This window comes from Electrona antarctica, assembly GCF_951216825.1.
Source record: "Electrona antarctica genome assembly, contig: scaffold_25, whole genome shotgun sequence".
Classification (NCBI taxonomy): Eukaryota; Metazoa; Chordata; class Actinopteri; order Myctophiformes; family Myctophidae; genus Electrona; species Electrona antarctica.
In genome coordinates, this window is record NW_027637034.1 from 5,742,721 (window position 1) to 5,814,809 (window position 72,089).

Sequence of the window (72,089 nt, forward strand, 5' to 3'; positions counted from 1 at the left end):
TTGGATGTAAAAGATAATACAAGGAAACGTGCTATGCTTTTGCACTATGCTGGAGAAGGTGTACAAGACATTTTTGACACACTCACGGACACTGGAGAAGCAAAAGATTACACACGTGCTAAAGACAAACTGAGTGAGTATTTTCCCCCTAAGATCAACGTCATCTACGAGACCTACAAATTCAGACAAGCTAAACAACTAGCAGCATAATCACTTGACTCTCACCACACAAGGCTGAGGCAACTGGCAGCCATGTGTGACTTCCATGATGTTGAAAGGGAGATCAAAACATGCATTCAAACTACGACGCCAGGCACTACAAAAACCAGAGATGACCCTGTCTGAGCTACTGTTATTAGGAAGAACCATGGCGCTTGCTGAGATTCAAGCATCTGGAATGGAACAGCCACAACACAGTGCAATCCAACATACAAGGGAAGATGTTATGGCTGTAGAAATGGAAAGGGGAGCTGTAAAGAAAAAATGCTACAATTGCTCTGGTAATTTTCCCCATCGGGATGGTATGCTGTGCCCAGCAAAATGTGTAATGCATGTGGAAAGCAAGGACATTTTGCAAAATGTTGTCACTCTAAACAGCCACAGGGAGGCACCAGAGGTCGACATGAAGTGCATGAATGTTCACACCAGTGGAGATGGTGGTATGACGTCCCAAGCAACAGGCACACAAGACGCTGTGTCTTCTGAGGAGTATCTTTACACTGTGTCCCGCCCAAAAGCTAATCTCCCACATGCAAACATAAAGATAAGGGACTGCAACATTCAGGTCATGCTTGATACAGAGGCATCTGTAAACATAATTGATGAAACTACATACCAGAAATTTAAGTGTAAGCCCCCACTCACGAAATCCACAGTTCCCATTTGTCCTTATGGTTCACAATAGTAAATAATAGGCTACACTGTGAAATGAGGCTAATTTACGTCAAATGCCTTATCAGTTTATTGGCAATGACATGGAAGACAAAATAAGAATACAAATAAGAATATATAATATAGGCTACAGCAAAGAAATGATAATATACTAATCTAAATTGGAGTAGAAAATCATCAGATTATACCTAGTAAGATACAAATGATTTAATGAAACACCCTTAAAGTAATTTCTGTAATCTCTAATTTGTTTATGCTTCATTTTAACTTAGTTATTCTGGGCCTTTTCACTGTTTGACTGTACCGGTATATTACTTTTAAGGTCTGGCAATAAAGTATTCAGATTCACACACAAATTAGATCTGAGCTAGGCTTAGGCTATAGTTTTGCTATCTCAACCAACTCTAGTGCTTTCTTGGGTTCAATCATTTTTGCTTAAGATACAGAACCCGGAACCCCCATTTAATGGAAATTCCATCTCTGGCACCCAATTTATATTCTAAGATCAATGTTAATTTAACTCTGAGAGTGTACAAATGGAGCCAAATGATTCCATTGGATTGTCTGAGTCACAGACCCATAAGGGTCCATTTGTTTCCAAACTATATAATTAGGTGGGGACCCCGGCTGGAACTCACTCAATGACCCAGACCCCACTTTGGGAACCACTGCCTTACAGTGTAGGACTTGTCCTTTATTGTTCAGGGTTGTGTTGTTGTGAAGGAACTTGGAGCACTCTGGTTTCAATGGGTTGGAACTTGGGATTAAGTATTTGGAATGAAGAAAACCTGCATTCTTTCACCTGGTTCAAATGTAAAATAGGCTAAACGATGACGGCTGATGATTCATTCACTAGACAATGCATTCAAATGAAGAGATTAAACGTGTTAATGGTCACTGGTTGTCTGGCATTGTTGTCTGGCATTGGACAGATCACCCGTTCATTTTTAAATCCCCTTGGATTTGTTCTGCAAACTGATAAAAGTATGCAATCAATTCATGACCATGATAATGACCTGTGTAGCTTCCTCTTGCATGGTTTTAAACCATTCTCCACGTAGTGTTGCTTCAGAGCGTTGATATCGTAGTTGCTGAGCCTGGACAAAAAAAACACACACACAAACAAACCCCTTGGTTTTAAAAAACACAGATTTAGCCTACTGTTCCAGACTGGATAACAACTAGCATATATTCTCTGATAAGTTTGGACTTATCAGAGACTTATCTGGCCAGTTAAGAATTGCCCAGTGGTGGAATAAGTACTCACATGTTATACGTATCAATACTGTAGTGTAGAACAACTATGTTGTTAGTGAATTTACTTGACTAAAAGTACAAAAGGTATTGCCAATTTGCCATCAATGTGTAGGCTACTGTCTTAAAGTAGGCTACTCATTGTGCAGACTGCAGAGTGTAACAAATAATTGGCGTGGACGGTGGAGTAAAAGTAGCCTACTATAAACTAGCCACAATATTTTCCTCTGAGATGTAGAGGAGTAGTCGAGGTTGGCATTGTTTCTTTATTGTCAATGTACTGTGTGATCTGTTTGTTAGTATAGGCCTATGTTTTCTGTATCCTGATGACTGCTGTGCACAAAACAAATCTCCGAAAGGACAAATAAAGTATCCATCTATCTATCTATTGGGAATTGAAAATAAACTAGGCGATATTGTACCAAAGTACAATACATGTAGGCCACTTAACAGTTACTTTCCACCATTGTAGTGAAACTCACCCATAGGCGAAGCGGAACGTAGCCCGACACACCACCACAGAGTTCACCATGTAGGTGGACATGTTGAACTTGAACCGTCACTTGGCGTTGGGTCTCCCAGATCACCGCCGGGTCCAGGTTCTGACTGCATGAAGCAGAATTCACGGTGGGCTGCTGCTGATCCGAGTTCTCCCGTTTTCGTTGGCATTTGCAATCAAAGTTTCTGATCTTTTCCATTTCTGCTGCTGCTCGTCGTTCTCGTCTCGTAGGTTCCATGGACAAACATGAGTCCAGTTGGTTCTCGTTGGTAGCCATTGATCAGGATTTAATACTGTGTTGTGTTTGTGAGTTTACTATAAAACTAACCGCCAGCACGCTCAGTGGTACTTATGGGCGGTGCCGGTGAATGATGATGAAGAGATTGAATGAAACCTGAGAACAATGGGTTGGGTTCATTCATGCAAATGTTGTAATTCTCCGCCCCCCAATGAGTGAATAGCAGATGAATAGCTCTGTATGTAACAGGGGGCAAATACCCCCCCCCCCCACTCCCCCCACCAACAACTCACACCTTGGTAAAGGGGTTACCTGATTGGTCAGAGAGGACCCTAAGTACCCTGACTAGACTGCATATATACTAGTTTGGGGTCAGTGTACTCTTCAGAGCAGATCATCTGAATCTAGAGAAAGCAGCAGGAGAAAGATCCAGGACTCAACGAACACACCATGCCTACATTAATGACCAGGAGACAACAGGAGAGCAAAGGATTAAAACTCAAAGTAGGAAGTCTGAAAAAGCACCGCTTTGAACCATACCAGCGCTCTTCAAGGACATCCACAGGTAAGGATCAATGACCAAATGAGGAAAAAAGACACTTGTATTAGTATGGTCTGAGTCACCTATAGTAAATATATACCATAGATGTCTCTATAGCATATCCTGTAAGTCAAAATATTTATGGCATTTTATTAGATTCAAAGTGAGGATACTTGAGCTAATTAATCACTAACTGTGGATTCAAAATGTCTCTCATAATCTCTGCAGTCCCTGAATCAGCAGTGATAATAGATATAATGATTTAGATATAATGATAAGGAATTATGCAGCTATAGTTAAACAAAAAGTGGAGATATATGTCAGATATATCCAAGATGCCAATGGAATGTCATGGTACTTATTGGTTATTTTGTATCATAATCCAATTGACTCTAAATTCTCTGTCTCTCCTCTCTCTTTAGGTGGTTCCATGGACAAAGCCATCCGACACCCCAACATGTCCAGCTCTGAACCAGAGTGGGACACAGATGAGCCGGACGTGTTCATCTCTGAAGATGTCCCGTCGCCAGCGGTCTACATTGACATCATGACCACCAACTCCCCCGTGTACTTTGACACAGAGTGGGGCACCGTCGAGCAGGACCTGTTCAAGTTTTTCATCGTCCCTTCCCCGGCGGTTTACGTCGACATCCTGACCACGTCCGCCCCCCAACACCACGCCATCGTGTCCTGCTCAGATGTCCCTAATTCCCCAACCACGCCACTTACCAAAGTGACCACCAGCTCCTCCTCCCAAGACTCTGATGGTCCAGGGTTGGATTCAGAGAGTTGCATAGCCGAGCAGGACATGCTGGATGGAGGCCAATACATCGTCACGAGCTTCATGGAGGAAGGGAGCTACGGGATGGTGGCCAAAGCCATCAACACGCGTACATGTGACATGGTGGCCATCAAGATAATAAAGAAATGCAAGAATTACGACAAAGTGGCAGAACACGAGGTAAGGCATTGCTTTGGGGACTCAAAAGAATGTGTGTGCATCATTTGTTATATGACGCCGTGTCTAAATCTGTCTTCTTGTATTCCCAGATGGCCATGTTGCAAAAGCTGAGAGTCCTGGACCTTGACACGTGTGGAATAGTGATATTTCACGACAGCTTTGTCCACAACGGATTGAGATGCATGGTGTTTGAGTCTCTGGATGTCGATCTCCTGGAATTCTTGAACGGGAGAGATTCTCGTCTGTCCATGCTGGAGATGAGACCCATCGTCCAGCAGGTATGAGTTTGAAATGAGAAGTGATGACAACAATATTGAGTTAAATTTCACAACTCCTTTGCTGCAGTGCACCTACTAATCATGCTCTTTATTCTTGTCTTGCAGCTTGCCATTACACTCCAGGCCCTGAAGGGAATCGGTCTGATCCATGCAGACATCAAACTGGAGAACATCATGCTGGTGAACCAACGAGAACAACCCCTCAGAGTCAAACTCATTGACTTTGGTCTGGCCGTTCCTGTCTCTGAGACCAAGCGATGGGCGATCAAGCCCATTCTGGAGTACAGGTGAGTTCTACTCTTGGACAATGTCTTAAATGAATGTGTTTTACTGAAAGCATGTGAAAGAAAACATTTAATGACTGCATTTGACAAGATAGTTATTGCATTGCTATAAAACTTTATTTTCTTTTACAACCCACAGAGCACCAGAAGTATTCCTGGGCCTCCCACTCACAGAGGCCCTTGACATGTGGTCACTGGGCTGTGTCATGGCTAACGTGATGCTGAGCAAGGATTTAATCAGAGGGCGCACCAAATACGATGTGGTGAGTAATCTATTGATGAACTGCACATTTAAAACAGAATGCTTTCAGACACTACTCTGAACAAACACTGTAGTTACACGTTCTTCTTAGAGCTGAGAGTTTACTTAAGACTGAATTGTTGTGAATATCCCCTGTTTTTTTTTCTTCTGCAGCTTCAATCCATCTTCTCGATGCTTGGTATACCAGCACAATCTCTCTTGGATGCCGGACTAAAAACCTGCAACTATTTCATCCCAGAGAACAATATGTGGAGATTTAAGGTATGCCCCCCCCCCCCCCCACACACACACACACACACACACTTGGTGTAATAACTTCCTCTCTTATATTCAAGTATCCTTGCTCATATTAATTCAAATCACTGAAACTAACTTGTTTTGTTTTTATATAGAAACCAGAGGAGTATTACGTAGGGGGAGAGAAGAGGAGAGGAGAGAGAAGAGAAGAGGATGAAGACGAGGATGAGGATGATGAGAGCTCACTGGAAGAGGTGTTCGACTTCGACGATGCCGACAAAACGTCTTGTGACGTCTTCATGGACCTGTTGAAACGGATGCTTCACCTGGATCCAGAGGAGAGGATAACACCTGAGCAGGTGTTGAACCAATCTAGTCTCTCTCGAAACAGACGGTTGAATTCAACGGAAAAGAGGACGCTGTTTTTATTTTATTTTTCATCATGATGGGTTCTCAGATTGAGTCCCACCAAACCACCTCGTAGCAAGTCCACAAATAGTGTGGGATCTTGAGGTGGTGTTTTTTTTTGTGTGAAATAAAATTGGAAATGCTTATTTTGCAAGAACGCACAACAGACTCAATGCATAGATTACACTCCACTGCTGTTGCACTGCATGGTACTGTCACTTATGTCTGTTAAGAGACTGAATCTGTGTCTGCTGCTGGAAATGTTTGACTACTTGCAAAAGAAGCATTTCCAATTTTATTTATTATTCCCATGCACATTATGTATATTAGACATTTTATATTAGACATTGTGTTACGTTCACATCATTGGCTGCATGCATTCCAACTGAGAGAAGAAATTAGCACAATACATTTTGTAAATAATTGTTCTATTGATATGTGTTTTAAGTTGTAAACATGGTTGAAATAAAATGTGTTACCTTGAAATATGTGTTGTGTATGTTCTTTTTTGATATACATTTTGATATTTTCCAGTTATATCTCTACATTGATTGATTTCATACTATAGGTAGACAGTCCTTGCAGGGTTTCTTCATTATTTTGCATTAAAATTACTTTGAATGAAAGCTTAATCACAACCCATTGAAACTAATGTCACACCCCTGAGACACACACATTCCTTCAGATTAACTCTGCTGTTCACTGTGGACACATTACCATTCTGCACAGAACACTGTTTCACTGTGGACACATTACCATTCTGCACAGAATGCTGTTTCACTGTACAATTTAGGCAGATGCTCTTAACCCAGAGCGATGATAAGCATGGATGAAATAAAACGGTTACATACACAAATACAAATTGTATATATAGTATGGCTACAGCCCATCACATCACTGTTGGGGGTCATTTTAACATACATCAATATATACGCTTCCAATTGTAATTTCAAACTCCATTTAGATTAATTGAAAGCACCAATTACTTCAGTCACCAGAACCAAGGACATGTGTTTTCTCAAATAATCAAACAAAAGTTGTTTAAAGTTACAATGGGTTTGTAGAGGAAGGTGGCGTGGCAGCTAAATATCTAAATAGTGAAACAAGCAACTTAAAAACAGAGTACCCATCTCACTATCTCTTTTGTAAACATAAATACATGTAGGCTACATGTGGGCCACAAATTACATAAATTTGTGGCCCATTGTTTTAGTTCAATGTATTTTCATTAAATCCCTTCCAGTTTCACTATGAGTTAAATGACTGGATATGGAGAAAGTAACCTCTGAACAAACAATATAGCAGTGATTACTAGAGCTATTTTAACACAAATATCCCTTACATTTCACAAAGGTTTCTGTAGTTCTGATGAAACTCATCAGAGTCAAAGAGGTGTAAAATGGTCTCAGTTCATCCATCTGTCCTACTTGATAACATCCCCAGTCTCCAAGTTTGCAAACTAAATTCACATATATGAAAAATATAAGGGCATATGTGACTAACTATTTAAAAAATAAAAACATCATGCTACAATTTCCATCATAAAGTAGCCATAGCTATGTTCCAACATTATATGACACTTGATATAATGTCTAAAAACATTGTATGTTGGTGAGAGGGTATAAACTATTAAAAAAAAGGGTATTCTTCTGAAGTGATGTGATTGATGTCCAGTCCAGAAGGTGCTGGCAGGCACTAGACTAGAATGTCTTTTGGAGGAAAGATACGTCCAGTTTTTTGATCTGCTGAACAAACTGCATCACTCAGTGTGCTAATTTGGAAAACAAATAAATGACTCATTGCACTTTACTTGTTTTGTGTCCTTCTTGGTTTGAATAAATGTTCAAAGTCAATAGTTTTTTTTGTATCTGTGGCTTGTAGGAGTGTGTTGTGTTCATGACAATGTCAACCAGTAGCATACATATAGAGAGGCAATAGAAAACATTATCATATTAAAGCAACTAATATTTTTCCAAGATGGAAGAGTTTAAGATGCTGGGATGTAAATCACAGTATAATGACTCTTGAGCAGTCATTTCTTCTACTTAATGGCTCTGCTTCAGTAACAATTAATTACTATTTAATGATATTATTCAATAGTGTTAGACTGTACATATATTGCCAAGATACTCACTGTATGTGCATAATGTCCATACATATACGTATTGGATATAAATACATCAATATATGTTGTTCTCCTCTTTGGCCTATCAATCCAAGTAGTTAGTGGCTCCACCTCAGGCTCTCTAGTATATGCAGAGTTGGTCTGTGTCAGTTCTCCACAACTGCTCCAGGATATCAATCATTTCTGATCAGATCTGACTGTGGACTCCAGACTTTAGGTGAAGATGAACTCTATCAACCTCAACTCTGCTGAACAGGAGGAACCCAAAGACCATAGTATGTTATAGCCCCTTTTACATGTTATATTTTGATTAGTTAATAGGCATTGTAGTCTCAATCCTCCATTTGTTTCATAGTAATTTGATTTAGATTTTCCTTTGTATTGTCTCACAGTGAATTTGTGAATATAAGTGAATGTAGTATTACATATCCACATATACTAGGCTAAAGTAGGTGTGCAATGAACATAGCTTATGCTATTGTATATTTCATTTATTATTATTATTACACTTTTGCTGTGCATTTTAAGAAATACACTGCAAAATTGTGTATTATTTACATTATTACTATTATTATTATTATTAACAAATTACATTTTGTTTTACCTTTCCAATCCAGTGTTGCATCATCAGTCTGGCCTTCATGTCTTACCAACAGTAAGTGAACATAGAAGCTTGGCTAAACCAAAAAACCATGGCTGTGACCAGTGTGGACAACGCTACCATTGTATGTCTGACCTCAAAAGACACCAGAGAATTCACACAGGAGAGAACCCCTATGGATGTGATCAGTGTGGACAACACTTCTCTCAAATATCCAGCCTTAAAACACACCAGATAATTCACACTAGAGAGAAAAAATTAGGGGTGTGATCAGCGTGGACAACACTTCTCTATAATGTCTAATGGGGGGGGGGGGGGGGGGGGGGGGGGGGGGGGGGGGCGGCTCCGGTAACCCATTCCACAGATTCCACGATCACCAAAACAAACATCGACAACTTTATCTCTCCATTTATTTTATTTGTGTCACTCTGACCCCAGGTCCCAAGCCAACGAACGATAGGAAAAACGCTGATCAAAGCTATATGTTTGCACACAAGACATCAGCACAGCATCACATCAAAAGAAAAAAAAAACAACAACTTTATGTGTTTTAGCTCCGGAGGTCTAGCTGCCCCGTAATGCAAAACAAGCGACCGATTGCCTAAACAACGCCTAAAAATCAAAGGAAACCAATCAAAACAAATACTGGCATATAAAAGGCGTGTGATTTTCTCACCGATTTGTGGGAGTAGGTCGTATTGAAGTGAAGAGTGAAGACGTGTTTGAGAGAGAGAGCGAGAGATCTGTATTGAGTTTGTTACCTTGTTTTGTCCGAGTTTGAGCGTGTCATGTCGGCTCGTAAGCGTACATCGTACGGTCCTGCGGGGCGTGGAAAGGTCCCGAGCCGTCGCGGTGGTGGTGGTGGAGGAGGAGGTGATGATGATCATCATAGCGACGATTCCAAACCTGGGCCCGTAGCTCCAGCCTTTCCAATTCCAGCCGGGCGAGGAAAGGTCCCGAGACGCCGTGGCGGTGGTGGTGGAGGAGGAGGAGGTGATTATCATCATAGCGTTAGCAACGAGTCCAAACCTGGGCCGAGTGGTGTAGCTCCAGCCTTTCCAATTCCAGCCGGGAGAGGAAAGGTCCCGAGACGCCGCCGCGGGGGTGGTGGTGGTGGAGGAGGAGGTGCTGCTGGCGACGATGCCATACCGGGGCCCAGTGTAGCTCCAACTCCAAGCGTTACAGCTCGTGGCCAGTGGTACCTGTGGGGGGCGCAGGCTTCATCTAGCTCCGGGCCGTGGTCAGTCAACGCTGGATGCATTTGTCCGTGCCATCCCCAGGGCTGATACGGGTTCTGAGTTTGAGAATGATGAAGAGGAAGATGAACCACAGCATTCGATCAAGTTATCCCAATCTTCTCTTCCGATCGATCCTGGTCAGTCTTCTCATCCGAATCCGATCCATCCTGTTTCCCTCCCATCATCCCAGTCTTCTCATGTGTCGGGTGCGTCGACTCTACGTTCCCGTCACACCCGTGCATGGTTGGAAAGACAGCGGCTAGAGTCTCCATACAGCTCGCACAATAGTTTGAGATCTCCTCTCAAGTCTGGGATCGATTCTGGAGACGAGAGTTCCGGCCAGTCTTGGTCACCGACGCGTGCACGGCGCAGCGGCAGGGACGAGCGGTGATTTACCGATGGTAAGCGTATAGGCCAGACCTATTTATGTAATTATTTATTTATGTAATATTTATTTGAATCGCTAAAATGTAAGTTGTTAGTCTGGATAGTGTCTAACTAATTCATGCATATTGATTTGTTTTCTTTTTTTTGTAGAGCGATTTTCGTCTGACGAATTTACCTGGACTTCTGACGAGTCAGACCAATACGGCTCGTCAGAATACGAAGATGAGTCGTCGTCTCTTTAATCTGGAGGCAAGATTTGTTTTATTCATTTTCAGAACTAACTAAATTGCAACTGTCTGGGACTGTCTGAATGATGTCATTCAAGCAAAAAAATAATCATATCAAATAGTGCACATCACCCTAGATTGTTGATGTTATCTGACTAAAATATATATTGTATGGTATGCGCCATTTTCAGATGTCGAGATACGTGATGCAGCTCCCCCGCCACCAGATGCCGCTGTTGGTGCTGATGGCAGGACAGGCAGAGGTAAGCTACATTTCTGCAAACTTGCACACAAAATGCGCGCGCGTGTTTGTGTGTGTGTGGGGGGTAATAAGTAATTATGTATGTGGGCTCCATTTACATCGATATATTGTATTGTGAGCTTGTAGATTGGCTATTTGAACTATTCAAATAGTTTAAAAAAAAAAAGGCAAAGAAGTTTAGGTATAAGGGGTTTAGCATGTTATTCAAGCTGGGTGTGCACATCCTATATTATCTAAATAATAAATATATATTGTACTGTGTTTTCAGCTAAGAGTGCAAGGGAAGCAACCCCACAACCACCTGATGCTGCTGTTGGCAGAGCAGGCAGAGGTAACATTACATTTCTTCACACAAATAAAATGCATTTATTGTATTGTATATGTAAATAGTGTGTGTTTATGGTAAATAATGATTTATTTCTTTATAATTCTAGGTCGGGGAAGGGGAAGAGGAAGGCCTGCACCTCACCAGCCCACTGATCCAGAGGCCGCTGTTGGCAGCACAGGCAGGGGTACTTTCATTTTTCTGTATATCACACTTACACACACAATGTCCATCCATCTTCAACCGCTTATCCGTAGTCTGGTTGCGGGGGCAACAGCTCTAGAGCGCTCTAGATTTCCCTCTCCAATTCACAAAGTATGTATTGTATATGTACTTGCATATCACACTTACACACACACACACACACACACACACACACACACACACACACACACACACACACACACACACACACACACAATGTTGGATGGACATTGTGTGTAAGTGTGATATGCAAGTAAATATACAACCGCAGTTATCCGTAGTCTGGTTGCGGGGGCAACAGCTCTAGAGAGCACTAGATTTCCCTCTCCAATTCACAAAGTATGTATTGTGTATGTACTAGAAGTTCGGGCCGCTTCCCTCTAGCGCTGATGTTTATTGTAAGTAATTATATATTTCTATTTTTTCAGGTCGAGGCAAACCACGGCGTGTCCAGACTTCACGTATTGAGCCAGAGTGGCGTCATCTGGATGCAAGTGGTTTGCAGCCCCAGTCATTACCATTCACTGGAACCACAGGACCTCGCAGCCAGGCAGCGGCCATGCAGTCTGTCGAGCCTTCTGACTTTTTGCAACTTTTCCTCACCGATGAGTTGCTGACTCTGATGGTGAACCAGACAAATGCGTATGCAGCGTGGAGCATTGCAGCGATGCCACCAACGGGCCAATCCAGGATCAATGCATGGAAGGATCTTGACCTCAAGGAGCTCAAAGACTTTTTCGGTCTAGTCTTCCTTACTGGGCTCATACACAAACCAGAGCTGGCGGACTACTGGTCAACAGACGAAGCACTGGCCACGCCGTACTTCGGTAAAGTGATGGGTCGGAACCGGTTCCAACTCATCTTGAAGTTCCTCCACTACACAGATCGCCTGGAGGATAAAGAGGACCGGATCTTCAAGATCCGTCCCATCCTGGACTACCTGGTGAAGATATGGCGGGAGATGTTTGAGCCGGGTCAGAACATCGCCATAGATGAGGGTACGTTGCTATGGAAAGGACGCCTTTCCTTCCGGGTTTACAACCCGCTGAAGCCGGTTCGGTATGGGATAAAATCCTATATACTAGCAGATTCCTCTACAGTGTACTGCCATAACTTGAAGCCGTACATTGGAGAGTACCACTCCTTGATGGACACCGTCACCACTCTGCTTGGAGACTTGGCAGGGAAGGGTCATGTCTTATACATGGACAATTTCTACAATAGCGTGTCCTTGTGTGAGCACCTCCTCCAACTGAAGACCCATAGCTGTGGGACCATTCGGGGTAACAGAGGCCCACCCCCAGAGATCCAGGAGGCCAGCCTTTCCACCCTCAAAATCAACGACAGAATAGCCATGACCACCGGCAAAGTGATGTCAGTTGCTTGGAGGGATAGCAAGGTGGTGAGGATGGTGTCGACCTTCCACCAGGACACTGTGGTCAACGTGCTAAAGTGGCAGAAAGGTGGGACCCAGTATGTGTACGAAAAGCCTCAGTCGGCGGTTGACTATAATCAGTGGACGAACGGGGTGGATCGGCTGGATCAGCACATCACCTATTATCCCTGGACCAGGAAGACCTCGAAGTGGACTACAAAATTCCTCATGTACCTCTTTCAGATTAGCATGTACAATGCCTTTATCCTGTACCGTATCCAAAACCCTGAAAGTGCCTGTGGAGACATGAAGAGCTTCATACATTCAGTGATCCTGAAGTGGTCTACACCCAAGCGAGAGACCCGGAGAGCGCCTTACAGGAACCCAAGGGTCAGGCTAACAGCCAACATTGCACCCCTGCCAACACTTCATGTCCTGGAAAAGCTTCCCCCCACTCTAAAGAAGCAAAACCCTGGCAAACGATGCAGGATGTGTAGCCAACACAGAGAGGGGGGCCCACGCCGTGAGACCTGTTTTCAGTGTGTGGTGTGCTTCGTCCCTCTGCACGGAGGTGCATGTCACATCCGGTACCACACGGAACAAGAACTACCCCATGCATGATGTGACATGCACCTTTGTGCAGAGGGACGAAGTCATGTTTCTTCTTATTTTTTTGTTTTTGAAGGAGGTGCTGTACTGAAAGATGATGGCCATGTATCAGTGTTTTTGGCAGCAAATGTTGATTGTAGTTTTCAGTTAGTTTTAGTCACCTGGGATGTGTTAGTCTAGTTTTAGTCGACTAAATCTACAGTTTATTTAGTAGACTAAAATGTATTTTGGCGGGCCTTGATGCCGTCGTAATGGCTGATTTTACACTTGCTGAAAATAGCCGATTGATTTCTTTTTTTCTATTTCTATATTTCTATATTATCTATATTTGCGTCACGACGCGTTGTGAGTTTGTAGATCTGCTATTTTCAGCACGCAACCAAGTGTAAGTGATTTAGTAGACTAAAATGTATTTTGGCCGGCCTTGATGCCGTCGTAATGGCTGATTTTACACTTGCTGAAAATAGCCGATTTTCTATTCTATTTTCTATTTTTCTATTTCTATATTATCCATATTTGCTTCGCGATGCGTTGTGAGTTTGTAGATCTGCTATTGTCGCAACCAAGTGTAAGTGATTTAGTAGACTAAAATGTATTTTGGCCGGCCTTGATGCCGTCGTAATGGCTGATTTTACACTTGCTGAAAATAGCCGATCGATTTCTATTCTATTTTCTATTTCTATATGATCTATATTTGCTTCGCGACGCGTTGTGAGTTTGTAGTGTGAGTTAGTCCGGACGCCGAGAGGCTGGTGGAGGATCCATGGGGCCTGCCCCCATGGCTGATGCTATATTCTGAACTCTGGACTCCGAAACAACTTTCATCTGCCTGTCTCTGCTGTTGACTTCATTCTCCGTCCTGAGTATGTTTTTTAGTCTATGTATTTAAGGTCTGTTTATGGGCTATAGGGAGAGGAAAAGCAGTCTCTCCTTTGTAGAACATATTCTTCAGTAGATCTGCTATTGTCAGCACGCAACCAAGTGTAAGTGATCTCTTGTCCACTTCCATGTATACTCTGTCTGTAAACTACAGTATTTCTCCCTGAAAAATAAATTCATGGTGGAGAGAATTCAAAAGTGGCTGTGTTCTTTTCTCAAACCAAGGTGTATGCAACTGCCTAGAAGTAAAGCACTGAATATGCTAGACACTTATTATTTTTGGGTAAAGTAGAGTCCTTGATGTTTCATTTGAGCTATTTCATGTCTTGGTCATCATATCACATGGTTTATATTGGCCTTTATATTGGCCTTGAAAGAGTTCATTCAGAAATGCCTGGATTTCTCAAAGGGCCTTTTTGCTCAAACTATCGTGTATTCAACTGCCTAGTAAGTAAAGAACACAACATTCTAAACATGTTATTCCTCCTGTGTAAAGTAGAGATTTAGAGCTTCCAAATGAGCTATTGTGTGTCACTGTAGTCATATCACACAGTTTTTTTATGGGACTTCAAAGATTAGTGTAAATGGCCTAAAAGCAGGGCCTACTTTAGTCAGAGCATGGTGTTTTCAACGGCCCATAAATATAGAATGCAACATGCTGGAAACTTTTGTCTATTGAGCTATTGAGCTATTGTGTGTCACTGTAGTTAAATCACACAGTGTTATATGGGGCTATAAACGTTATGAAACTAAAACGGCTTGTAACTCAAAATCGGTTCTCGGAAGGGAACCTTTTTCACTCAAACCAAGGTGTACTAAAATGCTTATAAGACAACCATGGAACATGCTACAAACATAATTCTGTTTTCTCTATAAAGTAGAGACTTGCAGCTTTAAAATGAGACATTTCTTGACATTGTGGTCATATCACACATATTTCTATTGGCATTCAAATCTGTCTTCAATAGCTGGCATAAGTCACAATAAGCTGCTATTAGGGGGTGGCAGGCTAAGGGTTAAACTCACCATACAATGTCATAAAATATGATAGGTAACAAAATAAAAAGGTACGTTGTTGTTGTTGTTTTTGTTCCCTCGACATATCAAGATCAGTTTCTTCTCTGCTACCGTGGAGTCTGTTCTCCTCTATGGCTGTGAATGCTGGACACTAACACAAGCCCTACAGAAATCCCTGGATGGGTGCTACACCAGAATGTTACGTCTGGTACTTAACACCAACAGGGACGAGCACATCACCAACAAGCGTCTGTACGGGGCATTACCAAGTGTAACAGAGAAGATAGCAGTAAGGAGGATGAGACTAGCTGGCCACTGCCACCGACACCAAGAACTCCCGGCCAAAAAGCTTGTACTGTGGGAACCAACACACGGGCATCGATCGAGAGGACGTCCCACACCTACCTACGTGGACGTACTAAAGAAAGATACTGGCGCGGAAAGCACAAAGGAGCTGGCCAGATGTATGGAGAACCGAGATGACTGGAAACGCCGATGGAAGGCTCGTCTGAGGACGACATAGAGATATATTCATTACTTGGTATTGTTGTCAGACACTTTATTGTCAGGCTTGTCAGAGTATTCTAGGTCCAACTTGCATGTACCAAAGCAATTAGTGATGCACAATATTATCAGTAGCATATTGATATATCGGCCGATATTTAATTATAAAAGCATTATTGGTATTGAACCGATTTTCACCGATATTTTCCGTCGGTATTGACTGATATTTCAGCAATGAGCTCAATATAAATATAATATCTAATAATGTAATATATCGGTATCGGCCGATTTGACTGCTGCATATTATTGGATATCGGATCTCTGTAATTAGAGATGAGTGTGTGTGGGGACAGAGGAACGGGGAGGCGGGGTTCCCAGGCTCGCAGTATAGCCAGCACAACGCAAACGCACTATTCCTAAACTGCCTCCCGTAGCTCCCCCCGTTCTCCCGCCCTCACACGTCACCCACACACGTCACGGCCAGGAGGACACAGTGGTTTTGCGAGCTGAGCTCCCCACAGAAAAACAAACAAACTCCCGAAACAGAGCAGAGGGACAATGACAGAATAAAGGAATGAAATAATAGAGACAGCGACATAAATATAATAGGAAAGGAACAGAAAATGAACAGAATGGAATAGAGGCAGATATGCGGTAGAGAGAAAGCAGAGGGAAACAATGGATGAATTTGGAGGGTAGGAGATATGAGCATGGTGATGGACTATGAGCGGCTCCACCAAAACCACCGTTCTGTACATGTATGTGGCTGTTATGGTCTGAAGGTACATTAAGTAAGATGTAGCAACACCCCTGATCTACACAAACCCAGCAGCTTGTGAGCACTTTACTGCACCATCATTTACTGCATAGCAATGAACATAATTATTGCATGAATGTTAATGGATAAGACTTGTTAAATACTGACAAATGTGGACACACACTGATGCTCATATTGTACAAGTAACCTATGAGCTGGAGGGAATAATGCAAGCTAAAATAAAAATAAAATTCCATCATGTTGTATAGAAAATAAGATCCATACACAAGATACAAATTAAACTCCATCACAATTAATGTGTATTTGATTCAGTCATGTTTATATTGTCAGATCATACATGTAATTCCTCTGCTTTTGCATCATTGTCATCCTGGATTAGACTGACTGATCATTATGACTTAAACTAATAGTGCGGCGGTTAAGCTCATATATGGAAAGTATTGTGCATTTTATGACTAAAGCATGAAACTTTCAGAATATCATCAACACACCCCAAGGTTTGATTTCAGACGTGGAACCACTTTCTGACTGACCTCTGGTGACCTTGAGGGGTCATTGACCTCAGAATTGCATTTTTGCACGTTTTGCTCCATTATTTTCCACTATAATAATTATTTATGTTTGTTAAATGGAAGTTTTGTTCTAATGAATGACAACTTAAAGCCCAATAGTCTACAGAGATGGTGAATCATGTCAACTTTTATGATATAAATGTTATGACATTGTAATATTAAAAACATCTATAGAGAGCGGTTAAGCTCATATATGGAAGGTATTGTGCATTTTATGACTAAAGCATGACACTTTCTACAGTGCTAGCAAAATAAAATAAAGATGCAGCTCTTCATAGAGCTACAAAAAGGACTGTATGAAGAGGTATAAGGAGATGGTCAAAGCCAAGAAAGCTGCACAGGAGCTTGTGGCAGCGAAGAGTAAAAAATGACAAGAACCACAGAAGAGATAGTTGTCGTTATTTTAACATTATTGTATTGGTCTTCTTTTTTTTTAATGAAGTTATGGAAGAAAAAAATACAGAAAGACTTGATTGATGAGTTTTTTTGGTTTTTATATCCAATGAATATCATTACAGTATATTCAAAGGTGCTATAGGGCATAGCAGTGGTCGCTATTTTATGGTTCCATCCATCCAGACTCCATTCATTTTTCACATATAGAGATTTCCAAACAATATATATATCAATCCAGGATCCATAAATGCTGTGAAAAACAAAGGCTATTGTATATTATATAATTAAATATTTAAAAAGAAATCACAGAATCAAATGTTTTAACATCATGATTCAGTACGGTCCTGGATGGCTTGATTCTATAAGCTTATTGTTTTATATAAATAAATATTCGTAGAAATCTCTATGGGGGAAAAAACAATGGGGTCTGGAACGATGGAACCCGAAAATGGCTGCCACTGCTATTGTATGCCCCCTATTCATCTCATGATTTTGGTTTTGGGGGCAGCATGGCGAGCTTTCAGGGTTCATACGTTTTGGGGGAAGTAACTGTTGGATACTCTTAAGCCTTCTATACCAGGTGGCAGGAATTTAAGGAGATGTTGGGAGATAATATGGTACCATTTCTGTCATAACACTTGCTACCAGTGACATCGATGGAGAATCCAAGCTAATATAAACTGAAGACTATAGAAGTCATTGTTCTCACATTAATACAAAATCAAATTAAAACATTTAAATGTTCGAAATGAAAAACCTGCCTACCGACAATGTCACCGGTAGGCAAGTCTCTGAACTGTCCACAGCCCTACTCTGAGACACAGACTGGGTGGACAAAAAATGTACCATAATGAGCACTAGTGAGTTCACTTAGAACCACAACCTCACACTCAATGGTCTTTTTCCACTATCTTCATCATCTCTCTCCTCATTCCCTTCAGCCTCTACATCTTCTTTGTCTTCATCTTTGTGTATTAGACCTTATATTAACCATATTGGAAAATTCTGTTTTCTGCTTCAATTAGGTTATTGCTGCTCAAGGCCGTCAGACCTTTGAGGTCAGGGGTAGTTGGGGATTAAGGGTCTTGCTTATGTATACCTCGACACATTGCCGGGGCCTGGAATTGAACCTGGGACCTTCTGTTTCCCAGGTGGCTCATTCAGCTATGGCCATCCTTCTTGTGAATGGGTTGTAGAAGTTCCAACAGGAACTGTATTGAGAGACTAGGCATGGTACTTTCTCACAGGGTAGGAGAGTAAGGAGACAGTATCACAAGCACAAGCATCTGATAACACTCGATGCCTGCTTTTATCACAGACATGTTCATCAATGTTCCAATGCAGAGTGTGCATCATGCCGTGCTTTCAGATTCCAAGACGTCCGATCATCTACCTCATGAGCCACTGCTGCCCCGTCACTCCACTGGATTAGACATGTCATAAAATAGGCCGAAAGACGAATTATTATATACTTTATGCAAATGAGGAACAATTTCATAATTTAGTTATGGCAAGAGATTAATTTATGTAACATAATATAGATGTAGACTCTAAAACAACCTTGATATGTTGACTAAAAGCAATAACACTATAGCTAATTCCTAATTTGTACCTATGTTTTACATAATTTATGCCAATTATGCTAATGAAGAAAGGGTGTATGACTTCACCATAATAACAGATGCATTTCTGGATATCACAAACATAGACTTTGACTCTTAAGTCACCTTTCAAAGTTAAATGGATGCAAAATGATAGCCATTTCCAGTTCATTTGCTCAATAAGCAATTGATTTGCTCATTATGCTAATTACTCAAATTGTCCAACATATAACTTTTAGCAAACAATCATCATCTGCCAGCCTATAGATGACATTTTAATCATAAAGGTTTAAAGGAAAAAACATTTCTGGGTTTAACATGGGCAGTTTACAGCATGGTTTGACAGCCCGAAATGTGTACAGCCTCTGACAATTTCCAGATGTAAATTCAGAAGTGTTTCCACGTCTAAAAACAAACTTCGTGGTATATAGAAACACTGTAGAAAGTGCCATGCTTTAGTCATAACATGCCCAATACCTTCCATATATGAGCTTAACCGCCGCACTCTCTCTCTCCGCATCTCTATCCTAGATGTTTTTAATGTTATAACAATGTCATAACATTTATATCATAAAAGTTGACATGATTCACCATTTATGTAGACTATTGGGGTTTAAGTTGTCATTAATTAGAACAAAACTTCCATTTAACAAACATAATAAATTATTATAGTGGAAAATAATGGAGCAAAACGTGCAAAAATGCAATTCTGAGGTCAATGACCCCTCAAGGTCACCAGAGGTCAGTCAGAAAGTGGTTCCACGTCTGAAATCAAACCTTGGGGTGTGTAGATGATATTCTGAAAGTTTCATGCTTTAGTCATAAAATGCACAATTGGTTTGGTTATCCGCCGCACTATAAAGGCTTTTTGCCTGTATGAGTCTTCATGTGTCTTTTTAGATTACTTTTGGAAACACAGCCTTTACCACATACTGTACAAGAAAATGGCTTTTCGCCTGTATGAGTCATCATGTGTGTTTTTAGAGTACCCACCTGAGTAAAGCCTTTACCACAAACTGTACAAGAGAATGGCCTTTCGCCTGTATGAGTCATCATGTGTGATTTTAGATGACTTGTGTTAACACAGCCTATACCACATACAGTACAAGAAAATGGCCTTTCGCCTGTATGAGTCATCATGTGTGATTTTAGGTTACACGTCCGAGTAAAGCCTGTACCACAAACTGTACAAGAGTAGGGCTTTTCGCCTGTATGAGTCATCATGTGTGTTTTTAGACTACCCGTCTGAGAAAAACCTGTACCACAAACTGTACAAGAGAAGGGCTTTTCACCTGTATGAATCCTCATGTGTGTTTTTAGATTCCACTTATCATTAAACATTTTGCCACACTCTGTACAATTTAAACTTTTCTTCCGTGTGTGACTGATTTGTTTTGACGATTCCAGATCCTGTGTGTTTTGTGATATCAGTGTGTTTAAAGCTGACTGATCTCCCCTAGTCTCCTCCCACTCATCACTGTCTTCAGTATCAGATTCAGAACAGTGTGAAGAGAGGAGCTGGTTGTCACTAGTTGGTTGTGATGTTCTACAGTCCTCTACATCAGCTTGTGTTTTCATGTATACAGTTGAGGTGCCGGCTACAGGCTCTCTGTCTCTGTTTTCATCATCATCTTCACTTTTCACTGCTAGTAATGTCAACGCTGATCCACCAGCCTCTTCTTGTCTTTGAAGTAGTGCCTCATGTTCCTCTCTAATCTCTGGAGCGTGTGGTTCCTCCTGGACCAGACTGGAGCTCCTCTCCTCTTCAGGTGGACCATCCTCTTTACACACAGGGACGTGCAGAAAGTCTACAAAAAGAAATACAATGTGTTATGACCCTTATGGTCTAGGAGCAAAGGCCCTGCAACATATTCAAAAAGAAGGACAACCAGATTAGCTTGTAGAGTGTCTATTTTCGGTGCAAAGGATACATTTGGCTTTACACTTCAGGCATTTATATTTTGCTTTATGGCGACGTTGCTCACTGAAAGTATCTGACGTACAAGCAAGCTCAGTGTGTTGTGATGAGACACGCTGTGGACGTTGTCTTTCGGCAGAGCGAAACTGTCGACAGAACTTCTTCAGTTCGGTAATGACTGTCATTTGAGGTAATGCAACAAAGTTGTAAGAACGGCATATTATCGATTGTAGCATATTTGTCATTTACACTTAAAGCCCTCGTTTTGGATGATGTTGATTGGCGCTGCTCTAGTATAGCCTTTGCGTTATTGACATGTTTGTGGTCTGGCGGCTGGAATGTTGTGATGTGTGTTACCTTGCATGACTTTAATGTTTCAAAAACCACTGCTTGGAAATTATGACTCATGATTTCACACCTAATTGTTGTATTATACTATATATATACAGGTTTAATGTTTGTTTTGTTTTAAAAACACCATTGACAATAAAGCGAATTTAAGGTTTGTTTTGTCTCAATGTTTGTTTTACATCATCATGTTGTAAGACGATAAAAGCGCCCCTCACTTCACACGGGTGTGATTTTGTTCCTTTAAGTAGCCTACCACACCCGGAGTGAGCATGTTTTTTGTGGGCTTGCTTTCTTGCATTCTTGTTATCGGACCCTACAAATCCTCCCGCGTGCTCAGATCAGCCAACGCAGGGAAGCTGGAAGTACGTTCACTAAAAATGCCAGGACAGCACTCCACACGTCCCAAACTCTTCTCCCTTCTGGCTCCAAAACTATGGAACCTTGGCTGGTAATCCAGCATGACAGTGTGTCGCGGGTTCGAGTCCCGATCCCGACGAACTTTACTGTGTGTCTTCTCTGCCCATCTCTCTCCCCGTTTTCTGTCTACCTACAGTAAATCTATCAATAAAGGCAGAAAAGCCCCAACAAATATCTAAAAAGAAAAAACAAACAAACAAAAACTATGGAATGCACTTCCCATTGCAATTCAGAACTGCAGACTCACTCCCAATATTCCGCCGTAGCCTGAAAACCCACCACTTCAGACTCCATCTTAGTCCGTAGCACTTGCCCTAGCCTTGACGACCTTACAGGCCTATGCAAAGGCTCAATTTACGTAACTAAGATAGCATTTAATGTAGACATTGCACTCTATAGCAGGGGTTCTCAACCCGTGGGCTGCGACCCCTCGGGGGCCGCCAAATTATTTTGGGGGGTCCCAAAATTATTATTATTATTATTATCTTTACACACAGGAATGTGCAGAAAGTCTATGAAAAAATACAAAGAGACTATCTGAAGGGTTCTCTGCCATCCACTGGGGGCAGTAGCTCTTTAGCTTACCTGTTATGTAGAGTGAAGAAGAGAGCCATTTTGTTTGTTGTCTGTTTCATGTTCACCTTGAGAGATGCATGATGTGTTGGTTGGACATTCTTCACTTACTAACTGTAAGTTTGTTTATGTTATTCTTATGTATGGAACTATGGTGTAGTTTTTGCCTCTTTATTTTGTTTACACTCTTATGTGAGTAATTGTTTGCTTCTATACATTTTCATGTGATAATTAGCCTGCTTATTTTAGTTAATGTTTTATATGATTGTTTGTTTGTACTGCAGGGCTTCTTCATCTTTGTCATTAAAGAAACTATTTGACATTGAGGAGTGTATTTCTTCATGAAGAAGCCATGGTTGTCGTTGGATGCTCTGTCCCTGGCTGCACTTTCAGGACTGACGACGTGTCTGAAGCTCTCGCCATCGCTCTGTTGAATAATCATGGACTTGCCCATCAGAACGCACCACCTGCCGCTCCGGCCCATGGCCCGACCCCTCAGGGCCCAAAACTGGATCGGCCTAAGGTTGACGTTGGTGTGTCTATTGAGGAATGGAACGTATTCATCCGTCGTTGGGACGTCTTCTGCACCGGCTCGGGCATAGGAGCTGCCCAGGCCCCGTTCCAGCTCTTTCAGTGCGCTGGGCCTGAACTTGGTGACAGCCTGTTGAAAGCCATTCCCAACGTCGCTTCAGGGACTTTGCCAGATCTCATCACCGCTATGCGTTCACTAGCAGTCATTCCAGTCGCCACATGTGTGCTGCGCACCGAGCTGCTTCAGTTACGCCAGCAACGCGACGAGACCTTCCGTGCCTTCACTGCCAGGGTGCGGGGCAAAGCAGAGACATGTGCCTATGTTACAGTATGTGTGTGTGGCGGGCATGTGGACTATACCGACCACATTATCCGCGATGTTCTGATAAATGGAATTTATGACTTAGACATACGGCGCGAGGCGCTGGGGGCACCTGACATCCTGAAGACGCCGGTTAACGACGTGGTTGCACTTGTCGAGAACAAAGAGATGGCTCGTAACGCTCTCCCATCCTCGGCCCTCTCGGCTGTGTCGTCATTCCAGCGCTTGAAGAGGGGCCCGCAGGCGAGCCCCGCCCCGACCCCCGCCCCGACCCCAGGCCCAGCGGACAAGGCGAGAGTAGCCTCGTGCTCGGAGTGTAGGGGCACCTTTAATGTCTTTACGGAGGGGCTTCGCGGATGGAATACCAAGCCTCACCAACTTTGTATTGACTGTTATAGGACCCACCGACGCAGGAGGCGACCGCAGCCGTCCACCGGCAGTCAACAGGCCGCCATGGAGTTAGAGCCGATCTCCCAGAATGCATCTATTCAGTCCAGTGCCCGCCCTGGCCGACGTCGCAGGGGCCGTGTCAACGAACCCGTCAGGCTCGAGCACCACATTTTCTCAAGGGGCGAATGGAGGCGAGCCCGGACGAGGGACCATCCCCGTGCGCTGATCACCATCTCTGTTGACAGGCCAGTCAGGCTGAGTGGCAGCCCTAATGGCCGAGGCTTGGCCAACACGGCCAGGGTATCTGCCATTGCGGACACTGGTGCGCAGTCGGACCTTTGGTCCTTGGAGGAGTTCCTTGCCTGCGGATTCTCGCGTGATGACCTGCGTCCTGTCCGCCTCAGCATGTCAGCTGCCAATCGCTCCCCCATAGCTGTCGAGGGCGCATTCTTCGCTAGGCTCTCGACAGCCTCCGGCAGCGGTGGGATGTCGTCCTGCCGTTCCATGGTTTACGTGAGCAGCTCAGTCCAGGCCATGTACCTCTCCTATGAGTCGTTGCTCAACCTCGGCCTCCTGCCTACGGACTTCCCGTCGGGTGACATCGGCGGGGGACACGGAGAAGAGAATGGGCCCGACACCCTTTGCACGCCGAGCCGTCCTTTATCCATCTATGCTATAAGGGCCACCAACGGTGGCTGCGCAGGCCCCCATGGCGCCCGGTGCTCATGTCCCCAGCGTACGGTCCCTCCGACACGTCCTGCAGCCCTACCATTCCCTTGCACACCGGAGAACAACAGCCGGATGAAGGATTGGCTGCTACAGACATACGCCTCGTCCACATTCAACACTTGCCCTCATCGAGCATTGCCGTGCATGGAGGGGCCACCCATCGAGATGCATGTGGACCCTGCGGCCACGCCGAGAGCATGCCACACCGCAGCCGTGGTGCCTCTGCACTGGCAGCAGAGGGTCCACGATGACCTTCTCCGTGACGAGGCCCTTGGTGTCATTGAACGTGTGCCATACGGCGAACCTGTGACGTGGTGCCATCGTATGGTGGTCGTTCGGAAGCACGATGGTTCCCCCCGCAGGGTCGTGGACCTCTCACCTCTCAACAAGTTCTGCCTACGTGAGACTTTCGCCTCCGAGTCTCCATTTCACCTTGCTCGTCGTATCCCGAAGGGCACCTGGAAGACTGTCACAGACGCCTGGAATGGCTACCACAGTGTGCCCCTGCGTGAGTCAGATCGTCATCTGACCACCTTTATCACACCCTTTGGCCGCTGGCGCTACACAAGGGCGCCACAGGGTTTCCTGTCATCAGGGGATGGCTACAACCGCCGTTTTGATGCTGTCCTCTCAGACTATGAGCGCAAAGAACGTTGTGTGGATGACACTGTCCACTACGACACCGACCTGGAGCAGCACTGGTGGAGGACCATTGACTTTCTGACACGTGTCGGCCGCTCTGGCATTGTGTTGAACCCAGATAAGTTCCAGTTTGCGTTGAGGGACGTTGATTTTGCTGGCTTCAGGGTGTCGGACGCTACCATCGAACCACTCCCCAAGTACTTGGATGCTATCCGGGACTTCCCTGCCCCAGAATCTACGACGGATATAAGGAGCTGGTTCGGACTTGTCAACCAGGTGGGTAACTATGCCCAGTTGCGCGACACGATGGCTCCATTCAAGCCGTTCCTCAGCCCACGTTGTAAGTTCTCGTGGACGCCTGAACTGGAGGAAGCATTCCAGTCGTCCAAACGTGCCATTGTTGAGGCAATCCGTGAGGGTGTGGAGATCTACGACATGCAGAAGCGCACCTGCCTCCGTCCCGACTGGTCCAGGCGTGGTGTCGGTTACTTCCTGCTCCAACAGCATTGCAGCTGCGCCTCAGGCGTACCAGACTGTTGCCCTGGAGGATGGAGGATCACCCTCGCCGGTTCACGCTTCCTGTCCCCAGCGGAGCAACGCTATGCGGCCATTGAGGGAGAGGCCCTGGCCGTGGCCTGGGGTCTGGAGCAAACACGATACTTTACGCAGGGGTGTGACAACCTTGTTGTTGTTACCGACCATAAGCCCCTGGTGAAGATTTTCGGCGACCGCACACTGGATGAGATAACGAACTCACGCCTGTTCAGGCTCAAGCAGCGTACCCTCCCGTGGCGCTTCGACATTGTGCACTTGCCAGGCAAGAGCAACCATGCTGCTGATGCGACCTCCAGACATCCTTCCCCTTCGGGTTCAGCAGACGGCCTCTCACTGGGGTTGCCGGGCATGCCTGACGACGTGGAGTCCGCACATATGGCTTCTATCCGCAACGATGCACAAGAGCTCGGGGCCATCTCCTGGTCCCTCCTTGCACGAGAAACGGCGGCTGATGCGTGCCTCGGCCGCCTTCTGTACTTGATCGAGCGTGAGGATGGAGTCGACGTGGACGACCCCGCACTGGCGAGTCTGTCACCGGTCTGTGAGTCTGTCTACGCACAGGATGGCGTCCTACTATATTGTGACCGCGTCGTGGTCCCTCCGTCTCTTCGTGACAGGGTCCTTCGGAATCTCCATGCCGCCCACCAGGGGATCTCGGCGATGGAACAGTACGCCCGTGCCATAGTCTACTGGCCTGGAATGTCGGAGGACATCCGTGCTACCAGGTACGGGTGTGCGGACTGTAACCGCAATGCACCGTCGCAGGCGGCCACGCCCCCTGTGCCGTCCTCACCGCCGTCCACCCCATTCGAGGCGGTGTTTGCTGACTTTTTTGACTATGGAGGCCGCCATTATCTGGTTGTCGGGGATCGACTTTCAGGCTGGGTGGAGGTCCTGTGCTCTACAGCAGGCACTGATTTGGGTGGCTCAGCCGGCCTAGTTCGCCACCTCCGTGCATTCTTCGGCACCTTTGGTGTACCGGTGGAACTTTCTAGCGATGGTGGCCCGGAGTTCGTGGCTGGCCAGACACAGGAATTCCTCCGCTTGTGGGACGTCCGCCATCGTGTGTCCTCTGTTGCTTTCCCGCAGTCGAACGGGAGAGCGGAAGTTGCGGTGAAGACTGCGAAGCGCCTCCTGATGTCCAACACTGGCCCGACTGGCAGTCTCGATCATGACCGCTTTCTGCGCGCCATGATACAGCTGCGCAACGCACCTGACCCGGACTGCAACCTCTCACCGGCGCAGATTGTTTATGGTCACCCCCTTCGTGGCTCACTTGCCTTCGTCGACAGGCTTGAGAAGTTCTCGGACGCTCGTATCCGGCCGCTCTGGCGCCAGGCGTGGGCAGCGAAGGAGGATGCCCTTCGGACCCGGATGTCCCGTACCACTGAGTCTCTGAGGGCTCACTCGAGATCACTCCGCCCGCTGGCGCTTGGTGAGAGGGTGTTCCTTCAGAATCAGCAAGGCCCGAGCCCTAACAAGTGGGACAGGTCGGGGGTGGTGGTGGAGTTGCTTGAGCACGATCAGTATCGGGTTAAGGTGGATGGATCAGGGCGGTTGACTTTGCGCAACCGGCGCTTCCTCCGTGGCTACACCCCAGCCACCCCTTGTGCCCTACAGCAGCCTGCGGCGCAGTTGCCGCCGCCCGTGGCCTTGGATCGCCAGCATCTGCCTGTCCGCCCGGTCCCGGTGACGCCGCAGGGGGTCGTTCAGCAGTCAGGGGATGGACCCTGTGACGTGGGTTTGGGCTCCTCCCTTCCGGCACCGTCTGATGAGGCAGCCTCTGACCTTGGGTCCCAGGGCGACCCCGTTCCCTCTGCCCTTGGGTCCCAGGGCGACACCGTTCCCTCTGGCATAGTCCCGGGCACGTATCTTCCGGTGTCACGGTCGCCGCCGTCTCCGCCCCTGTCTGTGCGGCCATGCCGCACTAGGAAGCCACCTAGGCACTACGTGCCGGAGGCTGGCCGTTGGACGCTTTACTGAGTCCTTTAACCTATTTCAGTTCATAGCTTTCCGGACTGGGGGGATGAAGGGTTCTCTGCCATCCACTGGGGGCAGTAGCTCTTTAGCTTACCTGTTATGTAGAGTGAAGAAGAGAGCCATTTTGTTTGTTGTCTGTTTCATGTTCACCTTGAGAGATGCATGATGTGTTGGTTGGACATTCTTCACTTACTAACTGTAAGTTTGTTTATGTTATTCTTATGTATGGAACTATGGTGTAGTTTTTGCCTCTTTATTTTGTTTACACTCTTATGTGAGTAATTGTTTGCTTCTATACATTTTCATGTGATAATTAGCCTGCTTATTTTAGTTAATGTTTTATATGATTGTTTGTTTGTACTGCAGGGCTTCTTCATCTTTGTCATTAAAGAAACTATTTGACATTGAGGAGTGTATTTCTTCACTATCCATGCAAGGTTTGAATATTGTACCTCAATGCAGAGTAGTGGCTGGAAAAAGATATCAACAGATTACTCTTTGGCCACATTTTCCAGAATTGAACTTTGATGCTGCGCTGACTGCGCTCTGTGCTGTAAATAGTGTGGCTGTTTGTTTACATTACAGCGTTCTCATAGAAGATGTGAGACGAGTTGAATGTTAGGTCTTCTCCAGCAGGTTAGTTGTTAACTATGGAATCGCGCATTTCCCGTCAGTTGGAGATCCCTGATTTCATCAATATTAAGCCCATACTGAAAATGGAGATCCCTGATGTCATCAATATTGGCCAGCAACTCTGACCTCAAACCTCAAACCCTTAGATCTCCATATATGGAGCTGACCTGTTCTAACATGCCATAGGTTGATCCTTCCCCATCCATCCTTCCTCTTTCATGTCTCCCTTTTTACTGATACCTGTCCATTTAAACTCTAGACGGACCTGCCCCAAAGTTATTAGTGCAGCCGCGCCCGGCAGCCGGCAAAAAACAGAGTTCTTAACAGGCCCGAAAATTAAGATCTTACCCCCCATGCCAAAGCGCCTGCGCTCACCCCGCAGTATGCTGTCACCCAGGCTTCGCGCCCTCAGGCGTCTTACTGGTACTGAAGTAGAATTAACCTTATTAACACATAATTTGCTAACCACGTATCCGTACGTTATTAATTAATCAAACGTCCGGTGCGAATCACGTATCCATACGTTTTAATCACTTTTTTATTGAATACTTTCATTCATCTTTTTACCCACCCGGACAATGAAGAACCATCCCCCTGTCATTGCTGCTTAGTCCCGCTCACGTGATCAGAAAAAAAAACAAAAAAAAACAAACCCCCTCCCCTCCTGAAAACAGGAGGGCGGGCCGCTTTACGTGTAGAAGCCAGGGTAAAATGGACGCGCCCATGCCATGATCTAGTCGGTGTGTGAATAGAAGAATCAAATTTCACCTAACCTCGCCTCACCAGGCTTTCCTCCACCTCGGACATTTCACCCAACACTATAATACTCGATTCCCCCCTCCCCTCCTGTTTCTCCTGAGGAGGAGGGCCTTGCGAGATGGGGGCTCTGTCTCTCGGAAAAAAACATGATGAACGGAACGCTGCCTAAACACATGATCTGCACCGGATCGGCATTGCATAACGTCTGCAACACACATGGACAGATGCATGTTTCCTTCTTCATACTACGAACTAACAAACGAACCACAGTATCGAGGGGCCGCCATGACAACAGACAGTCTACCGTTGGGGGATCACGTATCGCCATGCAGAGCCGTCATAATCGGAGATCGCTCGGACGTGTGATTGTAACGCTTTTTTATTCATTATAATTGTAGTGATAAGACCGAAATGAACGCGTCGGGGACGTAATCGACCCGGGTGTAATGTATAACGAACTTTTCCGCGTCCTAAACCGTGGTGTTGTGATCTGTGGAAGTCATTTTTTCCTTGTCGTCGACATCACAGCCGGGCTTAGCACCTCTCTGGACACTCCCGGTGAAGCTTTTTTCCATCGCTCCTACGGGGGAGCGATGACAAGCTGCATGCCCAGGCATGTTCCCCTATACTAGCTTGAAAAACAAAATCAGCTAATGATGACAACGCGTCTCACCGTTATACTATAGTTCTGAGCCGAATGGTGGAATGGGACTTTTTATAGCCGTACGGATCAAGACTTTTGCTGCCCAATGTGCCCATGACCCCCCCCCCCCCCCCATGTTACTGCGATCAAGACAATGAAGGCCGATCTGTGAGATAGATTAGGCGAGGCGAGGCGATCATCATCATCCTCATCTAAGAAAGCAGAGTTATGAAGGTTTATAGTCACCGCGCAACTGTTGCACTGCGCAACTGTAGAGAACAGTTGCACCGCTCACTTCACAGGGGTGTGATTTTTATTATTACAGTAGAAGTTTACAGACCAAACTGTAAATAAAAGGTTTACATGACTTTCTGTCTCAGTCCGTATATAGCGAGCTGTAGTGAATAAGTACAGAACAGTTGCACCGCTCACTTCACAGGGGTGTGATTTTTATTATTACAGTAGAAGTTTACAGACCAAACTGTAAATAAAAGGTTTACATGACTTTCTGCCTCAGTCCGTATATAGCGAGCTGTATTGAATAAGCAGAGAACAGAATATGGGACAGAGTTGCACCACTCACTTCACAGGGGTGTGATTTTTATTATTACTACAGTAGAAGTTTTTTTCTTATGAAAGCAGAGAGTCTTCTGTTTCATACGGTATATAGTATTTATATGTCGCAATAGGCCTTATTTTGTGAATCTTGAGTTTGGGTCCATGTCTTCTCTGCAGTTATATCTGGTGGGCGCAAGGTGCATTCAGTAACCAATTTATGACAAACTGTACATGGGATCAATGTTTACTCTTTTCCTAGTAAAAGTACACATTCAGGGCTTTCATTCGGTGTATAGGATGTATAGCATATTTATTGTGTTTATTTTTATATCTGCCTGTCAATGTCTCTGACTTTAAACCATCCATAACTCTGCTCACTGTTCAAGATAACCACTTCCAGGCAAAAGCAGGTGTTGCAAAAAGGTCAATATCTCCAGAATGGAAGATGGTAAAATCAAAATTTATTTTTTAAATTGAAGTGGACAAGTTCAGCTTTCTTTTGATGTATGCGTGTGATTCTCGCTATAAGAGAACATTTTGCTGTGGGCCCCCGAACAAGGCCTTCGTGCAATGTTAAACGGTAGCAACATCAAAATAGGCCTGGGGCGATTCTGTAGCAATCAAAGTGTTAAGCCTTATGTGAACCCATTAATACTTTTACTGACGATTCATCTTTACACTCTCAGTACCGACCCACTTTCACTAATAAAATAAATAAAGACAGAGTGATTTAAACTTACTGAGGTCCAGGTGGTCTTCAGGTTCCTGTTTAAGGCGGTCTTCAGGTTCCGGTTTAAGGTGGTCTTCAGGTTCCTGTTTAAGGTGGTCTTCAGGTTCCTGTTTAAGGTGGTCTTCAGGTTCCTGTTTAATAGAAAAAGTCGTGGCTGCAGAACTGATCTTCACCTGCAGACTGGACTCCACACACTGGTCTGGAATGAAGGAATACAATAATTAGTTAAATACTTTACAAAGGACTATGATGTGACATTACACACAATTGTTCATGTAAACAGCATAACAGCATAACCAGACTAAATTGATTTATATTATGAACCAGAGTTTGTTTTAAATAAAAATCAAACCCGTCTGGACCTAGTGGCGCTGTATTGTACTCGTGCTGTAGTACTGTACTGTACAAGCCGCCCTACCTGGCGTGTGTGTGTGTGTGTGTGTGTGTGTGTGTGTGTTACGGTTGCGCAACAGTGACACTTGGTAGTCAACAAACGCTATAATAATATTTCCATGCTTGGACGGACAGACACAGACCCAGTCAGGGAGTCAGGGACACACATTGCTGTGCATTAGAGTAGCTGCACCACTTAAAAATGAAAGAACAAAATGAAAGCACATCTAGCAAGCAGTATTTTTTCATTGTATATTTGAAACAGCCAAACAGTTTAACATATTAATGATCCTGAAATAGATAACACAAGTAGGTATAATATTGTTGCTGTGAGGTGGAAACCTCTTATGTCCAAAACTGTTACTTTTCAGAAAATGAAAAATAAAAATGAAAAGCTTGTAGATCGGCTATTTTGGTTACTTTTGGGTGACACTGTAGAATGATGATTAGGACATTCATTTACAAAACAACATCAAAGGTTAAATTATGTGAGAGAGAGCGAGTGCATTTTCTGGCACCGGCGGCAGCAGTCTGACACCCTACCCAGGGCCCAGACCCTAACCTCACAGGGAAGATACGGCTGTCTTGGGAGCCACGGGTGAGTTTTACCCAGCGACGCTGACACCCAAACCCTAACCCTAACCTCACAGGGAAGACACAGATTTTTTAACTGGCAACGCATATCGGGAGCCGCGGCTGTTGTCGGCAGTTGCGGCATCGGCCGGTGTCGGAGAATGCACTTGCTCCTTCTGAATTATGGAGATACAACACACATACCTGCAGTGTGTAGATCGATGTCCATATCAACATCAATGTCCAGCACTTTGTTTTGTTTCTCCAGCAGAGTTTCTAGTGTCTCCATCTCTGTCTGGAAGAGGTTGCACATGACCTGAGCAGCCAAACGGAGGCGCTCCAACACAAACACTCTGACATCAAGCTTCACACAACAAACATCAGCACCACCACTCTGCTGCTGTTTGTCCAAAACACACAATATGTCCTCTCCCACCGATGTCATGTGTTCATGTATCTTCAGCCATAAAGACTCCATTTGACACGTTTTGACGTCCATTATGTTGCACCACTCTGAAAAATAATTTCACACCACGATGAAAAACAACCATAGAGCTAAAGGCTAACAACCTCCATGGAGGTCCTCCATGCTGCAGTGCTAACCTTATATACTCTAAGGTGCTAACAGCAACAACAACACGCACTTACTTCCGTTTCCGGATCAACGTGTTTCGAGCGCATGCGCAGCAATGGAACCTCCAGGCCGTTTGCTCAATGCAAAGGCTCTGCTTTTCGCCCCCTGGTGGAGGAGGTGTGTAACTGGACGGACGGATTGAATACTTTATTAACAGTTTGTGAAAGAAAGGACAGAAGTACAGTTATACAATCTAAAATAATTATCTAAAATCAATGATCTAAAACCATTATCTAAAAGGATATAACATAAAAGCCCTGAGGACTTGTTTCCAGGCAGACAGACAGACAGACAGACAGACAGACAGACAGACAGACAGACAGACAGACAGAATAGAAATAAATACATACATACATACATACATACATACATACATACATACATACATACATACATACATACATACATACATACATACATAAAAAAAAACACAGATTTAATAATAATAATGAATAAACAGAAAAAAAGGCTATATTAGTTTAGAATAATGGAGGAGAGCTCCAAAGGTAAAGTATATGGTCAGGAAAAACATAGGTGTCAGCACATTTTGATAGTTTTAGTCATAGTATTTTGAATACAATTCTATTTAGTTTTAGTCACATTTTAGTCATCTGAAATGTTTTAGTTTTAGTCTAGTTAAATATAAGATTTTAATCGACTTATACGTGCCATTGTGCTGAAAACGCGTTGTGGGCTTGTAGATTCTTTTTTCGGAGGGAGACGCCACACCCACGCATAAAATGACTTGTCTTATTACTTCTACTGGATCTCTTATACAATAGTACCCCATAACATTTTTGTCTATATTTTTTATTTGAATAGTTAGTTTTTGTATTTAGTTTTTGTCAGTGAAAAAGGTAGTTGACAAACATTTTTAGTCGACAAAAGTTGTAGTCGACAACATTAATTAATACAGCTGCACCTGGAGAAAATATGGAAATATGGTAGAGGGCCATGCAAAACGGTGAGGATGCGAAGACCACAACCATTGGCCAAAGGGTGGCGCTATAGCACTCAATTGAAAATGCAAACTTTGACCACGCATAGCTCATGAACCGTTTGACCGTCGGCAATGAACCATCGATACACATATGCGTCTCCTCATGCCGAACAAGTTTCGTGCTCTTACTTTTGACCTCTGACCTCTAGATCACCCGCCATTTTGAATTATATGAAAATCTTGCCTCAGGCCTATGTGTTTTTGTAGGAAGGAACCATACCAGCATTTTATTTTTATTTTATTTTGCGGCATTAAACCTCTTTGCTTTTATGACATTTTATGAGGCAATTCATGTCAATGGAAGATGCTTCTAAACTTGTATCCTATTCCTAGTTTGATCACATCAAATACTCTTTCAACTTAAAATAGCTAATGACCGTAAATAGTCTATCTATCTAATCTACGAGCTTGACGTGTCGTGAGCTTGCAGATCTTCTATTTTCAGTGCACATCATGCTTTCACAGAAGACGCTGCATGGCTTCTATGGAATCCAAATGACTGAAATCCGTCGTGGCGACTGAGAACTTTTTTTCCCACGTTTACGTGCCTGTCTCTGTCACATTCTAGGAGGAAGTGGCCAACGTGCATCTGTCCAAGTGCAGGAAGATCCAGCATGAGCTGGAGCAGGCCGAGGAGTGCGCCGACATGGCTGAAGCCCAGGTCAACAAGATGAGAGCTAAAAGCCACCATGCCGCTGGCAAGGTAAGTGCATCGAGCAATAGTCTACTAATGTCACAACATGTTGATTAGCATTGCTTAGATTTAACTAAAGATGAATGTGGTCTAAAAGTATATTACTCTTTTCACAGGGAAAAGAAGCCTCTGAATAGGTTCTTTAAACTTAAGTAGGTTCTATTAAACTCACCATACAATGTCATAAAATATGATATATTGTTGTATTCAATAAAGGTAACAAAATAAAAAGGACGTTGTTGTTTCTTATATTCATTACTTGGTATTGTTGTCAGACACTTTATTGTCAGGCTTGTCAGAGTATTCTAGGTCCAACTCGCATGTCCCATAGCAATTAGTGATGCACAATATTATCAGTAGCATATCAGAGGAACGGGGGGGGGGGGGGGGGGTTCCCAGGCTCGCAGTATAGCCAGTACAACGCAAACGCGCTATTCCTAAACTGCCTCCCGTAGCTCCCCCCGTTCCCCCGCCTCCCCGTTCCTCTGCCCCCCACCCCTTCCACCCACACACGTCACGGCCAGGAGGACACAGTGGTTTTGCGAGCTGAGCTCCCGACAGAAAAACAAACAAACTCCCGAAACAGAGCAGAGGGAGAATGACAGAATAAAGGAATGGAATAATAGAGAAAGCGACATAAATATAATAGGAAAGGAACAGAGGGGATCCCTCGTGCCATTTCACACCAGAAATGTAGTGCATTGGATGTCTTAATATTCTAATGGGGAAAGTTGTTCCACAATAACTTGGTCCATGTCATTGGCCTACGTTCTCATTACCATGTACAAACAAAAAGGGCCACGTATGTTATGTTGGGCAGGCCAACAATAAGAAATATATTATTTCATTTCTGGGGGGCAAAAGTGCAGGCAGACCAATCAAAACTATAATATATAAATACGGTCTGCGGTTTCATACCTGAATTGTATTATGAACGGCCCACCAACATTAAGGGACTTGTTTTTGGTTTTGTTTTTAATTTAAGATTAGTTTTTGGCTTTTTGCCTTTATTGATAGTTACAAGTGAAGATAGACAGGAAAGAGGGAGAGAGAGAAGGGGAGAGACATGCAGCAAAGGTAGTCATGAGCGGGACTCGAAAACACAACGCGTCAGACCAGAGCCTATATGTGGCATGGGCCTGGACCACTAGGCCAGAGCCTATATGTGGCATGGGCCTGGACCACTAGGCCAGAGCCTATGGCCCTCATTTATCAATTGAGTGTACATTCTGCCCCAAATTCGAGTGTAGGATTCGTAGTACACCCACGTCGGGTCGGCATTTATAAAGTGATCGCAGACAGCTGATCCTTCCTAATTTCATTCCTAGCATTAATAAATGTGACGGCTGAAATCAATCTGGCACGCCCTATATAATCTAGCCGCATCACCGACAGAGTGAACAGCGTCTCCCAGGTGTTAAGGACAAGAGCAGAGGTTTGTTTGACATGCTTGAATATACAAATCTATAATAGATTTGAATAATAAATACATATGTGATAGCCTATTTGGAAAAGGGCTAATTTATACCGTTCATTAGGTCAAGAAGAAGTGGTCAGACATAAAAATGTGGACCAAAAAGAAAGCGTCCCAGATCCGCCAGGCTCAGCTAGTGACTGGTGGTGGTCAGGTATAAAGCTATATGTTATATGACATTGTTGATTGTTTACTTGAGACAAAATTAACGGGTTGATTAAATGTAATTGCTTAAAAATCGGGAGCTCATTTTATTTCCATTGTGATCCTCTGACCAGGCTGATCCAGACCTCACTCTCACAGAGGTGGAGCAAAGAATTGTGTCCATTATTGGACCCGAGTCTATTGAGGGACTGGAGGTGCCCGGCGGCGACACTGCTGTGTCTGATGATGGTAAGTAAACTAGCCTATATCATATACCAGTAACCAAAACCTATCATTGGACCCTATGGAAATGAGTACAACATTCACACATTCAAATACGGGTTGAAGTTTGTATTTATTTATTAGGCCTATCCAATGTCATTTCAGAGCAACCTAGCTGCAGCGGTGGTGAGCCACCAGCTCACAGCAGCGGTGCGCGCGGTGGCAGTGCGCGTCCATCCCCTCACGCGCCCAACGCTCCAGAGCCAGCCAGCAGTGCGGGAGGGGGGGCGCACGGTGGCAGAGTGCGTCCATCCCCTCACGCGCCCAACGCTCCAGAGCCAGCCAGCAGTGCGGGAGGGGGGGGCGCACGGTGGCAGAGTGCGTCCATCCCCTCACGCGCCCAACGCTCCAGAGCCAGCCAGCAGTGCGGGAGGGGGGGCGCACGGTGGCAGAGTGCGTCCATCCCCTCACGCGCCCAACGCTCCAGAGCCAGCCAGCAGTGCGGGAGGGGGGGGCGCACGGTGGCAGAGTGCGTCCATCCCCTCACGCGCCCAACGCTCCAGAGCCAGCCAGCAGTGCGGGAGGGGGGGCGCACGGTGGCAGAGTGCGTCCAGCCCCTCACGTGCCCAACGTTCCAGAGCCAGCCAGCAGTGCGGGAGGGGGGGCTCGCGGTGAGAGCGCGCGCCCTTCCTCTGCTCCTGCAGGTCCCCCACGCCAGGCTCAGGCAACAGCCCTGGTGCTGAACGACGCGGTCCTGGTCGGGCAGCGTGACATTGTTCAGGCCCTGAGGGACATAAATAGATCCATTATAAACCTCACGGAGAGTGTGGATCGAGTCGGCAGCCAACTGCAGAATAAATAAATACAAATTTGGGAGTAAACATTGTGCAAAGAGTATTTATTAAACAAGGGTCTTTTTTGCTATATACCTTGATTTTACATCGAGCTTATAGGTGCCCATATTTCAATTCGTTGCCTTTGCTGTTATATGCCAATGTTTTTAAACCCTCTTTGAATGAAGTGAGAAAAAAGTGAAGTGCATTTTATGTGTAACGTATCTGGGCCAATTCCAAACTGTATACTTAACTTACTTTTTTAGAAACGCCTTATGAGGTCCTCTCTCCTCTGTCTAGCCCTCGGGTAGGGGTTTTCCGGTGGGGGGTCTATGGGCATCGGCTCATCTGGCTGGAGCTCAACGTCTTCTTCCAGGGGCACGCCGTTTACCAGGGCAATGTTGTGCAACACCGCACAGGCCAAGATAATATTGCAGGCCTTCACTGGCTTATACAACAGCGTGCCCCCATTGCTGCTCAAGCAAATCCACCTGCCTTTGATACAAACGAATGCATGAAACGTAAATATACAAATAATAAATGTCAGAAAATAAAGAGCTAGGCTACTAGTATAAACATGTGACCAAGCATCTCACCCTTTAGCAGGCCAATGCAGCACTCCACTGTACCGCGGGTTTTGATGTGAGCGGCATTGAAACTGCGCTCCTGGGCAGTCGCTGGATCCTGCAATGGCGTGACTAAATAGTCAGCCATTGCATAGCCTTTGTCACCTAGAACACAAGTCCCACCGAAAATGTAGTAAATGTAATACATTAAAATACATGTATTCGATATTTAACACAGCCTATACTCACCCACGCGGTAGCTCCTGCCGCCCAATGCACCAGCCTCTAGTTGGATTCCTATATTCCCGTTTCGGAAAATAAAGGAGTCATGAGAACCCCCTGGCCACCGGGCTACCACGTTGAGGAGGGATAGGTTGGCATCACAGATCACCTGCACATTAATGGAATGGTAGTTTTTGCGATTGATGTATGCATAATCATTCTCCGATGGTGGTTTAATACGCACATGCGTACAATCAATCGTGCCAACCACATTCGGAAGACCAGCAATCTCATAAAATTCTCTCTTAATCACGGTTTGCTGGTCGTCAATGAATGGGAACCGAATGTACTCCTCAGTGAGGGACTTAATAGCCTCCAACACCGAGGGCATCATTCGGCTGATGGAGGGCTGTGAGATGCCAGACCTATCCCCGATCTCACGTTGGAAAGTCCCGGTGGCCAGACACCCCAACGTGGACAGCACCTGCACATGGACAGGTATGGCGCGTGAGCGCCTGGTGCTCCTCCTCAACAGGGGATCAAGCCTGTTACATAATTCGATAAGAACATGTCTTGGGAGACGGAATCGGCTCATCAGCCATCCGTCATCCTCTGCCAGGAGGTCAGCCCGGTCTCTGAAGACCCGTTGGGCCCTGAGGCGTTCACAGGGCTCATCCTCATTTTCATTTACTTCTTCTGCTGCTGCTGCTGCATTCACGTCCTCTAAAAGAGCCAGGTATCAATTTACAATTTAGGCATTTAGCAGACGCTCTTAATCCAGAGCGACTTACATTAAGCAAGAACAAAAAGCATGGGAATACATCACATATATAAACAGCATTTATCAAGAAACATGCGTAAGCTAAGAACGTAACTAGAACATATCTATATATAATGACACTATACATATAAGCTATACATATATATTATACTATGCTGTACTGTTATTGTGCTGTCTACATGACATGCTATAAGTCTGTTTCAAATGCTATCTAAGTCTACAAAAAGTGCTGTCTAAGGGGGTAAGTGCTATGGGCCATGGTGGAGTCTGAAAAGGTGGGTTTTCAAACTACGGCGGAAGATCGGGAGTGATGCTGCAGTTCTGATTGCAACGGGAAGTGCGTTCCACAGTTTTGGGGCCAGAAGGGAGAAGAGTTTGGGACGTGTGGAGCGTTGTCCCGGCGTTTTTAGTGAGGGTACTTCCAGCTTCCCTGCGTTGGCTGATCTGAGTGCTCGGGAGGGTTTGTAGGGTTCAATCATGCTTGCAAGATATGGGGGAGCCATACCTTTGGTTGCTTTGAATGCCAGCATCAGAGTTTTGTATTCTGTGCGGGCAGCGACTGGGAGCCAGTGCAGGGAGCGGAGCAGGGGGGAGACATGTGAGAATTTTGGCTGGTTGAAGACCAGACGAGCTGCGGCATTTTGGATCAGTTGGAGAGGCTTAAGTGCACATGCCGGTAGGCCAGTAAGGAGCGAATTACAATAGTCAAGTTTTGACAAGACTGTTGTCTGGATTAGGAGCTGGGCTGATTCCTGGGTGAGGAACGGTCTAATTCGTCGTATGTTATAGAGTGTGAACCTACAGGATCGAGTGACAGCTGTGATGTGAGTTTTAAACGAGAGCTGACTGTCCAGGACAACACCAAGGTTCCTGGCTGTTGGGACAGACGTTACCATTGCGTTGTCTACGGAAATAGTTAGCTCCCGCATAGGGCAGGACTTAGCTGGGAAGAAGAGAAGCTCAGTCTTGTCTGGGTTCAGCTTGAGGTGGTTGGAGGACATCCACTGTGAGATGTCAGCCAGGCATGCAGTGATGCGCTCTTCCACCTGAGTGGCCGAGGGGGGGAAGGATAGAAACAGTTGTGTGTCATCGGCATAGCAGTGATAGGATATATTGTGAGCAGAGATGATAGTGCCAAGGGATTTGGTGTACAGTGAGAAAAGGAGGGGACCAAGTACAGATCCCTGTGGAACCCCAGTTTGGAGGGTTCGGGGGGATGATAGCAGACCTTTCCAGGAAACCTGGTAGGTCCGGTCGGTGAGATAGGAAGAGAACCACTTTAGTGCTGTCCCGCCGATGCCTAGATCCGCTAGGGTGTCTAGGAGCAGCTGGTGGTTCACTGTCAAATGCCGCCGATAGGTCTAGCAGAATCAGGACAGCAGAGTGGGAAGCAGCCTGGGCAGCATGTAGTGCTTCTGTGACTGCCAGCAGGGCAGTTTCTGTGGAGTGTGCCTTCTTGAATCCTGATTGGTTGGGATCCAGCAGGTTGTTCTGTGAGAGATGGAGAGAGAGCTGGTTGGAGACAACACGTTCAATGCTTTTAGACAGAAATGAAAAGAGTGATACCGGTCTGTAGTTCTTGACATCTGAGGGGTCAAGGGTTGGTTTCTTGAGGAGTGGAGTTACTCTGGCTGACTTGGGGGCAGATGGGACGCAGCCTGAGGTTACTGAGGTGTTGATGATGGAGGTGATGAAGGGGAGCAGATCAGGTGCAATGGTCTGGAAGATTGGAGACGGGACAGGGTCGAGAGGACAGGTGGTAGGTCTAGTGGATGTCACTAGTTGTAGGACCTCGTCTGGGGAAAGAGGAGATTAGGAGGACATGCATGGTAAGTTGGGGTTAGTGTTGGTTGAGTCAGATGCCACTTTATGGGGGAGGGGGGAAAGGAGCTGCTGATATCGTCAACCTTCTTCTCAAAGTAGTTGACAAAAACATGAGCAGTGAGGGATGCAGGTTGAGTGGGGGGAGGGGGCTTAAGGAGGGAGGAGAAAGTGGAGAAGAGTTTCCTTGGGTTAGAAGTACAGGATTGGATTTTGGTGTGGTAGAAAGAGGTTTTAGCAGTGGTTAGTGAGAGGGAGAAGGCAGAGAGGAGTGAGTGAAAGTGGGAGAGGTCATCAGGTAGCTTTGTCTTGTGCCACCTTCTTTCGGCTGCCCTTAGAGGTGTTCGTTCAGATCTGAGAGTTTCAGATAACCAGGGAGCTGGTGGACATGAGCGAGCTGGCCTGGATGAGAGCGGGCAGTGTTGGTCGAATGCAGATGAGATAGAGGAGAGGAAGGATGAGGTTGCAGTGTTAGGTGAGAGAGAGAGGAAGGACTCCAGGGCGAGTAGAGAGGAGAGAATAGAGGATGAGAGGGAGGAGGGGTTTAGGGACTTGAGATTGCATCGGGTGGTGATGTTCGGAGGGTTAGTAGGTTTGGGTAGGAGGGTGGAGAGAGAGAGGGAGAAGGTTATGAAGTGGTGGTCAGACCTGATTAAGGGGGTAACAGAGAGTGTAGAAGGAGAGCAGGCTCTGGAGAACACAAGGTCCAAAACATTACCAGCCTTGTGAGTGGGAGGGGAGGGAGATAGGGAGAGGTCAAATGAGGCCAGAAGGGATGTAACGGGAAGATACTTCTCTGCTGTAGGTAGGTTGAAATCACCCAGTAGGATCAGGGGGGTGCCATTCTCCGGAAACGAGGTGATCAGAGCATCTAGTTCTTCCAGGAAGTTCCCAAGGGTTCCTGGGGGGCGATAGAGCACAATGAGGGTTAGGGGGACTGGTTGTGATATTGTGATACATGAAATTCACATGTGGACAGAGAAAGGTGAGAGAGATTTAAGACACGGAAATTCCATTTGGGGGACATTAGTAGTCCTGTACCACCCCCTGCACCTGTTGGGCGAGGGGTGTGGGTGAACTTGTGAGAAACAGAGAGGGCGGCCGGGGTTGCAGTGTTGTCTGGGGTAATCCAGGTTTCAGTCAGAGCAAGGAAATGCAGAGACTTGAGGGAGGCGTGGCCTGAAATTAATTCAGGCATTTTCTTCTTGGTAGCTGCGTGGCAGTTCCAGAGGCCTCCCTCCACCACAATGTGGTGACTGGGTGAACGAGCTGGATAGATGAGATTTGAGGGATTTCTGAGACGGGAGAAGTGGTGACTAGGACGGCATGAGGAGGCCAGTATGGGGATGGTAGGAAAACACATTGTACACAGATAAAAATAGGTAATATATACAGTGGTAGTAATAATAATTAAGATAGTCGTAATAGTGATAATAATAATAATAATAATAATAATAATAATAATAATAGAAATAACAATAATAGGTAGTGAAAAAAGGATGATACAAAACCCTGGGAGGTGGCCTCCTTCGCTGGATGTGTCTGGATGTCCTGGTCTTTTAGCTTGGGCACTAGGCTATAATAGTTAGCCTGTGTGAGTTTGTTCGATAAGGATCGAGATTTGACCAGCCGTGAGCCAGAGTCTAGTGTGGAGGAACAGGGTAGGAAAGGAAAGGAACTCAGAAAGCTCAGAGAAGTTTGAAGAGAAAGACAGACAGAAAGAGTGAGTGACCGAAAAAAGTGAACGATAAACAGATGTAGATGATATTAAAATAGAAAGAAAGACAGTGAGTTAAAGACAACCAGAAGGAGTGAATGAGTGAAATATTAAGAAGAAAGACAGTACAGAAAAAAGTTCAAAATTCAGAGTATGCTCTCCCACCTACTGTAACCAATTGCAGATATAACAAGCAGATATCAGGATTCTGCTGTTAGGTCCTGTCACACCGTCAGTCTGAAGGTGGTTTGATTTGAGGCAGATATAAGTGGAGCTACTGTCTAAGAGCTCTTGAAAACAAAAGGTATGCAACGACCAAGGCTGTTTTGATTAGCCAGTGGTGATTGAATAGCTTCCCTGCTCTCTGCTTCAGATCAAAAGGACAGTCTGATGGTGTTGACAGATTGGTCAATAGTTAAAAGACACACAACCAGAAAAGAGACAGGCATATTAAGAAGAAAGACAGAATAATAATAAGAAAGACAGTACAGATAAAATTCAGAGTATGCTCTCCCACCTACTGTAACCAATTGCAGATATAACAAGCAGATATCAGGATTCTGCTGTTAGGTCCTGTCACACCGTCAGTCTGAACACACACACACAAACAACTTAACTTAAAAAAAAACTTAACTTAAAAAAAAAACTTAAAGAAAACACTTTTTAAAAAATCTTAAAAAGAAAAAACTTAAAAAAAAACTTAACTTAATTTAAAAAAAAAAAAAAAAAAAAAAAAAGAACTAAAAGAAACCTTAAAAAAGTACGTCATTTATTCTAATTGTTGTTATTGCAAACACACGTGCACGCACACACGCACATACACACACACACAAACAACTTAACTTCAAAAAAACTTAACTTCAAAACAACTTAAAAAGAAAACTTAAATAGAAAAAACTTAAACTTAAAACAAACAAAAAAAAAGAACAAAAAAAAAACCTTAAAAAAGTACCCGCGTTCGCGCGTCTTACTTGTGACTGTTGGTATCGGTATGGCGTTCCACATTTTGGTGGCAAAAGACTGTTGGTAGGGGATTCCACATATTGGTGGCAAATGACGGTTGGTAGGGCCTTCCACATTTTGGTGGCAACACTTTGCCGTGATGCTATTACCTCAGGGAGTCAGGGGTTCTTCCAAGCATGGCAGCTCCCTTCAAAACAGCCTGCTGGGGCAACCATGGGCAAATAACTTGCCCATGGGCACCAAACTGCTCTGTAATGTGTTTGCGTAGAATCTCACTTGAGGCAAAATTCCCCACTAACAAGAGGTAGTCAATGCTGAGATCCTTTTTAAAGATTTCTTTGAGACCTTTAGTGATGCCACTCAGACTTTCATTGAAGAAAGATCTCTTCTTTGCTCTTGAGATTGTGATCACCCCATCGTCCCAGCTGACACCTTGCACATTCTTGAAGTACTTCTCTATTGGTTGCTTCTTATGAGCTAGGTAAGCTAAGTTGTAAGGACAGCGGATCTCTATATCATCATCCACATCCTTAAAGACTAAGAAGTCATCGATCATGTTGAGTTTCTTTAGAGCTCTACTTTCATACTTTACATACCAACGTTCATACTCATTCCAGAGATCACAAGAGAATATTTCCTTTAGGCAACTTTTAAAGTTTTTTGCAACCTGCTCCTCTCCCATACCATTAGCAGAGGCCTTGTGCAGCATTTTCAGGACTCCTCCAACACATACTTCATATACCGTGATGTCAATGGTACCATCTGCAAGACAACAATGTTAGGCATTAAAATATGAAATTTAGTGACGTTGCATACATTTAAAGATAAGGATTTAGCAGTATACTGTAAATACAGTGAATGTGTACAGCTTGCACGCACACACACACACACACACACACACACACACACACACACACACACACACACACACACACACACACACACACACACACACACACACACACACACACACACAGTATATATGAGTCATTGAATAAGTCTGTTATCTAATAATGTAATATATCGGTATCGGCCGATTTGACCCTGCTGCATATTATTGGATATCGGATCTCTGTAATTAGAGATGAGTATGTGTGTGGGGACAGAGGAACGGGGAGGCGGGGTTCCCAGGGTCGCAGTATAGCCAGTACAACGCAAACGCGCTATTCCTAAACTGCCTCCCGTAGCTCCCCCGCCTCCCCGTTCCTCTGCCCCCCACCCCTTCCACCCACACACGTCACGGCCAGGAGGACACAGTGGTTTTGCGAGCTGAGCTCCGGACAGAAAAACAAACAAACTCCCGAAACAGAGCAGAGGGAGAATGACAGAATAAAGGAATGGAATAATAGAGACAGCGACATAAATATAATAGGAAAGGAACAGAAAATGAACAGAATGGAATAGAGGCAGATATGCGGTAGAGAGAAAGCAGAGGGAAACAATGGATGAATTTGGAGGGTAGGAGATATGAGCATGGTGATGGACTATGAGCGGCGCCACCAAAACCACCGTTCTGGTGAAGAGGTGACCACCTCTTCACCTAAACCACCTCTTCACCTAAATATGGACTATGAATGAACCTACAGTGCCCAGAACCCCCAGAACCTACTGTGAGATCCGTAACATATATATTACTGTAGGGCCGTGCAGAGAGCACTGGGGTGCTCAAAGCCCACAAAACGCCACATCTGTCGGTTTTTGGGGGGTCATTTTGTGGGGATCCCTCGTGCCATTTCACACCAGAAATGTAGTGCATTGGATGTCTTAATATTCTAATGGGGAAAGTTGTTCCACAATAACTTGGTCCATACCATTGGCCTACATTCTCATTACCATGTACAAACGAAAAGGGCCACGTATGTTGTGTTGGGCAGGCCAACAATAAGAAATATAATATAATTTATAATATATATAATTTTTGGGGGGCAAAAGTGCAGGCAGACAAATCAAAACTAAAATATATAAATACGGTCTGCGGTTTCATACCTGAATTGTATTATGAACGGCCCACCAACATTAAGGGACTTGTTTTTGGTTTTGTTTTTAATTTAAGATTTGTTTTTGGCTTTTTGCCTTTATTGATAGTTACAAGTGAAGATAGACAGGAAAGAGGGAGAGAGAGAGAAGGGGAGAGACATGCAGCAAAGGTAGTCATGAGCGGGACTCGAACACAACGCGTCAGGCCAGAGCCTATATGTGGCATGGGCCTGGACCACTAGGCCAGAGCCTATATGTGGCATGGGCCTGGACCACTAGGCCAGAGCCTATATGTGGGCCTGGACCACTAGGCCAGAGCCTATATGTGGCATGGGCCTGGACCACTAGGCCAGAGCCTATATGTGGCATGGGCCTGGAACACTAGGTCAGAGCCTATATGTGGCATGGGCCTGGACCACTAGGTCAGAGCCTATATGTGGCATGGGCCTGGACCACTAGGCCAGAGCCTATATGTGGCATGGGCCTGGACCACTAGGCCAGAGCCTATATGGGGCATGGGCCTGGACCACTAGGCCAGAGCCTATATGTGGCATGGGCCTGGACCACTAGGCCAGAGCCTATATGTGGCATGGGCCTGGACCACTAGGCCAGAGCCTATATGTGGCATGGGCCTGGACCACTAGGCCAGAGCCTATATGTGGCATGGGCCTGGACCACTAGGCCAGAGCCTATATGTGGCATGGGCCTGGACCACTAGGCCAGAGCCTATATGTGGCATGTGACCTGGACCACTAGGCCAGAGCCTATATGTGGCATGGGCCTGGACCACTAGGCCAGAGCCTATATGTGGCATGGGCCTGGACCACTAGGCCAGAGCCTATATGTGGCATGGGCCCGGACCACTAGGCCAGAGCCTATATGTGGCATGGGCCTGGACCACTAGGCCAGAGCCTATATGTGGCATGGGCCTGGACCACTAGGCCAGAGCCTATATGTGGCATGGGCCTGGACCACTAGGCCAGAGCCTATATGTGGCATGGGCCTGGACCACTAGGCCAGAGCCTATATGTGGCATGGGCCTGGACCACTAGACCAGAGCCTATGGGCCTGGACCACTAGGCCAGAGCCTATATGTGGCATGGGCCTGGACCACTAGGCCAGAGCCTATATGTGGCATGGGCCTGGACCACTAGGCCAGAGCCTATATGTGGCATGGGCCTGGACCACTAGGCCAGAGCCTATATGGGGCATGGGCCTGGACCACTAGGCAAGAGCCTATATGTGGCATGGGCCTGGACCACTAGGCCAGAGCCTATATGGGGCATGGGCCTGGACCACTAGGCCAGAGCCTATATGTGACATGGGCCTGGACCACTAGGCCAGAGCCTATATGGGGCATGGGCCTGGACCACTAGGCCAGAGCCTATATGTGGCATGGGCCTGGACCACTAGGCCAGAGCCTATATGTGGCATGGGCCTGGACCACTAGGCCAGAGCCTATATGTGGCATGGGCCTGGACCACTAGGCCAGAGCCTATATGTGGCATGGGCCTGGACCACTAGGCCAGAGCCTATATGTGGCATGTGACCTGGACCACTAGGCCAGAGCCTATATGTGGCATGGGCCTGGACCACTAGGCCAGAGCCTATATGTGGCATGGGCCTGGACCACTAGGCCAGAGCCTATATGTGGCATGGGCCTGGACCACTAGGCCAGAGCCTATATGTGGCATGGGCCTGGACCACTAGGCCAGAGCCTATATGTGGCATGGGCCTGGACCACTAGGCCAGAGCCTATATGTGGCATGGGCCTGGACCACTAGGCCAGAGCCTATATGTGGCATGGGCCTGGACCACTAGACCAGAGCCTATGGGCCTGGACCACTAGGCCAGAGCCTATATGTGGCATGGGCCTGGACCACTAGGCCAGAGCCTATATGTGGCATGGGCCTGGACCACTAGGCCAGAGCCTATATGTGGCATGGGCCTGGACCACTAGGCCAGAGCCTATATGGGGCATGGGCCTGGACCACTAGGCAAGAGCCTATATGTGGCATGGGCCTGGACCACTAGGCCAGAGCCTATATGGGGCATGGGCCTGGACCACTAGGCCAGAGCCTATATGTGACATGGGCCTGGACCACTAGGCCAGAGCCTATATGGGGCATGGGCCTGGACCACTAGGCCAGAGCCTATATGTGGCATGGGCCTGGACCACTAGGCCAGAGCCTATATGTGGCATGGGCCTGGACCACTAGGCCAGAGCCTATATGTGGCATGGGCCTGGACCACTAGGCCAGAGCCTATATGTGGCATGGGCCTGGACCACTAGGCCAGAGCCTATATGTGGCATGGGCCTGGACCACTAGGCCAGAGCCTATATGTGGCATGGGCCTGGACCACTAGGCCAGAGCCTATATGTGGCATGGGCCTGGACCACTAGGCCAGAGCCTATATGTGGCATGGGCCTGGAACACTAGGCCAGCGGGCGCCCAAAGTGTTTTTCATTAACCTGGGCATAGGGCATTTCCCGGAGTATAATTTAATTCTGAAGGGATCAATAAAAAAGGCTATTTATTTATTCACTTTACCCCGAATGTCTGGTTTAGTAATGTGAAATGGCTGAAAAAAGGCTAAGTCATACTTTTTGTTAACAGCACACACCTGACAAAAGAGCATTGAAATGAAATAATGATAGTAAAATAGAATTGTTTAACTGCAATGCATACATGTATGTGGCTGTTATGGTCTGAAGGTACATTAAGTAAGATGTAGCAACACCCTGATCTACACAAACCCAGCAGCTTGTGAGCACTTTACTGCACCATAATTTACTGCATATCAATGAACATAATTATTGCATGAATGTTAATGCATAAGACTTGTTAAATACTGACAAATGTGGACACACACTGATGCTCATATTGTACTACCAGTAACCTATGAGCTGGAGGGAATAATGCAAGCTAAAATAAAAATAAAATTCCATCATGTTGAATAGAAAATAAGATCCATACACAAGATACAAATTAAACTCCATCACAAGAAACTATTAATGTGTGTTTTATTCAGTCATGTTGATATTGTCAGATTATACATGCAATTCCTCTGCTTTTGCATCATTGTCATCCTGGATTAGACTGACTGATCATTATGTCTTAAACTAAAGGCTTTTTTTTGTCTGTATGAGTATTTAGATTACCCTTGTGAGCACAGCTTTTACCACATGGCAGCGGTGGCCGAACGGATAGCGGCGCGGTCTAGATACCGGAAGGTACACGTTAAAATTACCACCGCTGAAATGCCCTTGAACAAGGCATCAACCACTACGATGAAATGTGTTCTATGAGCAGGGCCTGGCTGGAAACAAGTTATTGAGCTTAGCCCAGATACCCTGGGTAAATATAGATTTCATTTCATTTCATTTCACATACTGTACAAGAAAATGGCTTTTTGCCTGTATGAGTCATCATGTGTGATTTTAGATGACTCGCCCGAGTAAAACCTGTACCACAAACTGTACAAGAGAATGGCTTTTCGCCTGTATGATTCATCATGTGTGATTTTAGGTTATACGCCTGAGTAAAGTCTGTACCACAAACTGTACAAGAGAAGGGCTTTTCGCCCGTATGAATCATGTGTTTTTAGATGACTGTTGCGAAGAAAGCCTTTACCACATACTGTACAAGAAAATGGCTTTTCGCCTGTATGAGTCATCATGTGTGTTTTTAGATGACCCGCCCGAGAAAAACCTGTACCACAAACTGTACAAGAGAAGGGCTTTTCGCCTGTATGAATCTTCATGTGTCTTTTTAAATTCCCCTTTAGATTAAACATTTTGTCACACTCTGTATAATTAAAACTTTTCTTCCCTGTGTGACTCCTCCTGGAGTCAGTTTGTTTCGATGAGTTCTGATCCTGGGACAGCTTGTGCTGTCCTCCCACATTGTGTGTGTTTTGTGATTTCAGTGTGTTTAAAGCTGACTGATCTCCCCTAGTCTCCTCCCAATCATCACTGTCTTCAGTATCAGATTCAGAACAGTGTGACGAGAGGAGCTGGTTGTCACTAGTTGGTTGTGATGTTCCACAGTCCTCTACATCAGCTTGTGCTTTCATGTGTAAAGTTGAGGTGCCGGCTACAGGCTCTGTCTCTCTGTTTTCATCATCATCTTCCCTTTTCACTGCTAGTAATGTCAACCTTTGTCCACCAGCCTCTTCTGTTGTGAAGTCTGGTCCCTCCTGGACCAGACTGGACCTCCTCTCCTCTTCAGGTGGAACCCCCTCTTTACACACAGGGGCGTGCAGAAAGTCTACAAAAAAATACAATGTGTTACGACCCTTATGGTATAGGAGCAAAGGCCCTGCAAAGTATTCAAAAAGAAGGACAACCAGATTAGCTTGTAGAGCGGCTATTTTCGGTGCAAAGGATACATTTGGCTTTACACTTCAGGCATTTATATTTTGCCTTATGGCGGCGTTGCTCGCTGAAAGTACCTGACCTACAAGCAAGCTGATGATGAATTGAACATGGTGGACCCTCTTGTAAACAAGTGTAATGCTTAATTGGGTCGTCCACTCACAGTTAACAGTCTTTGTATTGAGTTTGTGCTTGAAATGTACTTTAATTCTGCAAACTGTTATATATTACATTTCAATCAATCTGATACCTGTCCATTTAAACTCTAGACGGGCCTGCCCCAAAGTTATTAGTGCAGCCGCGTCCGGCAGCCAGCGAAAACTAGAGTTCTAAACAGGCCCGAAAATTAAGATCTTAACCCCCATGCCAAAGCGCCAGTGCTCGCCCAGCAGTCTGCTGACACCCAGGTGGATGCGTGCACGTGACCTGAGGTCGCTTCTCGCCCTCAGGCGTCTTACTGGTACTGAAGTAGAATTAACTGCAAAGCCTTATGTGAACCCATTCATACTTTTACTGCCGAACCGGCGTCCCATTCATAATACATTTTGATCAAAGCAGGGGTTAATGCATCAACACATTCACATTGTTAATGCTAAAATCGATAACCGATTCATATCGATTCATCTTTACACTCTCAGTACCGACCCACTTTCACCAATAAAACAAATAAGGACAGAGTGATTTAAACTTACTGAGATCCAGGTGGTCTTCAGGTTCCTGTTTAATAGAAACAGTCGTGGCTGGAGAACAGATCTTCACCTGCAGACTGGACTCCACACACTGGTCTGGAATGAAGGTGACATTAGTAACAACTTTAATAATAAGGTTGTTCATGTGTTACAGTATAAACAGCATAACACTCCTGTAGAAAACTGAACCAGACTAAATTGATTTATATTATGAACCAGAATGTTTGACTTAAAAGAAAATATATATGAAAATCAGACCCGTCTGAACCGAGTGGCGCTGTACTGTACTCGTGCTGTAGTACTGTACTGTACAAGCAGCCCTCCCTGGTGTGTGTGTGTGTGTGTTAGGCTGCGCAACAGTGACACTTGGTAGTCAACAAACGCTATAACGCTATTGGCTGCACCACTTAAAAATGAAAGAACAAAATGAAAGCACATCTAGAAACTAAAGCAGTATTTTTTCATTGCATAATTGAAACAGCCAATCAGCTTGATAACAGATTGATGATCCTGAAATAGATATGAAATAAATATGACAGTAGCAGCATCTCTGCCTCCCAGCCTCCACATCAGTGTCCCACACACATTTATATTGGCAGGCAATGTCCACAACGGTAACAACATTGATTTCTGCAGGTCTCCGGACATCTCAGCCATTCTCCATCGGAAATGAGGAGGTGGAGAGGGTTTCTAACTTTAAGTTTCTGGGCGTGACTGTGGCCGACGACCTGTCCTGGAGGACCACCATCACCTCTGCTGTGGGGAAGGCACATGAGGAGGTGGAGAGGGTTTCTAACTTTAGGTTTCTGGGCGTGACTGTGGCCGACGACCTGTCCTGGAGGACCACCATCACCTCTGCTGTGGGGAAGGCACAGCAACACCTTATCTTTCAGGATCATTGAGACCAGTCTCCCAGAGATCTCCACGGTCTTCACCTCCCGCTGCCTACGCCGTGCGAATTACATCCTACAGGACTAGTTCCACCCAGTACACCATCTTTTCCAACGATCTATCTGGTCCAGAACCAGCAGACTGACCAACAGCCTCTACCCACAGGCTGAATGAACAACCTGCCCCCCTGTTCCCCCATCCCTGATCAAGCTTACTGTACTGGACTTGGACTATGCATTGAACTTTGGACTTTGCATTGCTGAACTATTATTATTACACTGCACTAGCACTATTGCACTTTGTGAATTATTTATTACAGTGTGTTTATTTGTATGCCAGTGGTGAAGCTCTGAACTCAACTTTCATTGTTTTGTGCAAGCAATGACACTATCTATCTATCTATCTATCTATCTACAGTATATGTAAACATCAGGTGAAAATAAAAATTATATTGAAAAAAAGTAACACAAATCTACAAGCTGCTCAACATGTGTGGTATCGTGAGCTTGTAAAACACGGCATCATTTGGACATAGTTTGAATCCTGATTAATCGTGATTAATATATTTTTAAACTGAGATTAATCTGGTTAAAATGTTTAATCATTTGACAGCCCTACTACAAATGTATTTCAAAATGTCATTGACCCACCAGCCTCTTCTGGTCTTTGAAGTATCTCCTCTTGTTCTTCTTTAATCTGTGGAGTGTGGTTCCTCCTGGACCAGACTGGAGCTCCTCTCCTCTTCAGATGAGACCTCCTCTTTACACACAAGAATGTGCAGAAAGTCTATGAAAAAATTACAAAGAGACTCTATAAAAGGTTTGAATCTTGTACCTCAGTGCGGAGTAGTGGCTGGAAAAAATCAACAGATTACTATTTGGCCACATTTTCCTAAATTAAACTTTGATGATGGTGCGCTGACTGCGCTCTGCGCTGTATGGCCGTTTGTTTACATTGTAGCGTTCTCATAGAAGATGTGAGACGAGCTGAATGTTAGGTCAGTGAGTCTTCTTCAGCAGGTTAGTTAATACTGAAGTAGAATTAACTGCAAAGCTTCAGTGAACCCATTCATACTTTTACTGCCGAACCGGCGTCCCGTTTATAATACCATCAATGTAATCACATTGTTAATGCTAAAATCGATAACAGGGTCATATCGGTGCATCTTTGCACTCTCAGTACTACCCACTTTCACCAATAAAACAAATAAAGACAGAGTAATTTAAACTTACTGAGAGCCAGGTGGTCTTCAGGTTCCTGTTTAAGGTGGTATTCAGGTTCCTGTTTAATAGAAACAGTCGTGGCTGGAGAAATGATCTTCACCTGCAGACTGGACTCCACACACTGGTCTGGAATAAAGGAATACAATAAATAATCTAATAAGGAATTTGATGTGATATTAATACCTTTCATAAAAAGGCTGCCGCTGATCATGTGTCATGAATAAGGACTATAATATATTTGTGATATTAAACTTTATAAACAGCTAAAACTGAACCAGACTAAATCAATTTAAATTATGAATCAGAATGTTTTTTGGATTGTTTTTTGAAAAGGAAAAATGAAAGAACAAAATGAAAGAACATCTAGCAAGCAGTATTTTTTCATTGCATATTTGAAACAGCCAATCAGTTTATTAACATATTAATGATCCTGAAATAGATCACACAAGTAGGTAGGCTATAATATTGTTGCTGTGAGGTGGAAACCTCCAAAACTGTTACTTTTCAGAAAATGAAAATTAAATGAAAAATGAAAAAGCTTGTAGATCGGCTATTTTGGTTACTTTTGGGTGACACTGTAGAATGATGATTTGGACATTAATTTACAAAAAAACATCAAAAGGTTAAATTATGTGAGAGAGAGCGAGTGCATTTTCTGGCACCGGCGGCAGCAGTCTGACACCCAACCCCAGACCCTAACCTCACAGGGAAGACACGGGTGAATTTTAACTTGCAAAGCATATCGTGAGCCGCGACTGTTGTCGCGGAACTCTACTAATCCCCCCACCTTCCAAGGCAGGTGCCGCCCCTCCCCCCGGCAGTGCCGTGTCTGATTGCCGGTGTCGGAGAATGCACTCGCTCCTTCTGAATTATGGAGATACAAGGTTTCTCTGCCCGGCAGCAATGTTAAAAAGTAAACCCAGCTGCTATAATAGAAACATGTAGATCTCAGGATTCACATGGAAACGGTGAGTTGCCTCACAGAACATAATTGAGACCCTGTCCCACATTGTGACTGACGGGCATCAATGTTCAAATGCCCTAATATAGTTAGTCCCCTAATAGTTGGCTTTCTGTTGTAAAGCTCTCTCATTGTCTCTTTTCCTGATAGATGCATTTTTAAGCCTTTAAAATAACACGAGCAATATCCCCTAAGCTACAGTGAGATGAAGAAGAAGTGAGATGCCAGAGGGGTTTAATAACAAAATGACAGGCAATATTAGGCACACACACACACACACACACACACACACACACACACACACACACACACACACACACACACACACACACACACACACACACACACACACACACACACACACACAATTGGTGACAATGCTACCTGTAGCTAAGCTTGTGTTGTTCAGAGTTAGTGTGTAGTTTGGTGGTGTGTGTGTGTGCGTGTGTCACACATACCTGCAGTGTGTAGATCGATATCCATATCAACATCAATGTCCAGCACTTTGTTTTGTTTCTCCAGCAGAGTTTCTAGTGTCTCCATCTCTCTCTGGAAGAGGTTGACCATGACCTGAGCAGCCAAACTGAGGCGCTCCAACACAAACACTCTGACATCAAGCTTCACACAACAAACATCAGCACCACCACTCTGCTGCTGTTTGTCCAAAACACACAATATGTCCTCTCCCACCGACGTCATTTGTTCATGTATCTTCAGCCGTACAGACTCCATTTGGCACGTTGTGACGTCCATTATGAGACGTTGTTTTTAGTAGCACTCCCTTTATTTCACACCACGATGAAAAACAACCACAGAGCTAAAGGCTAACAACCTCCATGCATGCTGCTACCATAGAGACACACGGGGACTACAAATTTCACGCCCCAAAATGAGACAGCGTCCCCACTTCTGGTCCGTTGGCACGGATACTGCAGGCCAGCCAATAGAAGTCCATTGAAATTCAACTGTAGTTAGCCTACTTTTAAAATAATATGAAATGAACTGAAGACTATATTGATTTGAATAAAAATATGTTTCCAAATGTATGAAGTGTCTTTGTCAACATATATTGTTGTTTTCTCAATAGAGGATGTATTTCACATTTAATTTACCACTTGAATGAGTTACCCATAATGTTAACGGAGCAGAGGGGAGACGGCAGACACAGAACCTGTCGCTTTTAAGGGACGTCACTGCCTTTACGAGGCTACGAGCGCCGACTTTGAAGAGTGGAATTCTCAATATACATCCCGATCCCAACTGACTTTGTTATTCATGTCTATATTTTGAACATATCACGGGCTCACTATATATGTTCTACCTACCACGGAGCTCCGACGGTGTGTTTTACCGCTGTCAACTTGTTGTATAATTAACTTTGCTGAATAGTTGCATGGGAAAATAACCCAGCTAAATGGAGGAGTGACATCCTGACATTTTCAACTACCTAGTGAATTCTCCAGATGAGTATTAATAGTAGTCTTGCAAGATGCTGTTTAGATCATTTTCAACAAATACATAGCATATAAAACGAAATACAACAAATATATCTGGGTATTAAAAACCTCAAGGGATGCAACCGTGACGTATATACCGTGCGACCACTTTGACTTGAGAATTACAATGCTAGTACTTTTCACAAACTGATGGAGTATATTATAGTACATTGTAGGATGTATATTGAGATGGCAGGTATGTGACATTGAAAAGGACAAATCAAACATATGGGACACTTTATTAGAACACAAAAAAATCGCTACAGCCTCAGTAATGAACCAGTGAAATTAGGGTATTTTATGATGCCTCTTATAGGGATTGCATTGGCAGCTGCAGTACACAGTTGAAACGGACCAGGAGTGGGGCCGCTGTCTCATTTGGGGGCGTGAAATTTGTAGTCCCCGTGTGTCTCTATGCTGCAGTGCTAACCACTGCTACACGCACAACCCTGCTTCCGGGTCAAAGTGTTTCACGCATGAGCAATAAACAATCCACATACTGTTGCCTTAATGTCTTTCGCCCCCTGGTGGTGGAGGTGTGTAACTGTCACTAAATGATGATAGATCTAATATGTAAGGTTTGCGTTTTGCAACTGTCTTCAAATCCCACTATGGATTTTCTATGGGGTTCAAGTCAGTAGACTGTGATGACCACTGTGGAATAGTGGAAAATAGACAATCTTTTGATGAATTGAACATGGTGGACCCTGTTGTAAACAAGTGTAATGCTTAATTGGGTCGTCCACTCACAGTTAACAGCCTTTGTATTGAGTTTGTGCTCGAAATGTACTGTAATTCTGCAAACTGTTAATACATATTTCAATCAATCAATCAATCAATCAATCAATCAATCTACAACCCCACAGCGAGTTGTGGTGTGACACGCTTTGAGCTTGTAGATCAGCTATTTTCACATGTTTGAAAAATATATATATCATTTTGACAATGACATGTGAATCCAGCAATGCATTGATATTAAAATGAAAAAGTAGCCTACTTTGTAATTTGTAAATTTATTGAGTATAAGTCCTTTGTCCACCACTGATGGAATGAAGGGGAATCTAAGTTAAAGTGGCCGACATGTGGAATATTGTTATATAATTACCATATGGTTATTGTTATAATAATAATAATAATGTCTAATTAAAGCAGTCATAATCACTATGGATCCTGGTGGATCTCTAGTCTACGGTGACACAGGCGTGGGTTGGGTGTAGGGTTGTTGTTTTTTTGTCTCTGATTAATGTACTGTTAAACTGATAACTATGCTCAATCTCAAATGTTGTGCTGTGAGAAGGATGGGCACTTATAAGCTTTTAGCTTCAGCCCAAGACTTTTGATCACCTTCACAGGGCTGTTGGTTTTTTCTTTGCTGATGTCAAATTTGTACTTGATTCTGTGAAGATGTTCAAATAAACTAAACTAAACATATAGGCTTATGGTCATGCCTCGTGACATCACACCTTGTGACACGTACGTCACGCCACCTCATCATCACTGACCTCATCTAACCTGACCTCATCTAACCTTGGATAACCATACATGGAGAAGTCTGGATCATCACCTAGATCTGCATATATGGAGCCAGCCAGCAACTCTACATCTGACCTCAAACCCTTAGATATCCATATATGGAGCTGACCTGTTCTGACATTGCATATGTTGATCCCCCCACCCATCCTTCCTGTTCTGACATTCCATGTTGATCTGACCTCATCAAACCCTGTACACTCAAGACACGCTCCATATATGACCAGTACAATTACATGAAAGACAGATGTTGGTACCTGCAGTGCATTTCTGCCTGACGCACCTCCGACGGTACCTAAGCGCCAGCTGTAGGGTTTCAGCTGAGAGCCGTCCTGGCCTTGCCCCTTGCTCACCAGGTAGTGACCTCAGACTCTGCATGGCAGAGGCGTCCTCCTCCCTGAGCGCATTCCTGATGGTTGAGAAGCGTAGGTTGATGTTGGAACCTCTCGGGCCGCTTCCCTCAGGCCCACTTCAGCCAGTACCCAAATACCAGCTGCAGGGTCATCAGCTGGGAGCCATCCTTCACTGATGTTTCTTTAATCACCAGAACATCTCAGGATGTTGGGGCAGCAGTCAGGGACTTCTCCCTGCCGCTCCCTGCAGCTTTTTCACGGTTTTTCACTGTGTGGCATCTCGATTTCTTCTCAGCCAGAGCCAGAAACTTCCCTTTTCCTCTTCCTCCGAGAGATCCTTTAGGACCTTCTTAGCCTTTGCTGCCATGAAGCCGATGTCCCTCAAGAAGCGGTTTGTTGAGAGGCCAGCATAGCCGCGGCAGCCAACTCCCACTGCATAAGTTGTTGCTCTCCAGCCTTTCTCTTGGCATTCTGCCACTAACTCTGCATACCGAGCCTTTTTCCTCTCGTACGCTTCCTGGATGTTCTGCTCCCAAGGGACCGTCAACTCAACTAAAAGGACTCGCTTCTCGGTTGATGACCACAGGACGATGTCGTGTCTCAGTGTGGTGATGGTGATGTCAAAGGGGAAGCGTAACTGTTTGTCAAGGTCTGCTCTCATTGACCAGTCTTTATCTGGAGTCAGGACCGCTGTTTTGTCCGCTTTAGTGCTGTTTTTCTTGGCTTGTCCCGCTGTTACAAACTTAACCAGCTGCCTCTGTTGGGATGTTGACTTCTCGTTGGCCAGGACTCTCATGCTCTGTGTGTTCCGCCAGCTTCCTTAGTACCTGGTCATGACGCCACCTGTAACGACTCTGGGCCAAGGCCGTCTGGCAGCCACACAGGATGTGGCAGAGATTTCCCTTGCCTGTTTCACAGAGACCACAGTTGTCCTCAGAGCCATACCATCGTGCCAGGTTTGTTGGACTAGGAAGGGTGTCATACGTGGCTCTGATAAGAAAACTTAGTCTTGCCTGAGGCGTCTTCCACAGGTCACTCCATTTCACTGACCTTGGTAGGAAGCCCACTTTGTCCACTGGCCTTGCTGGCATTGGTTAATAGACTTGGCGAAGAACCTGTCTTCCTCCATCCTTGTCACCTCTGTGACCACCAGATTTTTCCTTTCTTTCAATTAACTACATAATTCATTCTCATATGTTGATCTGACACCCCATGCCAAAGCGCCAGCGCTCACCCAGCAGTCTGCCGTCTTCCGTCACCCAGGCGGATGCGTGCACACGACCTCGTCACTTCTCGCCCTCAGGGCGTCCTCCTGGTTTTTAGTATGCGTCTTATTGAGCACTTGTAGAATGTGTGGATGTGTGTGCACCTCCTGTTATTGTTATGTATAAAAATAATAAAGTAGTGAAACATTAATCAGCTGATCAGTCAGTCTATCAAATAAATACAAACTAAAGAGCTCATGCAGCATGATGCTCTGCTTTGTAAACCACAGTACTGTACAGCGCTGTAAGCCTATACTTAAACACCTTTTCATGTATTTTACTTAGTATTTCTGATGTTGAATACCTTAACTTCTACTCCAGTACATCTCAGAGGCGCTGTGGGCTTGTAGATCGTTTATTTTCCATTATTCTGACAGTGGTCGTCAGTCTTCTGACTTGAGCCCCGTAGAAAATAAAGGTATATAGTGGGATTTGATGTGCCGTTGCAAAACACAAGGCCAAGAATATCAGTGAACCAGAGGCCTTTATAGTACAGCGGATTACCAAAAAATTGTGCACTTTTTCAAAAAAGCATGAAACTTTTACCATAGTTAGATGATACCATGAGGTGTATTTTCAGATGTGGAGTCAAGTCAGATTTGACCCCTGAGGCCCGGTAGAGCATAATATGTGACCAATACCCATAACATCCTATATAAGGCAAAAAAGTCCAAATTTCATCATTCTTTAAGTAGCATGTGACATATGAAACTAGGGTGATTTCATGATGCTGAATCCATTCCAAGCATTAGTTTTGCAAAAAAACACTCATTGGGCTAAAAACGGCCAATGCCGTCATCACAAATTGATGATGCCAGCACATTTGGGCAAGTGGGCATGGCCGTTTTAAGCCCAATGAGTGTTTTTTTGCAAAACTAATGCTTGGAATGGATTCAGAATCATGCAAACACCCTAGTTTCATATGTCACATGCTACTTAAAGAATGATGAAATTTGGACTTTTTTGCCTTATATAGGATGTTATGGGTATTGGTCACATATTATGCTCTACCGGGCCTCAGGGGTCAAATCTGACTTGACTCCACATCTGAAAATACACCTCATGATATCATCTAACTATGGTAGAAGTTTCATGCTTTTTTGAAAAAGTGCACAATACCTCTTGTATTGGGGTATAAGCCGCTGTACTATTAATTTGAACATGACTAATGGACTATAATAAATAATAATACATACATACACAATAATACATTTTATGTATAACGCACTTTACATTTGAAACAAATCTCAAAGTGCTACAAGCAGAAATATTTAAAAAAATAAAAATAAGAATAAAAACAATTAAAACATTCTGTGAACACCTAAACAGCTAAACGGTTAAAATAAGCACACAGGGCATCTTAGAAGTCCAACTAGGCAAATGCCTTGCTAAAAAGGAAGGCCTTTAGTCTCTTTTTAAAAGCATCTACGGACTGTGGTGCTCTCAGGTGGTCGGGGAGGGCATTCCACAGCCGAGGAGCAGCTGAGCAGAAGGCCCTTTCCCCCATGGTGCAGAGTTTTGTTTTGTGGTTTTGAGTGTGTTTGATGTACCAGAGCGGAGGGAGCGGATGGAGGCTGGGGGTTCAATGAATTCCTTTAAGTAGGGGGGGGGGGGGGGGGGGGGGCGTTGCTGTGGATGCACTGATGGGTGAGGAGGCAGACCTTGTATTCTATCCTCAAGGAGACGGGAAGCCAGTGAAGGGAATGGAGTATGGGTGTGATGTGTTAATATTTTCGCACTCTCACCAGTATCCTAGCAGCACTGTTCTGGATGTACTCCCGGTGAGAAGTGTGTTGCAGTAGTCGAGCCTTGAGGAGACAAAGGGGTGGATGAGTTTTTCTGCATCAGGCAGGGTGAGTGTGGGGGGAGTCTGGCTATGTTTCGGAGGTGTAAGAATGAGGACTAAGACTACATTTACCACTTCTTATATTATAATATCATCTCTAAAGCAGGGCAAGCTAAGGCTTTCCTGCCACCTTGTGGTGATAAGGGTTAATAGCAGCAGGCATGTCTACAGTTAAAACATACAATGATGTGACTGTGATGTCAGTATGGGAGTGTTCCCTATAGACCAATTATTTGTTTACAAACATTGGGACTGGGCGCACGGGTGACTGTTTCATGTAATAAATTCCCAACAGATCTCAAAACCTGAGGTTTTGGGTAGCGCTGGTTTCAGTCCATTCAACCTCATCTTGTGTGTTGGCTAGTGAGATGCACCCTAGGAGACATTTATACTTCAAAGCGCAACAGAATTGCGCACAGAGAACAGCTGATAAAAGCTCACATCGCATCGCGGATGTGACTGCATTTGTGAGTGTAGAGGTCTGCGTGGGACGAAGCAGAAATTACACTTGATCGGTTGCAGGTGCGCGTGCAGCCATGGACAAACATACTCTGCTGCCGTGATCATGAGCGCACCTCCCGTTCTTATGACAGCGTCTGGAGGTGTGGTTTTGAGGACAACTTATTTGAATTGCTATTATTGTTCAAACACCACGGGAGAAAAACAGCATCTGAAAGTTTGATGGTGCATTTTTTACACGTGAGTGCAGTTAGAACTTTTCCATTGCATCTTATGAGAGGCAGGGTTCTTGTGCTGCCGGTATGCGCGCGCATGCTGTTGCTTATCAGTGTGACGTCGTCTGTTGAGGCGTCTATATGATGTTTAGTTTGCTTACTCATCCTTGTTCACTCTACCTTTTCCTTGTGGCTGGGTTAGTGTGTGTGTGTGTGTGTGTGTGTGTGTGTGTGTGTGTGTGTGTGTGTGTGTGTGTGTGCACGTGCGTGCGTGCGTGTGTGGGGGGGGGGGGGGGGTCAACAACGTGGTTCATATAGCATAACAATGACCATTTACATTTAACCTGTTTTATACATAGGATATTTGAAGATAGGTGCATGGTGTATTGTGAGCTATTTACAAAATAAATACAAAAAAAAATGTGTTTAGATTTGGGAATAATGTAAAATGTTAACATAGACTTTCTTAACCGGCCACGTATGTCGGACTAAGGGGAATCCTAAAGGTCTGTTCATAGTCCAGTTTTCGGTGATGAGGTGACCACTGCTCTCACCGAAAACTACAACATGACGTCACTGAACGGCGGTGAAGAGAAAAACACCGCTCTCCCCAGCCCTTCTCTCTGTTTTTACTCACCACCGAAACGGTGGTCACCGAGACAATGTGATTAGTCTAGAAGTTGTTATGGTGTGTGCTGGCTATAGTATACTTTATAATAGTTGAAATGAGAGCTCAGCTCGCAAAACAATCACGGAGCAAAAGCCGGGCAGTGCTGTCCTCCTGGCCATGACGAGTGTGTGTGGGGGGACAGAGGAACGGGGAGGTGGGGTTTGCAGGCTCGCAGTATAGCCAGCAAACGCAAACTAATTTTCCTACACTGCCTCCCGTAGCTCCTCCCATTCCCCCGCCTCCCCGTTCTTCTATCTCCACACACACAGACATTCGTCACGGCCAGGAGGACACAGGAGTCGACAGCACTGCCCAGTGCAGCTTTGCAGCGAGCTGAGCTCCCGACGTAAAAGCAAACAAACTCCCGAAACTGAGCAGCGGGAGAACGACAGAACAAAGGGCTGAAATAATAGAGACATAGAAAGAGAATAGGAAAGGAACAGAAAAGGACCAGAATGAAATAACAGAGAGGCAGATAGGCAGTAGAGAGAAAGCAGAGGGAAACAATGGGCGGATTTGGAGGGTAGGAGATATGAGCGGCTCCATCAAAACCACCGTTCTGGTGAAGAGGTGGTCACCTCTTCACCTAAATCTGGACTATGAATAGGGCTTTAGGCCCCCTGAACCCCAGAACCTACAGTGAGATCCATAACATATATATCACTGCAGAGACATAGAAAGAGAATAGGAATGGAACAGAAAAGGACCAGAATGAAATAACAGAGAGGCAGATAGGCAGTAGAGAGAAAGCAGAGGGAAGTAGTAGTATTACATATCCACATATACTAGGCTAAATTAGGTGTGCAATGAACATAGCTTATGCTATTGTATATTTAATTTATTATTATTATTACACTTTTGCTGTGCATTTTAAGAAATACACTGCAAAATTGTGTATTATTTACATTATTACTATTATTATTATTATTATTATTATTATTATTATTATTATTAATAATAATAATCAGTGACGTGGTGGGCCCATAATTCAGCCCGGGAAGTGGAGTTGCGGAGGCCCTCTAGGCGCGCGGCCAAAGGCCGCGTGCCGGCGAAACGAAACACTGACGAATCAAGGGCGTGCGAGCGCATTTTTGTCCTACAGTGACCTAAAATCAGGATGGCTGAGACAACATTATTATGCCACAAAGCAACATGATTATATAGGCTGTTACCTTAATTGTTAAAAGATAATTGTGTATCTTCGAAATTAAATATTATTATTATTATTTTTTAATAAATCCCGTTCGGGAGTTGTCCCAGCACGTCTCTGATAATAATACTAATTTCTCATACCAAAGACTGTTGCACTGCAGGCCTATTTGATTCACTGAGCAAGTGTCAATGTCAATGGGCCATGTGCTATATGTGTGCTGCTGCTGCTGCATGTATTCTTATAGATCTCTGATTATTTCAGGTTGGCATCACAGACGGAAGGCGCGGCGCGGGTGGACAGGCGCCACCCTTCCATTTGGCTGTTCATCCGCCGTCTAAAGGACGAGCAGAAACTGTTGGAGACGGTCTGCTCCATCGCTGAGCGCGGTTCTCCAGCACCCGGCTCAGGGGTAGAGTGCCTGGATGGGAACCGCAAGGTTGCCAGTTCGAACCCGGGCTCCCCCAGAGTTACTGTCGAAGTGTCCTTGAGCAAGACACTGAACCCCTAATTGCTCCCGATGTGCTAGTTGGTGCCTTGCATGGTTTCCGCTGCCATCGGTGTATGAATGGGTGAATGTAATGCACAATCTCTGTAAAGCGCCTTGGATAAAAGGCGCTATATAAATGCACCATTTACCATTTACCCCCCCAGCGAAGGAAATGGCGAGAGCTGGATAGAAGGTTTGAGAGTTTCTTGATGCATTAATTGCATAATTAAATAATAAAAGGCTTGTTGGGGGAGTGACGATCTGAGGCTGAAAGGCTTGTTATTAGCCAACAGCCTATAGAACCTTTTGTGCACAACAAAATGTGTTCACTAGAACAATACTATTACAGTGACTAAAATTAATTATCTAATGATTTTCTCCAACAGGTGTGTATATAATTTATTTTTCTGAGAAAAAGTAGGCCTATAGGCTTATAAGTTTATACTGTGCCCAAAGTAGGCTATGGGTTTGATCCCTTTTTGATTTCATGATTGATCTTCAAGTAAATGTTGATTACCGGACTTACTTGTGTGGTATATTTTGGGTACATACCATCCAAAACACTCTAGTTCTACTATACGAAATACTGGAGAGCAGAAGAGAATTGTGACACGGCAGCAGACAGAGTGAGATGTTCCGATCATGTTGGTTTATTCAGCAACACAGCATACAGCATACACAGCATGGCACCTCCGGCGGCCTTACGCCGTCCCGTAGACTGACCAACTTACATTCAATTGCATGGAATTAAGTACAGTTTCACAGACAGAGGTGAGAAATAGGCGTGTTCACTGTTCCTCTGAAGGCGAGATGCTTAACCCTTTGATCAAGCACTCCAACAGTGGCCACTTTTAACTACTATTTAGCATGTAATTGCCCCTAGGTGTGACCCAGGAACTCAGAATTCAAACAAAAGGCACAGACTACAGTATAAACAGGCGCCACATCGACACCCCCATAGGTGTCAACAGGATGAGCTCTACTGCAGGGAAATAACACAAGGCACATTTTGTAAGAGAACATGAAATATTGAAGAATTATTGGTTCCAGATTCCACACACACACACACACACACACACACACACACACACACACACACACACACACACACACACACACACACACACACACAATTTGGCATGCATTCTGTGCGCCCTTGCCTGTGCGTTGCGGTGTTTAAATTTCGGAGGGGGGGTTGATTGTGTGGGCTACGTCTCGGAGGATGTGTGTGGGTCACTGTGGGGTGCTTGGTGGGGGTGGGGTGCTTGGTGGGGGTGGGGTGCGGGGTTGTGTGTTGCGTCGGAATGGCGATGACTTTAATCGTCGGAGTGGCGGGGTCTTTAGAAAAGGGGAGAGACCCCGCCATTTCGATCAATGGAAATCAATGGTCGGAATGGAGGTGCGTCGGAGTGGCGCTCTGTTCCCAACAACCTACATGCATGCTGCTACCATGCTACAGTGCTAACCGCTGCTACATATATATCTATGGCTGCTACACGCACAACCCTGCTTCCGGGTCAAAGTGTTTCGCGCATGCGCAATAAACAATCCACATACTGTTGCCTTAATGTCTTTCGCCCCCTGGTGGTGGAGGTGTGTAACTGTCACTAAATGATAATGATAGATCTAATATGTAAGGGTTGCCTTTTGCAACTGTCTTCAAATCACACTATAGATTTTCTATGGGGTTCAAGTCAGTAGACTGTGATGACCACTGTGAGGAGTGTTTTTCGTGCAAAACTAATGCTTGGAATGGATTAAGAATGATGAAAACCCCCTAGTTTGACACGTCACATGCTATTTAAAGCATAATTAAATATACATACACAACATTTTGCCTATATTGGCTGTTGATGGTACGCCAACTTTCTGCAGCTGTCAAAAATTCCCCTAGGGTGGTTGAATATAAACCAATGTGGGATATGTTAGTAGACACTAGACACCTTTACAAACACATTGGTGAAGAAAATTCTGGGTAAGAAATGTATTTCCAGATTTGACTGGTAATACTGATAATATTCCCTGACTACATGGGGAGAGTATGTTATGCACTCCGACCGTCCGTCCGTCCGTCCGTCCGTCCGTTCGTGTTGGGAACAGCTAATCTTAGCTTGGCTTGATTGCAGCCACACTGCACACACATCCTGGATGCCAGAGCTGAACCTCTGCCCCTAATTTTTCACATTGGCCTGTTAGAGCGCCACCATGTGTTTTGCGCTTTTCGCAAAACACATTTTTGGACAGTACACCTAAAAAATTTGTCCAAACATCACGCAAATTGGTACACAGTCTCTCTATAGCCATTACACGAAACCAGTCTTTCAGATTTTTACGACTCCATCCTATATTGGCTAAGATTGTCTTCCAAATTTCGCAGGAGTGCTCCGTTTCAAACAAAATGCCGAATCATGAACACATTGGTCCTCATTCACAACGGCGTTTACGCTCATACCGTTACGTAACGTGAGCGGAGCGTGAGCGGACAGGCATTTACGTGGATTCCCACATTACGTGGGAATTCATGAACTTCAACGTGAACTTGACGGTGACGTCGGATGGTCGGAATCTCCGCTAAAAGCTGCGCCACCTCAGAGGGTAGTGTACGGCTTGCGTAGATTTATTCTGAAGGCTTTAGTCTTCATGCTGAATCAATTAAAAGTCCCCAAACCTCAGATACATGCATTCTAGAGGCATATTGGTCAAGTTAACCTATGATCCTATACAGAAACTGCCCCGCAAGCTCGACACCTTTTTATTTATTTATTAGGATATTTCTAGCATGCTCACTCTCAGAAGCCTCTCTCAAAATAAAAAATAAATCAAAAATGTGCCGCTAATCAGGACCAGCTTGTTCTAAGTGATCAATGGCACTATATAAGGACCCCAGGGAGCAGCATAAAACCTGTGTGAACAATCAACAATATGGCTGATTTATTGCTGCTAGATGATTTGGCCAACCGAGCTATGCGGAGAGAACGCATCTTCAGAGACGGGGCTAATTTTTTTGAGGAGGATGACGAGTGGCTACGGTGCCGCTTTCGGTTGCCAAGGCACTGTTTGGTCGAGCTGTGCGATGCACTGGAGCCAGATCCTTTCAACGACTAGTAGCCGATAGATCCGGGATCTCTCAGCCATCCCTCAGCCCCACGCTCCCCAAGGTGCTGGATGGCATCATCCGCCACATGGTTCCAAAATACATCTCATTCCCCTACAATGCTGAACAACAGCGACCAATAAAACAGGACTTCCATTTCACTGCAGGATTTCCAAACGTCATCGGGGCAATAGACTGTACCCATGTGCGCATCAGGGCACCTGTGGAACCATACCCATTTTTAAATAGAAAAGGCTACCATTCCATCAACGTGCAGTTGTGACGCACAAATGATTATTTTAAATGCAGTTGCCCGTTGGGGGGGCGGCAGCCATGACTCCTTCATCCTGCAAAACAGCAGTGTGGGCATGCGTCTCGCACAGGGGGCTGCTGGAGACGCATGGCTCATTGGTGAGTGTTTTTTCAATTCTATATATTTAGTGCCATTCCCCCTCACTTGGCTCATGGACATTAAATTGACAGAATTGTATGGCTAACCATATCTATCTCTATACCAGGTGATAAAGGATATGCCGTGGCAACATGGCTCATGACGCCACTTTTCACGCCCGAGACCCAACAAGAGAGGGCATATAATGACTGCCATGTCAGAACCCGTGCAGTTGTGGAGCGTGCCATCGGGAGGCTGAAGGTCCGTTGGCTATGCCTGGACACGGCAGGAGGGACGCTCCTCTACAAGCCCGATAAGGTATTTTTCAAAAAACACACACACACACACACACACACACACACACACACACACACACACACACACACACACACACACACACACACACACACACACACACACACACACACACACATTAGACCATCATGAGCTGAAAACGGTAGGCATTAAGGCATGCTATAACAGAACAGGTTTTGTTCAGTCTATTAATTTGTTCCCATCTATAGGTTTGCAAGATCACGATGGCCTGCTGCGCGCTCCACAACATCGCCGAACGGCATGGTGTGCCCCTTCCAGAGGGACTGGCACTGCCCCCACCTGCAGACATGCCGGTGGACCCACCCATTGGCGCAGAGGCCAACAGGCCAGGACTGGCCCTGCGCCGACAAACTGATCGCTCGTTTTTCGACCCTCTAATTCAGTTAGTTTTAAATAGTTTAGCGGATTTGATATAGCCAGTTTGTTTCTTGATCACATGGTAATAGTTACACAATACAGTTTCATATCGGTTGTTTTCGTTGTACATTTTTTTCCCTTCAGTTTGTTACTTCGTTAGTTTTAGTTAACTATATAATAACCTTGAAGAATAGACACATGAAGCAAATTCAACATTTCGTTTAATGATTTTATTCATTTCTCCTGCAGGCTATGGATTCGAGGGCTGTGGCGATCCTGCCCAGAATCCCCACACCCTCCTCCATGACAGACGCGACCCTTTCCACCGCCCTCACACCCTCCTCCACGACAGAGGCGACCCTCTCCACCGCCCTCAGCAAATGCCCCTGGTTCTGCAAGACCTCGGCTGATATAACTTCCACCCGGGCGTCCCGGTCAGCCACGGGGGCAGGCTCCGAGGCTCGCCTAACTCTGGTTCTTGCAGAACCAGGAGCAGAAGCCGAGGTAGAGGGCACCTCGTCGTTGTCTGGTGGAGGCCTGCGAGCAGCAGGGGCAGAGCCGGCGGTGGTGGTGGAGCACTGAGGCCGAGGCTGAGCGGATGGCCCGGCTGCAGCCGAGGCCTGGGAGGTGGTGGTGGTGGTGGTGGTGGTGGAGCGCTGAGCCCGAGGCTGAGCGGATGGCCCTGCAGCCGAGGCCTGGGAGGTGGTGGTGGTGGTGGTGGTGGAGCGCTGAGCCCGAGGCTGAGCGGATGGCCCTGCAGCCGAGGCCTGGGAGGTGGTGGTGGTGGTCGAGGACAGCGTGCGGCACCGAGCTGCCTGCGAGGTGGTGGAGGCACTGGAGCGCCGCGAGGACGCGGACGCCACGGAAGCAGCATCATCATCTGTTAAAAAAAAATGAAGATTATCATTTGATGTGCCTTTTTCCCCCATTAAAAATCAGTTACAATTATTTATTGTGCCTTTTTCCTTATTTAACAACATCGTATATTTTATCTACATTTAGTTATGGAGCAATGCTGCTTGAATCGAGTGTGTGTAGCCTGTGTTGTGCTCAATATCAAAGGAGAAGCAGGACAGTTCAAGTCTATAATGTGTTGATTAAATGCAAGCCTATAGGCCTAATAGTTTAAATACCATCAGATGCGTCCAGCTGGAGATCCAAATCCAGCGCATCGGTGTCCATCCCCACCGCGCCTTCTATGCCGTACAACGACACCTCTCCTATAAGAATTGTGTATTGTTTAATGTAGGCATATAGAAAAGAAACAACAATCATGCACAAATGTAACGGTATATGGATATAAAAAAGTAGACTGGTACCAATTATAGCACGGATTCGCTCGTCCATGGGCGAAGGTGGTGGTGCGTCGCCCGCCCCCCCCCCCCCCCCCCCCCCCCCCCCCCCCCCCCGGTAGCACTCATGGATTGGCGCTGCCTGGTCAGCCTCCTCTTACAATCCAATTTTAAATCGCTCCATTTATTTTTTACCTCCTTCGCTGTCCTTTAATAGATTGAATAATAAACAGTGTCGGTTTGTAAATAAGCCTAGGCCTACGATAATACAATGGTGCAAATGATATACATAAAAGACCTATAGGCCTTGTTTGTGGTCCATGCGTGTATCAAATTAAAAGAACGGGCTGTAGGCCTATATTCATATTCATTATTCATACCTCTCCACAGCACTGACGGAGTTCACTTGCTGGGTGATTTCCTTCCAACAATCCGATTTGTTAAAATTGGTGAAGCCACTGCTTACACTGCAAAATAATATGTTTTTGTGGCGTTCTACGCCGTCTAGCATGACCTCTATTTCCACAAAGCTGTAATTTCTTTTCTTTATTCTCGCCGCCATGGTGATCTCACAAACTGCTGAGTCATGCTTGAGGCCTTTTATGGTGTGAAATGGGGCGTGGATCAATGCAAATGAAGTTATCCGCTGATTTTCCGATCATTTGGCACCCGCTCGCATTCACCTGCGTACCTCACAACATACACCTGCGTACCTGTGGTACACACCGCTCTTTGAATTGCACGACAAAACGTGATCGGACGGAATTTCCCGCATCAGTTTACGCTTCCGTTACGCTTCCGTTACACTCTTGCGTATTTCTCCTTTGTGAATGAGGACCATTGTGTGATTTCCTTGATATTTTGCACACACATTCCCACTAGGCAGAGGAAGAAATGGCACTTGAACATTTTCAACCCAGCCTTATGGTGGCGCTATAAATGGCCAATTCGTGTTTTTATCTATAACTGCACCGATCTGTGTAAAACCTTGTATGCACACTCCCTAGAGGCCAAGGAAAAACCTTTGCCTGGAATTTTTCACATCTGCTCTTTACAGCGCCACCAGGAGGCCCACGTATGTAAAACACTTTTATATTACACCTTCAGCTTTTATCCAAATTTCACCCAAATCGGTACACATGATCTCTATAGTCATGTGATCAAGACAGGTTTGTTTGATTTCTCATATCCCATCCTAATTGGCTAAGATGAGTTTTCAGGAGTGGCCTGCACGCATATATTCCCACTAGGCTGAGCAGAAAATGCTACTTGACATTTTTTAAATCAGCCTGATGGTGGCGCTATTACAGCCCGAGGGGCACTTATTCTAGTTCGTCATAGTTTCAGTGGATAAAATGAACACTGCAGGTTAATACCAACATGGGTTATACACAACGAAATCAGAAGATAAACAATGTCATAATGTGTATACTTTTGTGAAGGTGCATGAGCTAGAGGCCGAGGTTAAAGCTGAACAGAAACGTGGAGCAGATTCCATCAAGGGTGTCCACAAATATATATTGGTGGAAAAAGTACTCACTTTTTAGTAGAAGTAACAGTATTGTTAATTGGAAACAAAGTACAAATAAAAATACTTCACAATTGTACTGTCAGTGTTGGGAATAACACGTTCCTACCGCGTTACGTTACGTAAAGAAACTATTTTTTGCAGTAACTATTAACGTAACTATTTACCATTCCAAATTCAGTAACGTTATAGTTACTGTGATTGCTTTACCTGCGTTATGTTATGTGATCCAACCAAGCGTGCAGTGTGCACAGAACGAAAATACGTCGCTTGGATGCACCTGGGACGTATCCTCAGTGATGTATCCCAAGGTCATCGGGGTTTCGGGTCTCGCGAACATCATACCCTCGGGTGACCCAGCCGGGGTGATCAAGTCCAGACTTACGTCCCAGTAGCTACCCTCGATCAGACCCACTAGGGAAAGACCAGGGCCACACAATCTGTTGGGTCCACTCCGGAACTACTCTGCCGGGACTGGGAGGTACAATTCTGGCATGTGGAGGGACTAGGCTCTGTGGGTTGACTCCTGTCCGGGCCCATCCTATATCACACCAGGTCCACTCTCACCTAGCCTCGGTCCCAGGCTTACTAATCTGCGAAAAGAAAAGCCTGGTCACAACGTAAGGCAGAGAAGCTATCGGGCGGATGTATCCGTCAGCTGTATTTCCCCCGGATCCGATATTTCCCCGACCAATCACAACACTTGTTTCATTCGCGGAGAATGTAAACTGATTTGTAAAGCATCAACGTAATTTCCTTGGGCGATACTTCCGCTAAAATCCCGCAACTTCCGATGATAGTCTTTTCAGCATAGGTTTTGCCCAGGGTGGCTCTCACCAGGAGTACCGCCAGGACCTGTGCGTTGCACCAGACTCCCAGCACCAGACACTTCATACAGGAGTGGTGGTTTCTTGATATCTATATCTGTTATCTAACAAGTGACTAAGCGGGTGAGGCGACCTGCTGCTGCTCTGTGTCTGTGTGCTCTGCTTTGCTCTCAAACATCATGAAACATGCATGAGCATGCAAAAGCCAGAGCCACAGTGTTGTGGTTTGTGTGTCTCTGTGTTTACCCCATGTGAGCACGTCGCAGAAGATGTGATGATTGGTTAACGTAGGGCAAGAATTTCAGGATAAGCCAATCACTGACCAATCACAGCGCATCATTACTCGCATGGGGTAAACACAGCGCACACACACAAAACGCCGGCAGGCACAATGGCAAATACAGACAGCGGGAGCTTTTAAACTTGGAAATACAGCCATTATTTTGAATTTGTGAAGATAAAGTAGGCCTATACCTAAAAATATCAAGGTAAAATGCAAGTTGTGCGGAGGACAGAAACCAAAGTCCACAGTGATAAAGAGCAATGCCAATTTATTAAAGTACCTTAACAAAGTTAATGGCGCGACAAAACTAGTCGCCAAAGACCCGACCTCTACCACCACCCCCACCAGTGACCCAGATGGCTACAATAAAGATGCCTGTCAAAATCTCTGAACATATATTTTGAGTTTTATTGTTCCACTACATTTCATTAGGTAGGCTACAATGAACAACAAAACCCAACGAAAACCCATTTTTAAATTGTTTTTATTATTATCATTTTTTAAAGTAAAGTAACTAATAACTACTTACTTTACTGTAACTGGTTATTAGTGATAGCACTGATAGCGCTCTTATCATCATGACATACATCATCATGCATCACATTCCGTGCTCAACCAATCAAATCAATGCAAATGTCATTCCAGCCAATCACTTTTGGCGTCTGTTGAGTTTCACAGCTGTCTTAGCGTGTGTACCAGAAATATAAGAAGTGAAGAAATAGACGGAGGAATAATACTCAAGTAAATAAACAATACATCAGGAGGCATCAGCTTAGTGTTGCTGGATCTCAGTACGACACACGTCACTGCTGAGGCAGGTTTATTCACACCTGGTTATATACAGATCATCATAACAAGCATTTCCGGTCTGGGGTTTATTACTTCACAATAAGAGTTCATCAATAATAAAATATATATACAATTCAGATCATAAATCTCAACACCCCCACTTGATCGCACATTGGATATATTTTCTTTTTCATACATTTCTCTTATATACACATTTCCTCCCCTCTCTCTTCTTTTCACAATATAATAAAACACGCAATTCAAATGCATATGTCTCTACAAACATCTTTAAGGCGAGACATGGTATAGGTGAAATCATGATTTTTCCTTTTTTTGCTATTTTGCTTCCTAGACATGTTTTCTTCCAAACTAAAGCAAAATAAACATTCAAAACACAGATTTAGATGTATATTTTAGTAGTTTATTTTAGCCAATGACAGCTCGTTTTGCTGGGTGAAAATCCACCCTCAATTTTCATGATTGGTTGTTGGTACAAAGGAAGTGACCATATTTGGATCAAACCACAGTCAGCTCGAGGTCCAGACCTTTCCAATGATATATGGCATTATATGTTGTTGCCAAGATTTGGATGAGATATTTTGTCTCAAAATAGTGGCTTCAAATAAAACGTTTTGGAATTTTACAATACAATTCTTTAAAGGCCGTTTACTCAAAATGAGTTTTCCTCATACCTGGGACAAAGAATCTCCACTTCAGTTGCACTCACATACACCAAACTTTCCAGTCTTATTCATAACTATATTCTGCAGATATTTACAGATGGGTTTGTTGATATATCATTCACAGCCTGATTTACATCACATTTTATACCTAAAAACATGCTGAAAATTGGGTTTTTTTATGCCTGTTGAGTGTTG

The 72,089-nt window shown here is 44.9% G+C and overlaps 2 protein-coding genes across 2 annotated transcripts; one reads left to right on the forward strand and one right to left on the reverse strand.

The window, feature by feature from the left end:
- Positions 1-11,781: 11,781 nt before the first annotated feature.
- On the forward strand, positions 11,782-13,218 carry LOC306919431 (piggyBac transposable element-derived protein 4-like; the record flags this gene model as incomplete). The annotated part of the gene is made up of 1 exon (XM_079532215.1): positions 11,782-13,218. The coding sequence occupies one exon, from the start codon at positions 11,782-11,784 to the stop codon at positions 13,216-13,218; it is 1,437 nt and encodes a 478-aa protein (XP_079388341.1).
- A 4,696-nt stretch (positions 13,219-17,914) lies between these two features.
- Positions 17,915-32,205, reverse strand: LOC306919432 (uncharacterized protein; the record flags this gene model as incomplete). Its single annotated transcript, XM_079532216.1, has 4 exons — positions 31,855-32,205; positions 30,695-30,883; positions 20,652-20,761; positions 17,915-17,923 (listed from the first exon to the last, which is right to left on the reverse strand). Exons 1-4 carry the CDS (start codon positions 32,147-32,149, stop codon positions 17,915-17,917), a joined length of 603 nt encoding a protein of 200 aa, XP_079388342.1. The 5' UTR covers positions 32,150-32,205.
- Between the last annotated feature and the right edge of the window lie 39,884 nt (positions 32,206-72,089).